The sequence below is a fragment of the Notamacropus eugenii genome, chromosome 7, assembly GCF_028372415.1.
Source record: "Notamacropus eugenii isolate mMacEug1 chromosome 7, mMacEug1.pri_v2, whole genome shotgun sequence".
Lineage (NCBI taxonomy): Eukaryota > Metazoa > Chordata > Mammalia > Diprotodontia > Macropodidae > Notamacropus > Notamacropus eugenii.
Window position 1 is genome coordinate 70,024,241 of NC_092878.1, and position 72,089 is coordinate 70,096,329.

Here is a 72,089-nt window from a genome sequence, read left to right on the forward strand (position 1 = left end):
CAGTGATACCCTTATCACATGGTTTCTTATAATCTTTAAATTCAATCAGTTAGATTGATAGCACTGCATTACTTGTAGTATAGAAATAATTTTAATATGTAATAATACTATTTAGTAAGTAACAACATTTAGTTCAATTCAGTCATTTTATGGATGAGAAAATTGAGTCTCAAGAAGAATCATATAATTAGGAAACAACAGAAATCATATTTGAAACCTAGCTCTTTGAATTCAAATACAATGAAATCTTTTTCTGCTAAACCATACTGATCCCATATCTAGATGTTAATAAGTATGCTTATTTTCTGTTTTTTTCTCTAACATGATGGGTATACTCATATTCAAAATACTTCACCAATATTATAGGTAGTATGTAGTAGCAAAGACAAAACAAAACAAAACAAACAACCTAGAATATGTTTTGCTTGAGCAAAAAAATGATTCATTTTATATAACCAACTTACAAATGAAGTTTGTAAATGCAACACAATTTTAAGTTGGGGACTATTTAATAGGTCATGAAATTTTAGAACCGAATTACTTTTGCTCAGTAAGGTCCATTTGATGGAGCTCACAAAAGGTTTTTAGGAGCTAGTTTTGTTTTACTTTATATTGGGTCAATTACTTGATTGGTTATTTTTCCATATTGATTCACTTATCATTATCTTCAATTTCAAAGAAAGAAAAATCAGGCTGAATTTTTCTTTATTTTAAAGTGTGATTAAAACCAGATAATATTCCTTTTAGCAAAAAAGCATTCTTTCCCTTGTTTCCTCCCCCCACCCCCGTACACATGCTTGTCATTCCATGTAATGACTTCTTCCCCTTCTTCTTTAGCATCGTCATCATCTTCTTCTTCTTCTCTGCCTGTCTCTGTCTCTGTCTCTGTCTCTGTCTCTCTCTGTCTCTCTGTCTCTCTCTCTGTCTCTCTCTCTGTCTCTCTCTCTCTCTCTCTCTCTCTCTCTCTCTCTCTCTCTCTCTCTCTCTCCACTTTGTCCCCCTTTCTGCTTCCTATCTTTCTTCATATCTACCTCTATATTTTTTACCATTGTCTATATCTCTGTCTCTTGGCCTTTCTCTCCTCTCTATTCTACTCTCTCTCCCCACCTTGTTCCCCTTTCTGTCTCCCCTCTACCTTTTTTGTCTATATCTCTTTCCCTCCCACTTATTCCCCCCTTCTGTTTCTGTCCTCCTCCCTCACTTTTTCTGTTTTATTTAGGACAGAAGTAAATATATCACATAAATAGAAAAATTCATGTTTGTTTTTTACAAAAGTAATCCATCCTTTTTTCATTTTCATACCAAAAATCAATGTCATTTATCACTCAAGATTAACTCTCTTTCATGAAGCTAATTAGTCCTATATATCAAAGTTCACAAGCTCTGTGAGCTTGTCTACTTGGCAAGAAATCTTATCAGAAGAAATTGAAACATTTATAAGAAATAGGAGATATTGTGAAATTTTTTTACTTTTAAAGAAGAAGTAACTTCAAAGAGGAGGATCTCTGTATTCTCCACTGGTCAAAATTTGATGTGATAGCTAAGGGTTTGAATGGTATGGGAAGAGAGGATCTTCCAGTGTAGTTAATGTTTTCAGAAATAGTCTTCATTATAGATTTTCAAACATATAGAAACCATATTCAGGCTGGACAATTATAATAATAAAGCAAAATAAAAAACCACAAATAAAAAAAGACAAAAACTTTTCCTATTCCAGCTATTTCACAAAATGTAGTTGTAAGGGACCTCTGAGTCCAACTAATCCAATGGATACATAAGCAGAAATCTGACTTTCAGTGTTTAAGAAGGATTACCCAACTTTATTTGGCTATCTCCTATGATGGGAAATTTGTCTGTATAAATAACAAAAAGTCTGTTGTCGTTGCTGTTTTCCTACCTAATTCTACTCCGATTCTGTTTTCACTTAAATTAAGTTACCTCTGCTTCTTATTTAGATCTTTGATGAAATAAGGTCCTTTCTGGATTTTTGTCCCTGTCTAACACAGATTATAAATGACATGGACACAGTTCAATAATTTGTTGGAGGGTCACTTTTTGTAGTATATTTTGAACCAAGATTAAAAAAAAGCACCACACCTAGGTTTTTTGCTGCAATCCTGCTTTTCAGCAATGCTATCTTAAAGCATTTTATCCTAGTCCCAAGAGTTCTACTCTTGCTTATTTTTTATTAATGAATTTCGTTATGATGATTTTCTTGGGAAAAAAAATCTTATTTGTTTTGATAAGCTAAGTTCTGTCTTCTCACACTCCTCCACAGAACCCATTCCCCCAACTTATATTCTCTTTGAGAATATAAGAGAACAAAGCTCATTGTAAATATGTATAGTCAATCAAAACAAATTTCCATATTGGCCATGTCCAAAAATATAACTGTCTTACCATTAATCACAAGCTCCTTCACAGCAAAGACCATCTTTTGCATTTTTTTTTTTGTATTCCTAGCTCTTAGTAAAGCAAATATGAGATGAATGTTTATTGATTATTTGGCTGATTGGTTTTACATTCTGAGCCTTTTACCTTTCAATTAGGAAGTGGGAGCATCTTTCATTATTAATCCTCTGGAGCCCTGGTTGGTCACTATGCTGAAAGAAGTTCAACACAATAGTATTATATCACTTTTACAAACCATAATTTGTTCATCTCTTCCCCATTTTATGGGCACCTTTTCAAATTCTTTTTCTTTTCCCACCTTTCACTAGTTACAAACATTTTTTAATAAGTCTGCAATTTGTTTTGTTTAAAAAACTGATTTCTTTTCAACCATCATCCCTCTAATTCCTCTACCTTCTTTTCTCCTTTCCCTCCTAGTTTTCCTTTTGAGTGAAATGCATTTCAATATCCAATGGGTGTGTGTGTGTGTGTGTGTGTGTGTGTGTGTGTGTGTGTGTGTGTGTATTATTCTTTCCTCTTTTGAACAGTACAAGTGATAGTGATGTTCAAGTGGCAAATACTTCCTCCCACTTCCGCTTACATGTTTATATAGATGTGTACTTATATATGCTGATTATATAAAACCATTTTCCCTATCCTTCCTTTCCCTTCCACCACTCATTTATCCTCTTCTCTCCCTCTCTTTATATTAAAAATTATAATCAGCACTTAACAGAACCACTCCCAGGTCTTGCCTAATCAGATTATCCTCACTTGTAGAAGGAATTTCTGGGTTGGTCCTCCTATTGCTTTCTTGGGGATATTAAGTGTTGTTATTCCATGATCTTGAGACAGGCTGAAAACCAACAAGTTTTTCAGTGCTTCCCAAGTGCTTTGGTCAAGAGCAAACTGATTTCTGCCCCTGGGGTAGCTCTGCAATTTCCTGATGTGATTTTGGGTCTGGGTTAGAATGAATAGCTGCTGAACCCCATCCTTATCAACATCGGGAAAGTTCTTTTTATTTAGGGTGGCATAATAGTATGTTCTACTTTGGTCTGACATTGTGGCCCTGGTTATTCCTTAACAAGCTGGCAATGAGACTTTTGCTCTGTGTTCAGGGTTTAGCTCCACTAATGTTGTTGCTGCTGTTGGCTTTCAAAGTTTCATTCTCAGTTCACAGTCCAGAACGTCTTTAGATGGTCATATCACTTTACTTCACAATCTCCTTCTCAGCCCAACCTGAATCTGTGACCTGGGACAGGGTAGTACAAGACAGAATTGCCAATTTATGCCTGACCTCATCGCAGTGACTGGTGGTGCCGTGGCATGATCACATCTCTCTCCCTAGTCCAAAGCCTCTCTCTGTGAACTAATGCTTAATTCCATTGTTAGATTTGTTCCTCTCCCCAGTGTCCATAGACCTCCCTCTTATTTCCCTATAAATAATATTAACAAAAATAAACTTAAAAAACCTAATATTTATATAGTGTTATGCTAAGCACTTTATACTTATTATCTCATTTGATCTGAACAAGAACCCTGGGAGGTAGATGATGTTATTGTTCCATTTTAGAATTGAGGAAACTGAGTCAAACAAAGGCTAAGGCTCATGGTCATACAGTTAGTAAGTATCTAAGGTCAGCTTTGAACTCAGGTCTTCCTCACTCCAAATCTAGTGCTCTGTTCTACTGAACTGCCTAACTGCCAGGAAAGAAAGAAAGAGAGAGAGAGAGAGAGAGAGAGAGAGAGAGAGAGAGAGAGAGAGAGAGAGAGAGAGAGAGAGAGAGAGAGAGAGAAAAGGAAAGAAAGAAGGAAAGAAAGAAAGAAAGAAGGAAAGAAAAGAAGAAAAAAGAAAAGGAAAAAAGAACTGGACTACACTTATTATGTCTTTTTCTGGACTTTCAGATCTGGATATGGTCAGATTATTTTCTATATTTGTTTGGAGGAGTTTGTGTAGGAGAGCTCACTATATTGCCTCTTAATATTCTAATGACTTTCTCCTCTCTTCTCCCTTATTATCATTTCAATTAATGATATCTGTTTCACAGATATGCCTTGTTCCAGAAACAGTGCATAATGAAGAAAAAAGCTTTGAAAATGGTTTTACATGATTTTACCATAGAAAAGTGGTCAAAGGATATTAATCATTTGCAAAAGAGGAAATTAGAACTATGAAGTGCTATCTGAAAATTTGTTCAAATTAATTAGTAATCTGTAAACTGAAATTTAAAAAATTTTAACTTCATCAAATTAACAAAGATGGCAAAATTTAATGTTGGAAAAAGGCATACAAACTCATTGCTGGTTGGAGTTATGAATTGGTCAAACATTGTGAGAAACAATTCTGTATTATGCAAGAAAAGTTAGCAAATTCTTGTGCTCCTTTGACACAGAGATCCCACTGCTAGATCTATGGGTCAAAAACTTAATGACATGAATGAAAGGTCCATATGAAAATATATTTGTTGCAGTCTTTGTTTTTTCTATGTATGGTAACCAAACCTGGAAATGGAATGTGTATACAGTACAATTAGAGAATATTCAAACTGGGAAATAGGAATATGATGAAGTATTATTTCACTTCAAATAATAACAAATATGAAAGATTAAGAGAATTATGGGAAGACTCATATGAAATGATCCAACATGGAGAAAGGAGAGCCAAAAGGATGATAAACACTATAAGATTACAACAATATGACAAATATTAAAGGAAAAAAAATTCAGTTCAAATAAATTCATGTTAGTTTTATGCTACCAAAGTTAAATTACATGTGTTTTCAGTTAGTGATCAATAAACTACAACGTGGAAAGTGATATGTACTACATATCTCGATTACATTATTAGGCTGTCTGACTTAACAATGTTTATGGAATGTACTGCATTGTTGGGCTTTGTATAAGTATTTTCTGGGAAAGGCCTACTGTATTAAAATAAAATATACCAGCTCAAAATAACAGGTTTTTAATTTACACAAATGCTTAATCTGGCATTCACATACTACTAAAGGGTTGATGTGAATAGATGTTGGGGGTTCCTAATCTTATATGGGGGGAAATAGATCTTTTATTAACTCTAAGTGAAATTTGCCATTTCCTCCAATTATGTTTTCTCTTAAAAAAAAAAAAAAATCAGAGGAGTCCATGGAGCCAGATTCCAAACATCCAGCAAAACACACACATACCAAAAGGGTAGCAATCCCTAACATGAAATAAGATAACTTCTATTAACACAAGAAGGCTTTGATATATCTCCACAGTTCTGATGTAGTTGAATTCATTTCAATTGATTTATCTTTCTTTTGAATTTTTTATCTAATAACTAAGAAATTTTGGCAGAAGAAAACCACCTAAAAAAGTTCAGTCTTCAATAGATTACTGACTAATAGTAATTTCCTCTAAAAAATAAATTGAGAACAATTTTGCTTTCTTGATGTTACTGAAACTAAATTATAAATGAATTAAACTACTCCATGTTAATCCCAGCTTTCTAACCAGTTTTCTATGGTACTCTGCACAGATCATTAATCTCTCTGGTCTCAGTTTCCCTATCTATATTATCAGATGGACAAGTATCTTTTAATTCTAAATGACTGTGATTTGAAGCCAAGGGTCCTCCAACTATTTCTTTTTCAGAGATATCCAGTCACCAAAGTCAAATATTTAAGAAACAGAATTGCTGGCATTTTTTTCTATAGGACTCATGTCTGGTTTTGTCTTGGTTGTTGCCAAATAGATACAAATTTAGAGTTCCTATTGACTTCAAAGAGTATTTAGAGTTTAAGATTACCTCAGTGGGGCATAGAGCATGAGAAAAATATGTAGGTGAGTCAGAAAAATTTTCCAACATCTGTTGAAACATCCAGTTTGGAATCACTCTGGCATCATATCCTAAATACCAGACCTCAGCAGCTGAAAACACAAATGCTCTGAAGCCCTGTTTGATTAAAAATCCAATTTTTGTCTACAGTACAAAATTAAATTCTAATGAATGATGTCCTCTCTGGGCAAAGTGAAACAAAATAATTCCAAATCAAAAGCAATGATACTTTGGCTTAGTAACCAGCTTGATTCTCTCCTACTTGAAAGGAATGGAATTATGATTTTACTGCCTGGACATCAAACCAACCTATTTCTGATTCTTGGGTTCCATGAATTTTAAGCTTCAAAAATAATGAGAAAACTTCTGCTCTGATTAAAAGAAAAAATAAACTTAGAAAATAGGATAAAGGAGGCTTTTCATCATGAAATAATCAAAGTTATCATGAGTAACATGAATTTAATTTATTTCTTTCCTTCCTGTTTTCTGACTTTTGTCACCTATTATGTCTGAGTGTAGGTTATTTAGAACCATGCTGTTCAGAAACTGGACAGGATTTTCGCAATTACACGTCCTCATTATAAAGATGTGCAAGAGTGGTGAAAGGAGTTTAACAAACTCATGGAGGAAGAAAATAGCAGAATTAGGGCTCAAATTTAGACCTTTAGGTTCTATTCTGGCTATCTTTTCATCTAAACCTCTAAAACTCATCTTTGAATTTAGCTTATATTTTGATTTGAACCATAATATCATATGTTCTTGATTCTTTTTTTCCCCTGTCATTAAATCTTGTGTAGGGAAAAATAAGAATAACTTTCTTTAGAACTCAGGCTCTAAGATGGCTGTAAGGATACAACAATCTGATTCCATAAATGAATCTGTCCTCTACAATCTGAAGGGAGTTCATTGTGCATTTGTGTTTAATACAATTGGATTCAACATGAATTTATTAAATGTAAACTGTACAAGTACATAAAACACAGAAAATGAAGGAGGATGTTGCCTGTGGAATGGGGGAAGGGGCAACATTCAAAGTGGAGAATTTCTGCATTGATGCCCTTAGTTGCACAACTAGTATAATATGTTTCAGAGGTTGAACTTGTGCTTGTGTTTTTATGAATCCACAGCAAAACAATTTGGCTTCCAAACCCACCACTCAGCTGGGACTCCTTGCACCAAGATTACTAATTAGATCTTACCTGCTAAATACAATGGCCTTTTCCTTGCTAGTTGCTCTCTCTGCAGATTTTGACACTATCAGCCATCACGTACCTTGACTTGCCTATCTAATTAGTATCCAAATTTTGTTAATTGTTGTTCAAAATATCTTTCACATCCCTCCTCCTTATTCAAAAGGACACTGCCCTAGTTGTTATTCGACCTTCATTCTCGAAGAAAACCAGTGACATCAAAAGGGTGACGTCTAGACTTGTGAGTGAATTGGATATGAACTTGTATAAGATAGAGAACATACCTATGATTTCATTGTTATAGAAAACACCATGCATCAATGAAGGCTGGACTTTTATCTGCAATTTATAATCTTAGCAAGTTGCCTAGAGACCTGGGAAGTTAAGTTACATGTCCATGGTCACACTGCCAGTTTGTGTCAGAGAAGAGACTTAAGCCTACATCATACTGGTCTTGAAGTTGACTCTTCAGGGTGCACTTCTGAGTTTCCTCCTGGACTTTTTCTATAGTACCCTAGAAACTTTCCTCCATGGAAACTCACTCCAGTTTTGGACTTCACTAAGTAAAAGCATCCTCTACCCTACAGTCCTTCCATCTGATTAACTGGTTCCCTCTACCACCTTCATTTTAAGGAAGTCTGTGCCATCAGAGCAAAACTTGGATATATCCTACCAAGCTTGAAGGATATGGCCTGGACTTTGACTCCATGTTTTCTGTCTGAGGACTAAAGTCATCAAGTTCAAAGAGGTCACTTGAGGTTTCTGTTAATATCCAGGAATGAATATTTTTATTTTCTCTAAGCTACATCCCTAACTGTCTTTCAGGACTTTGAAGTAATAAGGATTTGGGAAACCCGGGGAATATTTTGTAGACAATGAGGAAAAAGACAATAGAAAAGGGAAAAAAAGGACATGAATGAGAAAGTGGGAATTAGAAATTTCTAGCCATAAAATGGGGTAAGTTACCCAAGCCACCCACCTATCACTGTCCTAGAATGACAAAGGATAGTGACAATTGATTCTCTTTCCAAACACTGTGCAGCAGAGGGTGCATAGAGAGAGCAGTATAGAGAATGGATCTGAAAATACCTAGTAATTTGTTCCATGATGGCCTACCTGAACTCACACTTACCACTTTATCTAAAGATGGCAGAAGAGGACATGGTCTTAGAGAGTGCACTAATTCTTAGCACAAGTTGGTGTGTGTAGATCTTACCCTGAAAGGTATCCTTGGAGCAATAAACCTGAAAGAGGCCTGGAGTTTAGTATGATTTTGTTTTCCCTTAGACAGAATAGAGAAGTAATGGGCAGAATATGCCTGGCTGATGGTAGTGAGGAAGAGAATAGGCTTCTAAACCCAATCCATGAGAGAAATAAGGATGGAGATCCCACCTTCTCAGGTCCTGAGTGCTAGAATAGATACCTTGTTGTTTTGGTGCCCGCTATAGCCAAGAAATGAATAATCTAATGAATTTTTTAATTTTGTCTAGAGCCATTTTTAGAGGTGTACTGAGGTGTATGTGGAGAGAGCACAGGCAGGTCCCTACATCTACTTCACCATCTTGGCTCCACCCCAATCTAATGGATTCTAAGGAAGAATCCAAAGAAGGCTAAAACCCATGTGACGATATTTCTGTTTTATCATGCCATTAATAACATACTTTCATAATTCAATGATCTATGATTTTTTACACTATCTATGATAGGCTAAAAGAAAGAAAGATAGAACATTTATTTTATTTTATTTAGTTTCTTTTTTAACTCAATTGAGCATTTATTAAGTATTTACTATGCACCAGTCACTCTGGGATATAAATACAAACAAGATATCACCTACTCTTAAAGATCATACATTGTAATTGAAGACAACAACATCTTGAAACTGGTGTGTGTGTGTGTGTGTGTGTGTGTGTGTGTGTGTGTGTGTGTGTGTGTGTGTGTGTGTGTAGGACAGGGGGAGGATGAATAATATTTCAAGGCTCTGGATGAGGAGATAGAGAAGTCCAGAGTATGAGATGAGTGAAGTGAGCATGGCTAGGGCATCTTGTGAAATTCCAGTCCTGGCCAGAGACTCACCAAGCAGACAAGTAGGCCCCTGGACAAAATTTTAATAATGGGTACAAGGAAGCTGGAGAGGAGGAAATGAAACTTACAGATTCTTTACCTTTTAGTGACTGGCCTTAACATTTTTCTGGGGCCAAACAAACCATCAAATAATGATTACTATAAACCTCACGTGGCCTCTTTGAACTTGGTTAGGCTGGTCCTCTGATGATGCACAGTCAAAGTCCAGACCTCTTTCTTGAAAATGAAGAAAGAACACAAACCCACTCTGAAGGTCGTAGACTGGATGACAACAGGTGCCTGCCCAAGCTCCACTTAATGGTTGGGTTAGAGTGATTATCAATAGTAACAGCTACTCTTTCCTTACCAGCATGATTTAGTTTTTTTTTTCCTTTACTCATTAAAAGGGCCATTCCCTGATTAATTCTTAAAGAGGCCTTTTTACTAAATGGACATTACTTCCCTCAAAGTGAGTACCTAAAAAGGCCCAGGTATCCCATTGCATCCTGGGCCATCTCCAGTTATCCTGATGAATATCTGGTCACTGAATCCAGATGGCTCACAAGAAGAAAGTGAGGCTGGTGACCTTGCACAGCCCTTCCCCACTCAAAACAAAGTAAAGTACAGGTCATGTCATTATTTTCCTGATGTCGTGGTCTTCTTTGAAATGAAGAACAAACACAGTAAAGGCCAGTCCAGTACTTGAAATCCTTCAAGCTTCATAAAGACATAGCCAAGTTTTTTCTGATGACACAGACTTCAAGGACCTGGATATAGAAGCATCATAATTGCATGATATAGTTGAATTAATAGTTCAGTTTTTAAAGTATGGGGTTCACTGAGAAATTAACCACATCCGTGTTGTTTTCACCACATCTGTGGGGAAAAAAAAAACAAACCATTAATTATAAGAGATGTAAGCCCTGCTATAGGGCTTAACAATCATAGAGGACTAAACCAAATTTGAAATATTTCCCCTGAATCTTAAAAATTTCCATCTTAAATTTAAGATTAAATTTTTTATTTACATATTTCCATAAATTAAACAGAAGAAAAAGCAGTATCATAACTATTTGACAGGAAGGGAAAATGAGGTAGACAAGATAAACAACAATTCAGTTCTAGTGAAAGAACACTGCAGCCTGAAAGTGAAGCAATATGGTATAGAGCAGCCCTTCATGTCAGAACAACCTGAGTTTAAATCTCACCTCTGATGCCTACTGGCTACATGACCTAGGAAAATCACTTAACCTTTCAGTTTATCCAGGCAACACTGCAATATAATAAATTACAAATCCAGTGCTGATCTGCATTAATAAAAATCATATACTCATTGGATTTCCCTATGCCCACTGATGTGCTGGTAAGTATTCACTGCATACTTTTTAGCTTAATCTGCATTATTAATATATTCTCTATTATTTTCTTAAGTCTAGAGAAGCAACAGAATAACAACAAAAAATCTTGATTTGCAGTGTTTGTTGACTTCTCAGGTATAAATGCTCACATTGAAAATTTAATAATTGGTCCTTTTCTGGTACAAGGTACATGGAACACATCCCTGACTAAGCCAATGAAATCGAAAGTCTGAACCTAAATCAAACACAAACCAATATGATTTGATACAAGTTAGACTGCACATTTTATTTTATTTTATTTTATTTTAGTTTTGAGATAGCGTCCAATATACATTTTATGATTCACTTAGGGGAGCAAAAACGAAAATACTTTTCTTCTGGATGATGCTAGTTCAAATGACTTGTTTTGTTCTCTTTTTACTTTCCTAAAATCACTTTTTGACTACCTCTGAGGAGGTTAAGAGGTCAGGTAATCCCATCCTTTAATCCTTTCTTTCAGATGAGTTCTTAGGAATAAGGCTCCTCTGAGAAAATGATGCCAGGAACTCTACTATTTCTCAAAAGGCCAGTAACATGGTATCCTGGGTCAGTAATGAGTCTTGCCAACATGACAGAGTAATGCTCCCCAACAAAGTTATCCTTTGTTGTGTCTGTGCCCAGAAAAGATGTGTTTTCATCTCAAGGTATTTTGATTTACTGAAACTTGTTGCCTGTTTTCTAGAATGTATCTTGACTGCACTGATATCCTTGTTGCTATTTTAAATCCAGAAGATGCTAGATTAGATTTATCAAATAATCCAAGAAAACTTCAAATTTTCCTCTAATATTATTTATTTTTTTGTTAATAGTTCATATGGCAAACATTGGTTGGACCAGGCACTGTAACAGGAAAAGGAAAGAGGGACAGGGAATGAACGTTTGTTAAGTGCCTAGTAGGAGTCCATTCCTACTGTTGCTGTTCAGTCATTTTCAATCACGTTCAACTTTTTGTGACACCATTTGGGGTACTCTTGGATGAGTACTGTAGTAGTTTGCCATTTCTTTCTCCAACTCATTTTACAGATGAGGTAACTGAGGCAAACTGAAGTAAGTTATTTACCCAGGGTCACATAGCTAATAAGTGTCTGAGGTCGGATTTAAAACCCAGCACTCTAACATGCTACCCAGCCAAGTAGCATGTTAAATGCTTTACAAATATCTCAGCTGATCCTCACAAAAATTTTGGGAGTCAGAGGCAGTGGTTGTCCCTAGTTTACCCTAGAAGAAACTGAGGCAGACAGAGGTTAAGTGGCTTGTCCAGGGTCACATAGCTATTAAGTGTGTGAGACTGCAATGGAGCTCAGGTCTTTCTGACTTCGCTGTTCCAATAAGGAGAAATAAGGAGACAAAACCTAAAGTAAAAGACTCTTTATTCTCAAGGGGTTTATAATGTAGCTGGAGGAAACAACATGTGCATATACACAAATTATACTCATGATGCTAGGGAGAAGACATTATAAGCTATGGCTATCAGCAAAGGTCACATGAAGACCATGTAGCCGGACTGAGTCTTGAAGGAAGCCAGAGATCCTAAGAGGAGGAAATGAGGAGGAAGTGCATTCCAGGCATAGGGAACAGCCTGTATAAACATATGGATCTGGAAGATGGAGTGTTATGTGTGATTAAAAGTAAGATAGCTATTCTGAATGAACTATAGCTCACATGAAGAGAAAGAATGTGAAACAAGTCTGGAAGTGTAATTTGAGACAGATTGTGAAATGCTTTACATACTAGTGTTTATGTTTGATCCTAGAGATACTAGGGATTCACTGAAGCTTATTGAGTAGGAGAGGGACATAATCAGACATACACCTTTAAGAATATCATGTTATTAGTTCTGAGGAGAATATATTGGAGAGAAGAGAAAGATGAAGCATATAGATAATTTGTTGTTTAGTCATTTCAATTGTGTCTAACTCTTCTTAACCCAATTTGGGGTTTTCTTGGCAAAGATACTGGAGTAATTTGACATTTCCTTCTTCAGTTCATTTTACAGATTAGAAAAATGAGGCAAAGTGTCTTGTCCAGGATCACACAGCTCAGACACAAATTAGCTGAGGTTGGATTTGAGCTCAAAACTTCCTGACTTTCACTCTATCCACTGTGCCAACTAGCTGCCCTGACAGATAATTTAGGAGGTTAAAAATTGGAGTCACTGGCACTGACCATAGTTTGAATCCATCTTCCCATTCCATGCTATTTGTTGTTTCTTCACATGGTAAGCAGTATGAACAGAAACTATGGTTACCATAGACATATTCTCTGGCTCAGTTTCATTCAAAAATGAATAAACTTTAAGAAGGAGGAGGGGGGATGGAATCTTATGGTATGGGCTTTCCTTTTCCCATATAGTCTTTATGTCATAAGGTCTATGACACTGTATGGGTTACCTTCAACAGTGCGGGAATGAAGTGTTCAATTCCACTAATGCCACAGAATACTCAGGAATAACTATAAAACTGTTTGCTCCTTTCTCTGACTCACAAAGAGATGGCTGGCTCTGCTTCTTTGTAAAGACCACTTCTAGGCTGGTGATTCCATCAATTAGATCATGCTAGTAGTCCTCAACCATGTTCTGTCTTATCATTCTTTTCCACGTTGGACTGTTTACTCTCTAGGACTTTCTCTGCATGCCCTAGGAATTTCTTCACCTAAAAGCTCAATCCAATTTAGACTCTGTACATTGGGAATATCCTCTGCCCTGTAACCTCTCACTCTGAATTGATGTTTCCTCCTAGAACCTTTGCCATAAGGAGGAGGTCCAGTCTCTAGGACTTTCTCTACACTGCTTATTTATTTCTTCCATTCCACCCTACTTCAGTTCCCTTTTCTCTGTTACATTCTCCCATTGCAAACTACTTGAAGGTGGGGATTGTTTTTCTTTCTGCTTATATTTATTTTCTCAGCACTTAGCATAGTGTTTGGTGCATAAATTCTTAATAAAATTCTGTTGACTTGATAACTCCCTTCTAGGATCTCCAAATGTCTTAAGTATGTACATCTTTGCCCCTGTAGCACCCAGTAGGATCTAAGAGAATTTCTCCCAGAGATGAAAACAACATGGCTACCACTTTTGCCAAGTGCAATGTTAATTAGAGAGTTAAAGATATTCCCCACCCATCAATAGGCCTGTTCATTAAGGGAAGCTTGATTAGGGGACGTCCACACCTTTTGTTAATTTCTAATGAGGCACTGGTTCTTAAGGGTTGTGATGCCCTCTGACTCTGAAAAATGTATAAATACTCTGAGGTGAAGTTTTACTGTGGGGCTTACTCACTGGAAATATTTGGTTAGATAAGACTCTGGGCAGCTGCTAAGGAGCACCCTGGCTTTGAAAACCCAGATATTGGGGATTCTCTCTTTGGTAACTATGTATTTATGTTCAGACAATAGGATCTGGGTTGATCTGTGATCTACGTATTGCTTATGGTCAGGCAGTTTGAAGCCCTGTCTGTTGGTTAATCTTTGTTTCTCTGTTTGTATTTTCTTTGAAGTGCAGGGTGCTGACTTTTTTCCCCTGAACTAAGTGCATGATATATGTGCTTGACTAATGTGATTGTTGACCCCTAAAAGTTGCTTTCCTTTTAGAAAAGCAGATCTAAGAACCTGAACAGTAAGCCCTCTGATGTATTTCAGAGTCCCTGCTAATACACCAGGGCAGTGGCAACTCCTATAAGTGGGCTGCAATTTACTCAGTTCTGCTCCCCACATTCTTACTGGTTCCTTCTTAAATTCTAATATCTATAACTTCCTCAGTGGCTGTCATCCCACTCTTTGGTGGTACACATCCCTTGAAGTTTTATGTGGATGTGGCAGTGACATCACATTGCCATATTCATTGATAAGAATCTCTAAGTGAGCAGATGTATAGTATTTCCAACAGCACAGATGGATTACTGGCTTTAGTGACTTGCCATATATTTGTTGACACATATCCCCTTCAATTAATTAAAGGAAATGGGAATATTTAGCCAGGAGAATTTAAGACTCAGGCAGTATGGTGGGGAAAATGATAGCTCTCTTCAAGTATTTGAAGATCTGTCACATGGAAGGGTTAAACTTATTATTTTCTGTTTGACCTCACAGGGTAGAATCAGGAGCAAAAGGTGAGATATGCAACAATCTCCATTTTAGACTTGAAGTTGATTGAAGTACAGAGAGGAAGCACCACACAATTGAAACTGTCCAAAAATGAAATGAACTTTAGAGATAACGGGTGTCACTTCATTGGGCATCTTCAAGCAGAGGATGTATGAGCACTCTTGTTGGGGATGCCTTCATGGTTCGGTTAAAATAAATTACATGATCACTGAGTTCCCTTCCAACTCTCAAATCCTGTGATTCTGTAATGTCACCAGAAAAAGCCTTGCTATACTGCAGTACTTACTATAATCTGCTTTCCTTGACAGTCTGATGATATCTGGATTTTCAAAGCAAATTCTATAAATTCTTTAAAGGAAAAACTATAAATTCTCCTCTTCTATCACCAGATGCAATGTCATTCCTTTCATTATGTGACACTTAAAAATACATCTTCTCCTCACACATTTCAGATATAGACCTTTAGATTCTCTTCCTCCAATCCCCAACCAGTTGACTTTGTTAAAACTAAAAAAAATGTTTTCTCAGCCAGACCAAGATATCAGCATAGTAAAGATGGGTCTGTTGAAGGCATTATCATCTTCTGGTATTTATTCCCATGATGGACACATTATGCACAGGTGCTCTCTGGCCCTGCTTTTCCTTTTTTAAAATATATTCCACAGGAAGAAGCACATACTTATCACCTCAGAGGGAAAAGTAGGGGAATAAAGTCTTGCATACTTAACTTGCATAAGGCAGACAAAATTCTGAGCACTCAGGCGGATAAGAAAATTCAATCCATTTTAACAAAGAAACCAAGAAATTGAGAAGACTGAGCTATACAAACCAAGGTCACAGACCAGAATTTAGTACAGGGAGGGATCTTAGAGGTGCAGTACCCTCATTTTGAATGAGAAACTGAGGAGCAGGTTTTACAGCTAATGAGTACTAGGAATGGGAAACATAGCATAAAGTCGGAAGAATAGTGACTTTTGCTAAAGTGAAGTTATCATTTCTCTGTATTGCCAACCCCTATACTGGGCTTAAATCTCTAAAGCATTTTTGTGGTGGTCTGGCCATCTTGTCCATATTTAGGAAGCAACTAGCTCTTCATTTGCCAAGAGAGCATAGGAACTTACTTTCTGGAACCCTGCAATGTCCCTTGTTCCAAAGAAAGGGAGAGATAGTGATGAAGACAGAGAAAGAGCCAAGAGAATTAGAAAATTGGAAGCTGCTGCATTGGTTCATGCCATGTGAAAAGAAAGGGCTATGTAGTTAGCCTGGTATAAGAGATTTAATTTAAAGCAGCTGATCTTGCTGCAAATCACTACCATTTTGAAGGCTAAGGATTTCTGGGAATGTAAATATTTGAGGGCATAAGAAAAACTAAAATAAACACTTCCTTGCTCTATTCATTGTATGCATTCCCAGATATCAAGGCAATGATCTTACTCTGACCATTCCATCTTGGCCCTGGGTAGTCCAACATCTGTTTTCTTCTGGTCAAAGACTCACTTCCCACTGCTTTTTCATCATGGTAGTGACTCATGGGTTGTTGTACAACAAATTCTCAAGACATAAGGCACTCAACTACTTAGTCTGCTGGATGAAACCAAATCTAGGAATAAGTAAAATAGCAGTGATTAATCAACTAATACATTTTTCTTAAGTACCTGCATATGTTCCTGGCATCATGCTCCAAAAAGAAAAAGAAAAAATAAACCAATTCCTGCTTTTAAAGAATTTGTATTCTATTGGAGGAAACAAACTATGTGTATTTAATTACAAATAATGTAATTTCAGGGGGAGGCATTAGTAGCTTTGAGATTAATAATAATGCAATCATAGTTTATGGTTACTTTTTTTCCTGTAATTACTTTCCTTATAACAACCTTGTGAGCTTGGTGGTCCACGTTTTTATCCTTCTCATTTTATCAATGAGAACTATGAGAGTCAGAGAAAATAACTGAATTGTACATATTCTCCCAGGTAATAAATGGTGTGTGTTTGTCCAAGGTCACACAGCTAGTGAGTGTCAAGTGTCTGATGTGAGATTTGAACTGGTATCCTCCACACTCCTGCACTGGTGCTCTATCCATTGCACCATCTAGCTTTCCTTTAATAAACTGTAGCATCAGTATAAGAATCCAAGTTTTGTGACTGGGGTACTAGTATTCTTTTCATTACACCATTCTGTCTCTTGAGATCAGGAATTTGTGCATCAACATTACTAATAAAGTGGCCCAAAAGACTTTTTTGAGAAGGGAAGTGATAAAGTTGACATAATGTGAAGCCCGGATTTTCATACGTTTTAGTTCATGACTCAATTAATCATTAACCAGAATCCATTAAATAGTGCTGTATGTTATTCTATGTATGAAGTATTAGTACTAGGTATTGTTCTAAGAACTGGATTACAAAGGTATAATTGAATTAGTCTCTGTCCCCCAAGGAGCTTTTGCTCTACCACACAGAAACAACAACAACAAAAACCATTGTGCTATGATCAAAAGAATATTGGATTAGACATGAGGTCTTATTTTGATTCTGTCACTAATTAATTGTGTAACCTTAAGAAAGTCACCTTGACTCATTAGGCTATATTTCCTCTGCTGCAACTAGAGGAGAATGGATTAGATCCAGTTCTCTAAGGTCTCTCCTATCTTTGAAAATCTATTATTCTATCATTTTAAACTGCATTCTATCTTTAACATTCTATGATTTGGGTTTCTTCTGGCTTTAAAATGTTATTATGTAGTGGCAGTAGGAAAAAATAATCACTCACATTTATAGAGCACCTTAAGGTTTAAAAGAACTTTCTTCACAACAACCCTCTGAGGCAAGCAGTATAAGTAATATTCCATTTTTACAAATGGGAAAACTGAGATGTAGAATACCTAAGTGATTCTGAACTTATTGGGCCCCCATGGCTAGATCTATTTCCTAACTAATAAGTTTCAGAACCAGGATTTGGACCCAGACATCCTTGAGGCATAATGGAAAAGTATTTAGTTCTGGAATCAAAAGACTGAGGTTCAAATTTCCTCTCCCATACTTACAACGTGTGTAACCTTGGGCATGTCCTAGTTCCTTGAGCCTGAGTTTCCTCAGCTTTGAAATGAGAGGTTTGCTAACTATATGGCCCAGAAAGTCTTTTTCAACTCTATATCTGTGGTCCTATGGCCTAATGTTCTGTGGTTTTTATTTTGTTTTGTTTTGTTTCCATTATGCTATCCTACCTTTAAGAAGATAAGTGGGATATTTTATAGTAATAGTATATCGCAGTTATAACCTGAAAAAAAAAATCACATCAACTATTTGTTTCCAGTGACTATTATCTTTAATAGCTGACTCTAAGGTTTGCAAAGCACTTTTTCTGTTTTATCTTCTTTGATCCTTAAAACAACCCTGTGAAGCGGAAGCTATTATTTTTTCTCATTTTACTGATGAAATTTAACATCAAACAAGTTGTGACTTGTCTGGGATCACAAATATTTGTTTCAATATCATTCTTCTCACCCAAAGTCCAGAATTTCATAGTATCAAGGATCAGGAAAAGAGAACTTATGTTTCCATTATTTCTGTGATTCATTTTGACCAAACTAACCTAACCAGAACAGAGTGCACTGTAACAATTGTCCCTTCTGAGAATCCATTTTGTACTCCTTTGTCCCAAAATCTCTGATCGCAGTAGGATCACCAACATGCTGTATCCATACTAAACTCAAAGAGGGACTCTAGAGTGTGGAACTTTGCAATAAGCTGCAATAAAGCTTTGTCAAACAATATACTGAGGACCTCTGACTCCCAAATGAACCAAAACCCATTCCTCTTTATGACACCCAATGCCATACTGGAGAGTCTATAACTCAGGCAGGTCCTCAGTTCCCCTGCACCCCCATCCCTGACCCTTGGAAAATTAGACTAAGAACACTTCTGTAACTCTAGCCTAGTACACAAGGAAAAGTCATGATTGAAACTGGGCATTCCCATACTGCTAATAACGTAATCTTTACAAGACCTGTGACCATATGCAATGTACCTATGGGGATGAGATAAAAATCAACTGGGAAAACAACAAGAGGCAAAATGAAAAGATGGCCCTTTCTCTATAAGCAAAGGAATCAAGTCATGTATTGGAGGAGGGAATTCTTTCTCTAGCATATAAAATTACCACACATGGTACTGCCATGAAGTAGCACAATGAATCTATTCAATGATTTTGATACCAAGGCTTTTGTAGAAACTAAACCAGTGGCCACAAAATTTAATTATAGCAGAGGGAGAAATAAGTAAAGGAAGCTGGGATCTGGTCAGGATACTAAGACTAGTAAAACATAGTATGATGTATGTCATAGAAACACAAGGGATGGGGAAGACTGAATGACTGAATGGTTGAATGAAAGCAACCAATCCCTGTGGGTAAAGTGGCCTGAATACACAAGAACAATCCTAGGATAACAGAATTAGCACTACAAAAAGATCTTTGAGGTAAGTTAGGCTTCATTTTACAGATCAAAAAATTGAGTTTCACAGGTAATGTGATTTGCCCATGATCATACATGTAGCAAATGAGAGATCTAGGATTTGATCTTGTCTTTTTCTGACTCTGAACCTATTGCTCTATTGTAAACACCCCTAGAATAGTGAGATTCCCTTCCTAACCCTCCCTTGTTTTATCTGAGTTGGGAATGAGAGGCAGTTTGTAAATATAGAAGAAGAGTAACAAAGCTCTTTCTCTCCAGAAAACACTAATAGTCTGAGTCAGGGTCATTTTACTGCACTGCATAGTGAAGGTCTTTCAATCCTCTTTTTGGCAAATTTCTAATGGCTCACAGAGGCCAAAATCTGAGTTCATTAAAAAAAAATCAAATACATGACTGTAGTCCACTTACATTTCTTTATTGTTTAGTGATGGCCCCAATCTATACCACGATAGCTATGTAAGAGTACATGAGGTCATACTTCAGTGCCTCATTATGGTGTATAGGAGATACTAATTTTTCAAAGTAAGCACAAACACTAGTAATTTAATCAGGCTAGAAATTCTTCAGATATGGGTCTTGCAGAAGTCTGTTATGTTCACAATAGCCAGAATATCTAAGCTCCAAAAGGCTGGCAACTTGGTAATAAAATTGTTGATGTGGAAACCTTAAAAATAAAGACAAAATACAAAATCAGTCATTTTCAAATTTTTTTGGCTTCTGCATTGATGATAAGAGAGGTAAAAAATAAATGGGAGTAACAAATGCTAGAGAATAACAATTTTTAAACAATTTATATACATGAACTAATGGATAATTCCCTCTGTGATATTGTCCCTTCTCCATGCCAATTATCCTGTAAGATCACTGAAGGCAAAGAATCATTTTCCCCCATTCTTGTTCTTGTTCTCTGTCTGTCTATCTCTCTGTCTGTCTGTCTGTCTGTCTCTCTCTCTTTCTCCCCACAGGTCTAATAGTATGATGTACTGTTCAGAGTAATACAAGGATTGAATCTATGAAACTGGAAATCCACATGAGGACACCTTTACATACATACCATAAATTTGGGAATGTTGTTTCGTTTCTATCACCTTCTTTATAATTGTGTATTTTTTCTAAGCTTTATCTTTGAACAACTCAATCTTCAGGACATCAATACTTATTCTCAGTTAACAGATGTGTTTTCTGAGCATATTCCACTTTCAAATTGTGATTTATTGAATTACAGCCTCTAAAGAAAATGAATATTACTTATATTTTTGAATATTTGTTTAAGATTCTTATATTCTCTAGCATATCATTATTTTAAATGTATGAAAAGTATTTGTAATATTGGATATCTTCTTTCAGAAATCATAATAAATAAAGTCTATTTCTTCTAATAATCTATCCAGCTTTAGATTGTTTTTTAAATTATTTTCTTTTTCATTAGATTTATTCAGTTCTGTGGGCAGCTAGGTGGTACAGTGGATAGAGCACCAGTGCAGGAGTCAGGAGGACCTGGGTTCAAATCTCACCTCAGACACTTGACACTCACTAGCTGTGTGACCTTGGGCAAGTCACTTAACCCCAATTGCCTCATTCTGGATCATCTCCAGTCATCCTGATGAATCTGGTCACTGGATTCAAATGGCTCTGGAGGAAAAGTGAGGCTGGTGACCTGCACAGTCCTCCCTCATTCAAAACAAAGTCAAGTGCAAGTCATGTCATTATTTCTCTCACGGCATGGTCTTCTTCAGCAACAAAGTTCGAACACACATATGCACACATAGAGATTCAGTTCTGAGAAGTGAATTATTAAAGGCCTCTAATATTATTTTCTTCTTGTGAATTTTTTTTTTTGCAAACCATCTAACTTCTTTTTTCAACCTTAGAGATCAAGTCATTTAGTGTTTAGATTTAATAATGTTTTTGGAGAGTTACCAATGGTGCCCTTAGGCCTAAAAGAGTTTGTCTCTCTTTTCATTATTATTTTAATATTTTTGGTTGATGTGAGATCATGATGGTATCTTTCATTTTATTTTTCTTACAATGAACTATCCATTTCTTTTTATCCATTTATCTATCTAGCTGTTCACTCATTAGCTTTCTCTTTCTCAACTCAAATACAAGTTTGGTAACTAATTCCCCATAAAATCATTGATTATCTCTTTTTCAGTTATTTTAATTTGCAATGCCCCTTTTCCAGAAATACCATTTTCATTTCACTCACTTCTTCTTTGAATGCTATTTGATTTTCCCAATTACTAGTCAAGACAATTTTTGGCATTTATTTTTATATGATTTTGTGTTCCAAATTTTTCTCCTTCCCTCCCTCCACTTCCCCTCCACACCTCTTTTCCAAAAACGGTAGCTGATTTGATATGTTATATATATGCTATCATGTAAAACATATTTCCATTTTAGTTACACTTGTGAAAGAAGAAACAGAAAAGAGGGGAAAAAAGAATGAAGTGAAAAAAGTATGCTTTGACCTGCATTCAGAGTCCACCAGTTCTTTATCTAGATGTGACTATCATTTTCCTAAGTGACACCTTTGTACTTGGATCATTGTGTTGCTGAGAAGATCTGAGTTATTCAGAGTTGATCATTCCATGCCACTTGCAGCATTTTTTCCTTGATCTATTAGTTCTGTAATTTGACTACAATGTTCCTTGGAGTTTTTATTTTGGAATATGTTTCCTGAAGTGATCAGTGAATTATTTCAATGCTTTTTTGCCCTCTTGTTGCAGGATATCAGAGCAATTTTCATTGACAATTTCTCAAAAAATGCTGGCCAGGTCTTCCTTTTGATTATGACATTTGGGTAGCCCAATGATTCTGACATTGTCTTTCCTGGATCGATTTTCCTTGTCCGTTGTTTTTCTCAGGAAGTATTTTACATTTTCTTCTATTTTTTTATTCTTCTGAATTTGATTGATTCATAATGCCTGATAGAGTCATTAGCTTTCACTTGCCCAATTCTAACTTTAAGGAGTAGTTTTCCTCAGTTTTTGTGTTTCTTTTTCCATTTCATCAATTGTACTTTTTAATATAATTCATTATTTTCAGTTTTCAACATTCACTTCTACAAGATTTTGAATTCCAAATTTGCACCCCATCTGTCCCATCCTCCCACCTGTAAGAGTACGCACCCTGAAATACATGGGTGGGGGCTGCTATCACAGGGTCTTTGATCTGCTTTTCTAAAAGGAAAGGCACCTTTTGAAGGGTCAGCAATCACTTTAATCAAGTAAATATATCATTCACTTAGATCAGGAGAAAAAGTGAGCACCTTGAACTTTAGAGAAAATACAAATGAACAGGCAGTGCTTCCAGCTGGCTGACATAAGCTACACAAACAACATAGATCAACAGACAGATCCAAATGTTTGACCATTATATACATACATAGTTACCAGAGACAAAAGCACCAACATCTGGATTCTCAAAGCTGCGGACTCATTAGTGACTTCCCAGAGTCTCCTCTGGCCAAACAAAACACTTCTAGCCAGTAAGCTCCAAAGTAGTACTTCACCCTAAAGTAATCATACATTTTTTAGAGCCAGAGGGCATCACAACCCTTAAGAACCAGTACCTCATTAGAAATTTTAAAAAAAGGTGTTGGACTTCTTACAAATCTTTCCTAATCAAACTCCCCTTAATGGGCAGGCCCATTAATGGGTGGGGAAGATTTTCTTTAATCACGTTATTCAATCAGTCACTTGATTATATTAAAATGGAAAAAAAATGCATTATCAATGTACCACCACAGGAGAGTGTATATGCCTTTCCCCAATCTGTCCTTCCACCATCCCACCCCCTCCTACATCTCCCTCCCCTCTATTTGCATGTAGGGCAAGATAGATTTCTACACCCAATTGCCTGTACAACTTATTTCCCAGTTGCAAGCAAAAACAATTTTCAATATTCATTTTTAATGCTTTAAGCTCCACATTCTCTCCCTTCCTCTCTCCCCACCCATCCTCACTGAGAAAGCAAGCAATTTGATATATGTCACATATGTGTAGTCATGCAAAACACTTCCATATTCCATAACAGCCATGTTGTGAAAGATTAACCACATTTCTTTCTATCCTATCCTGACCTCCATTTATTCCATTTTCTCCCTTAACTTCTCTTCTCACAATAGTGTTTACTTCTGATTACTCCTTTCCCCAATCTGTCATTCCTTCTATTATCCTCCCTATCCTATTCCCTTTCTACCTACCTTCCTGGAGGGTAAGTTAGAATTCCATAAAAAGAATTCCATTTGAATGTATGTCATTTCTTCCTTAACCCAAATTTGATGAGAGTAAGACTCACTTATTCTCTCTCATCTTCCCCCTCTTCCCCTCCATTGTAAAAACTCTTTCTTGTCTCTTTTATGTAAGATGATTTACTACATTCTAACTCTCCTCTTCTCTTTCTCCCAATACACTCCTCTCAAAACTTAATTTTACTTTTTAGATATCTTCTCTTCCTATTCAGCACACCCTGTGCCCTCTGTGTGTGTGTATACCCACATACATATACGTAAATATTTGCAGATACATATATGTATATATGTGTGATTGCACATGTATGTGTTCACATAAAAGTATATACTCTATGTTTATATGTGTATGTAAATGTATATATGGATGCGCATATATATGTTTATGCATATATGTATGTGTGTATATGGGTGTGTATGTATATGTATATATGTATGCATATTATATGTGTTTATACATGTGTATATATGCATATGTGTATATATACATCTATCAGTCTGTCTAGATGTAGATATAGATATAGATGTATGTATAGATATAGATAGGTATAAGTATATTTATATGTGTGTGCATATATGCACATATATAAACCCATACCTACACATATATAATATACACATACATATATATGTATATATAAATATGTACGCACATACATGCATATGTATATACATATACATACATTAATACATATACATACATATATATACACACATATACATATAAATATATACCTATGCCTATGTGTGTGTATACATATATATGTATATACATATATACATTCCCTGTAACTACCATGCTACTGAAAAAGGTCTCAGGAGTTTAAAATATTATATTTCCATGTAATAATGAAAACTGTTCAACTTTAATGAACCCCTTATAGCTTCTCTTTCCTGTTTTCCTTCTCATTTTTCTCTTGGTTCTTGTATTTGAAAGTCAAATTTTCAATTAAGCTCTGGTCTTTTCAACAAGAACACTTGGACGTCTTCTGTTTCGTTGGAATTCCATTTTTTTCTCTCAGCAGTTATGCTCACTTTTGCTGGATAGGTTATTCTTGCCTTTAATACTAGCTCCTTTGATCTCTGGAATATCATATTCCAAGTCCTCTGATCCTTTAGTGTAGAATTTGCTAAATGCTGCATTATCCTGATTGTGTTTCCACAATACTTGAATTGTTTCTATCTGCCTGCTTGTAATATCTTCTCCTTCACCTGAGAATGCTGGAATTTGCCTACAATATTCCTAGTTTTCCTTTTGGGGTTTCTTTCAGGAGGTGATTGGTGGATTCCTTCCATTTCTATTTTACCCTCTGGTTCTAGAATATCTGGGCAGTTTACTTTGATAATATCTTGCAAGATGATGTCTAGGCTCTTTTTTTGATCATGGTTTTCAGGCAGGCCGATGATTTTTAAGTAGTCTCTCCTACATTTTTTTTTTCCCTATCAGTTGTTTTTCCAATAAGATATTTCACATTGTCTGGTTTTTTTCTTCATTCTTCTGGTTTTGTTTTGTAATTTCTTGACTTCTCACAGTCATTAGTTTCCATTTTCTCCATTCTAATTTTCAAGAAACTGTTTTCTTCAATGAGCCTTTGGACCTCCTTTTTCATTTCACCAATCCTGTTTTTTAAGACATTCTTCTCCTCATTGGCTTTTTGGTCCTCCTTTACCTTTTGGATTAATCTATTTTTCAAGGGGCTATTTTCTTCAGAATTTTGGAGGGAGTCTTGTTTAGCACGATGTTGACTGATTTTTCATGATTTTTTTGCATCACTCTCACTTTTCTTCCCAATTTTTCCACTACTTCTCTTACTCAATTTTCAAAATACTTTTTGAGCTCTTCCATGGCCTGAGACCATTTCACATTTTTCTAGGAGGCATTGGATGTAGGAGCTTTGACTTTGTTGTCATTCTCTGTTGCATACTTTGATCTTTGTCTGGATGTATTCTTTATTTTTCCTCCTCATGAGAAAATACTTTTTCTTAGCAAGTCATGTCACATAAAAGAGGGAAGAAAGAGCTTTTACCAAGGAGGGAAGAGGGGGGAGATGAAAAGAAATAAGAGAGCCTTGCTCTCATGGTATTTGGCTTAAGGAGGGAATAACACATTCAATTGGATATTGAAATCTATTTTGTGCTGTAGGAAGGCAAGGGGGAAGGGGATAGGAGAGGGAAGATAATAGAAGGGACAGCAAATTGGGGAAAGGGATAATCAGAAACAAAGACTATTATGGGAGGAAAAGTCAAGGGAGAGAATGGAATAAACAGAGGGCAGGATAGGACAGATGGAAACATGGTTAGTCTTTTATAACCTAACTATTATGGAAGCGCTTTGAATTGTTACACATATATGATCTATATTGAAGTGTTTGTTTTCTAGATGAGGGTGGGTGGGCAGGGAGGATGAGAATATGGAACTCAAAGCTTTAATGATGAATGTTAAAAATGTTTTTAGCATGCAACTGGAAATTAATATATATAGGCAATGGAATTATGGAAATCTATTTTGCCCTACAGGAAAATAGAGGGAAAGGGGGATAGAAGAAGGGGTCTAATAGAAGGGAGGACAGATTGGAGGAAGGGGTGGATGGTGTGAAAAGGGGTGGAGAGAGATGGGGAGAAAATTTTGAATTCAAATTCTTGTGGAAGTGAATATCGAGAACTGAAAAATAATTTTAAAAAAAACACCTGTTCCCCAAGAAAGTACCCTTCTATAGTCACATTTTTTCCCTTTTTTGATCATTTTTCCAGTCAATTACTTGACTTTTGAGCTCTTTGTTAAGTGGCAGGTGTACTTCTCCAGATTTCAGGACTTTTGTGCAGATATTTTCAGAGATACCTCTAGGGATCTATAAATTTTCACTTCCTTCAAAGTGGTGTGATCAAGGGAGTTTGCTCCTCTCCTGGCCTGCTCTGTATTTTGTGAGCAACCACAAGCACTCTTTTCTGCCCTGGAACTGAGAGTAGGATTCCCTCCCCATAGTCGCTACCAGCTCTGCCATGCCAGCACTCCTCTTTGCCCCCACACAGCCACCCAAGTCTGTGACCCAGATCAGCTCCTATATTCCCTTACTGTCTGTAGGCCAAGAGCTCCAGAAACAGTTGGTGATGCATCAGTGGTTGGTACCACCCTGGGGCTGAGGCAAGACCATGTTCCTCTCTTACCCAACCAAGTGAGAGAGCTTTCCCACTGATCTTTGAAGCTGTCTTTGGCGTTTGTGGGGTAAGAAGTCTGGAAACTCCTACAGCTGCCAGTTATTCAGTGTCCTGAGGTGTAGTTCAGTCTGGTCAGTCCCACCCTGGGCCACACTGTGCTCAGAACCCAGTGCAATAGACCCTTCCTGTCAGTCTTCCAGATTATCTTAGACTGGAAATCTGCTTCACTCTGTTGTTTTGTGACTTCTGATGCTCTAGAATTTGCTTAGAGTCAATTTTTACAGGTATTTGGAAAGTTTTGGGGGGAGAACTCAGGTGAGCCCCTGCTTCTACTTTGCCATCTTGGCTCCACCCACCAATTTACTTTCTCTCATGAATTTTTGTATCTCCTTTTCCATTTGGCCAATTCTACTTTTTAAGCACTTGTTTTCTTTTTGTAAACTGTTGACTCTTTTTTTCATAATTATATTTCATCACTCATTGTTTTCCTAATTTTTCTTCTACCTCTCATATGATTTTAAAATTCTTTTTTGAGCTCTTTCATGAGTTCTTTCTGTGCTTAAAAACATTTCATATTTTCCTTTGGTACTTTGCCCATAGGTGTTTTGACATTGTTGTCCTCATGAAATTATTTCTTGATCTTCCCTATCACTGTAATAAATTCCTGCGCTCAGATTCTTTTTTTCATGTTCTTGTTGTCATGCTTGTTTTCTTGACTTTTTTCCTTTCTTTTAAATTTGAACTCTGCTCCTGGACTAGAATGGGGCACTTTCTTAGGCTTCTTGTGCCAGGAGCTCCAGTCACTGGTTATTTACCTGGTGCTGTGGTGAGGTTGTCCTGAGTCCCATAGCAGACACTTGTGTTTGCAGCTGTGCTAAGAGGGTGGCATGTGGTGGAGGTAGTTTTTCTGCTGGAGTCTGTAAGGGTCTGCCAGCTCACCTGGTGATGAACTGGGTTCCTAGTGCCAATGTCTGGCATATGTTGAGGCTGGTGGTGTGTTTCTGCATTTTCTCTGGGCTTCACTAAAATACATGCTGTTCTGGTTACTGAAGGCTGGCTGTGTGCCCAGAGCTATGCTGAAACAGCTGACAGTTCTCAAATCTTGAGTCTGCCCATTTTCCTGGTTATGCTGAGGCATGTGGGAGGTCCTGCTATTGGTATTTGCATGCTCCACTGCACTAGGGCTAAGGATCTCCCCATGGTTTGCTGAGGTGGGGCTTAATGCTGACTTTCTGGGAAGTTTCTTGCTCTTAACTGTGCTCCCCTTTTACCTGAGAGAGATTTTTCCTGCTAATTTCCCAAGATTCTTACAATCAAAGATTGTCTCACTCTGTCATTTTGCTGGTTCTGCTGTTCCAGGATTTATTTTAGGGCTCTATTTTATGGCTGGTTGTAGGTGAATATCAGAGAGTTGCAGGAATTTACTGCTTACTCCACCATCTTGGCTCCCAGTAGTCCTTCTTTTTGTTTTTTTTTTACCCTTCCCTTAAAGGCTAAATCAAAAATCTAGTTAGACTTAGAATCAACAGGTTGAATAGGATTCTTTAACACAGAATAAAACAGACACTCTCCATGGAAGACAGATCCAAAACATTTATTCAGACACCAGAAAGCCAAATCCATCATAGCAACAAAAATCTATACAGAATAACAATGCAGAGGACAACAGCATCCCCAAGCCCTCCCCATGGTAGGGCCTTCCCACAAGCAAACAAATATTCATGAGTCTAGCTATCTTCCACCTCTTACTTCTTCAGTTCTGACTGCTCTGACCAATTTCCTCTTAACTCTACTCTAACTCTGCCTCTTCCTGTTCACCCATCCTGCTCCACCCCTTCAGCAAAATCCTCCCTCCATAGACTCATGTGACTTAGGCAGGCTTCCACAGGACCTGGGCAGGTAACATGGGAATATTGATGAGTGGGAAAGATGTTGCCATTTAAATTCCCATTACACAGCGTTAGCAAAGTCATTGGGAAATGCTCTATAATCTGAATTTAGGAGTTTCAAGTCTATTCTTTAGCTTATCACCTATAAACATTATGTCATACTCCCTTTGAGCTTTAACCCTCCCTGAACAGTAGCCACAGCTCACCCCACTACCCCACCACCACCCTGGTCAGGGTTCCAGTTACCTTTTGTATTATTGAGAAGCATCATTCTGTCTTGCAGAAGAGTACCTCATCAAGGGTACATTCTTTCTCCCCAGCAAGTTTCACTGCAGTATTCTCTGATTGCCCACTCTTGCCTCTGTGAAATTGCTTTGGTTTGAGAGACTAGATAATAAAGTTTACTTCTCGACTAACAGCAGAAAAGGAGAATGCTATGAGGTCAAAATGCAATGTGCCTTATCAGATGTAGTCACAACACATAAAGAGTTCTTATATTTTTTGGCATTTTCTCTGCATTTTTTTGATTTTTAAAGAATTGAAGATTGAAGGTAATACTAAATTTCAGTGAAGCTAGTAAAAATAATCATTATTTTCCCTCCTCTATCTCAATGTACAGTCTCACTCAGACTTATACATGGGAGATATGGGGGAAAGTTAACGGCAAGATATTCTTTCCTCAGCCTCAATCACAGTATTATCTATGATGCTGTTTGTGGACTTGTCAACTGATCAAACCATTCTGGAGAGCAACTTGGAACTATGGCCAAAGGACTATAAAACACTGTGCATATCCTTTGAACCAGTAATGCCATGATACCACTACTAGGTCCTTATCCCAATAAGATTAAATAGGTGGTGGGGGGGGGGGGTGGAGTCAGAAGAACCTATGTGTATAAAAATATTTCTAGCAGCTTTTTTATGGTGACAAGGTATTGGAAATTGAGGCAATTTTCATCATTTGGGTGTTGGTTGAACAAGTTATGATGTATGATTACAATGGAATACTATTGGGCTATGAGAAATGATGAGCAGAGCTTCAGAAAAAAACTTATATGAGCTGATGTAAAGTGAAGTGAGCAGAACCAGGGAATGTTGTACATAGTAACAGCCATATTGTATGAGGATCAACAGTGAATGACAGTTATTCTAAGCAATACATTGATCTAAGCCAATTCCAAATGACTCACGATAAAAAATGCTATCCACACTCAGAGAAAGAAATGATGGAGTCTGAATGCAGGTGGAAACATAATATTTCTCACTTTATTTTTGCTTGTTTTTTTCTTTGTCTTCTTTAACAACATAATTAGTGTAGAAATATATTTTACAAGACTGCACAAGTATAACCTATAAGAAACTGCTTATCCTCTCAAAAGGGGGATGAGTGGGAGGGAGGAAAGGAGATAATTGGAACTCAAAATAAAAAAATGTTAAAAATAATTCCATGTAATTGCAGGAAATATACAATAAGAAATAAATGTGATATAAAGACCAAATGCATCAATCAAGTTGCATGTTTAAAAGAATAAAGTTCTTATAAAAGATTTAGGAAAAAAGCATTTAATAAAGGCTTACAGTGCACTAGGCATTATACTATGAATATGAGATTCTAATTAGGAAGAGATATGGAGTAATTTTTGTGATCTTATAATTTCTATTGTCTTAGTTGTATATATCGCTATATTGGTTCTAATATTCCTCTGCATTAGTTCACATCCCAGATTTGTTTGAATTTTCTTGAAATTATCTCTTACTACATAATAATATTAAATTCATTCATATCACATTGTCTTTTTTGTACCCATTCCCTAATTGCTGTATACCTATTTTCAGTTTTTTTCTACCACAAAGAACCCAATTGCAGATATTTTTCTTTTGCCTTTTATTTTCTTGATTTAAAACCCCTCTGCTGGGGTTTCTGAGCAAAGGAATATGAGGAATTTAGTCATTTTTCTTATACTATTCCAAATTGTTATACCAAATGATTTTATAAAACCTTAGTTCTATTAAAGCATACATACCTTTAGGTAGCCTTTCAATATTGACTTTGAAATAATTTTCTTCACCAATGTGGATTGTTCTAAGATGTTTTAATTTTTAATTTTCTTAGCATGGAAGATATTGTTCCTTGATCCTTTAGAGAGTTTGTATTTTCTTTCAATTATTCCCATCTTTTGACTATGTTCTAAGGAATAAATCTTGGGTTATATATTTGTATCAACTCCTTGAATATCTTGAATATCAGACTTTATTAGCCAAAAAAAAGATGCATTTTCCTCACTCTACACTCTCTCTTCTTGTTCTATTTTCATTAATTTATTGCTTAATTAACGTGAACAAAACGATCAAATTCTTAATTCTTATGATAAGCACATCAGTAGAAAGCAAGGAAGGCTTCCAACATGCTAAATATATCCCTTGTAGAAAATTAGCAGAAAGACATGGGTAGAAAGACACCTGGAAATAGATGGTTTATGAAGAAATATAAATATCAATAAGACCACAGACATGTATTTGAGGATTTTCATTATAAAGTGAGGGTTGTCAGAGGAATACAGCACTTAGGAAAGTGAGTTTTATCTACATAAAAAAAGAGACTCAACAGTAGAAAGAATCTATTTTTTAAACTTTTGGTGGTGCAATAAAATTGCTTAATATCACCTTTACAGGTTTCTAAAAATTGGTTGAAAGTCAATCTAGTTAGAAAATTATTTGAAGCTTAGATTTAAAGTATTTAAATCTTCATTTTAATTTGTCTTCAATTTAAAGAAGTAAAAACTATTTTTCCCCATGATTAAAAGTAACTGTAGAGTAATTCCCATCCCCCTACTCATGAGCATCAAGTTCTCACATTTTTAGGGATTATGCGGAGAAATGCAAATACCCCAGTCACAAAGCCCACAAGCCCTTCAAGCTCCTAGAGAGGAAATTAATCCATATGGTAGGTTACAACTAAAGAGAGAGCAGAGCTGGTTTATGAATTTACCAATTTAAGAATGTGCTAGTGGTTCATAGTAACAAAAGCTGAATGCATATTTTAGACTATGAGAGAGATCTAGAGCAAGCCTTATTTCCAATTATAAGTATAATAGGTAAACTCACCATGAGGACTACAACCTACTTAATCTAGTCTGGTAATAACAGCCAATTAAGTTTGCATTAAGAAATGATTTCTAGTATTGAAGATGGGAGGACTTTTAATTATGAATTGTTTGAAAACATTAAAGAAAGATGTTGAATCAAAGCCTTTAAGTATTAGCTTTCTTGTTTGCTAACTAGTTCTGCTCTTTCAAATATCATCTCCTGTCCTTAAATATCAAATCAATGAGACATGGAGTCAAATTGTTGTGCTAATTTGGATCTGGGAGATTAGTGTTATGTGTTTATATTATTTCTTCCCATAGCCGGTTCATTATTTCTGATTAATTTTAATTAAGCCAACAAATGGCCTTTTATCTCTACTTTTCCAGTAGCTATTCTAAGCTGTCTAACATTTGTTTGAATTTAGTTTTAATAAATACCTCCTGCTTAACCCCTACAGCAATAGCTTGAACCAGTGTGTTTGTAATGAAGATGTAGTATAGAAATAAAGAGGGAAGTAGGACACTGGATAAAGTATCACAAGCTTGTAATGTTTAAAGATGTCTACTTGGAATTTAGAATTTCACAGGCTGCTCCAGTGAAATAAAAGATGAATAAACAACAGGTAATTTTAATAATTAAGATCAAAGGCAAAGTTCCTCAAATTAGTCACTGGATTCCATTGTAACCAAATCCTGTAACATCAATGTGCACCTGCAGGATCATTTTCAAATGCACATATCAGATCTAATAGTCACATCTTCACTCATTCAGTCATTCAACAAACAGTTATTAATCACTTAATGTGTGCCAATAATTGTGATAAGTAGCTAGTGGATAGAGTGCTGGCCTGGAGTCATCAAGATCTGAGTTTAAATCTGACTTCAGACACTTACTAGCTGTGACAATCTGGGCAAATCATTTATCCTGTGCCTCAGTTCTTCAAATGCAAAATAGGGATAATATCAGTACCTACTTCACAAGGCTGTTGTGATGATCAATTGAAAGATTTGTTTAAAAAAATGCTTAGCACAGTGCCTGACACATAAAGATGCTGCATAAATGCTTAATCCCCTTTATAAACCCTGGGAGTACAAATGTAAGTAGTCACAAAGATACTTCTTGTTTTCAATAAGCATTCTCCCATTCTAGTAGGAGAAAACATCACATACTAGGATGCTAAGAGGGGCGGAGGAGGATAGATGATAGTAGAGAAAGACTAGAAGACAGTCAGGATTGCATACTGAAGAGGAATAAATGTATGACCTCCAGAGACTGGGAAGTCATTATTTCCTAATGCAACACATTCCACATTTAAGCAGGTCTGATTATGCCTATTATCTATCAGACAGTGTGCTAAATTTTGGGGATACAATTAATAAACAGGACGATCTCTGCTTTCAAAGAGCTAATAATCTAATGGAGGAGACAACAGAAAAATTAGGCAGGAAAGCTGGGGTCAAGGGAAGGAGGTGTAAAATTTAAATTAATGATTGATTAAAAATGGAGAGTTGCATTAATTACTGGAATCAGTATTTATAACTTAGATTTAGGTAGGCCTTGGTAGCAGAATCTGTAAGAGTTTAACTTCCTTATTCCTCTGGTCTATAGCCTGGATTCAACCTGTCTCATCCCAGAAAGGGGTGGGAGTGAAGGGAGGCAATGGTGGTGGTGGACATGAGTTGACCTAGCTATTCAATGTTTTCCTTAACACCCGACCACTCTGATGTAGAGAATTGCCTAATATGGGACTTTCCAGAGGATGTTGTTCATCTCTGTGTTTTCCCTAGTATCATGGTCTTGGAGATCCCCTCTTCTGAGTGAGGACAAATGTAACCCTTCCCTCTACTATAGACAAAATACAGTCTTAGTTCAGTTTTCATTACAGAAATATTTTAGGCACCTCATATAAACTATCTTTTTACTGTATGAAAAAAAGGCTATTAGAGGTGTCCTTGACTACTGGAAAATTAGATCTCAATTTATTGGTAATTGCCACCTTATTAATAAACTGATTGTGCTGAGACTTTTGTGCCTCCACTTCTCTTTATCACAGAACTAATACACTGGGGAGTATCTTATTTCTAATCACAGCTCCTTGAAGCATTCACATATGATTTTGCGATTCAAAAAAGATAGCATAAGGGTATTGCCAAAAATATCAATATGGAATCAGTATTCTCACCTTATAGTTGAATATTTTGGTGGAAATAAGGGCATCTTGGGGGCAGAGATGAAGAATTCGCATCAGCGCTTAAAATCTGGGAGTATAATGAATAATTTATGTAAATTCTAAAAATGAATGCCATTATTAAAGAAGTCTATAATTTAATTAATACAGCACAACACTATTTTGAGTTTATGGGGTTTAAGCTCCTAAAATGTGGGCATGCATAGATAAAGGAAAACTAAACAAAATAAGATAAAAAAGTGTTTTGATAGTTTTATTTTAGCAAAGTCAGTAGATTTCGCCCCTTCCGTAATGGAACACAATTGACAAGAGTACAAATGTCTTCCAAGTCTTATTCTTTCTCAATAATTCCATCCCATTCTTTTACTACTTTTATATACAACTAATACTAGTTACATGTAATTACTATATATAAAATCCATAAAAAATACACTTAAAACTTTCGGCAGGTAATGAACAGGATAAATTGACTACTGTAGTCCTTAGGTGGATTCCTGATCTGTCTGTTTAGCCTGTAGCTCCATAACAGCTATGCTCACACTTCTTATGTCATATCAAGTCTTGTCCAGTTCCTTGAAAGATGACATTGGAATGTCCATGGTCATGATTCAGATGAATAAATCTGCTGTCCCATAAAATAAATTTGAGGCATGAACTCTGAAGTAACGTACATGCTGTCAAATTCTCTAATTCTTAATGCATATAAAACGATTAAAAGTTAGGCCATTTATTTTTCTATCTCGTTTATGCTGCTGAATAGTAAGTAATATAATCCTTATCTTTTAACATTTCTTGCAGGCAACTTTTACAGTTCATACACATTTAACAGCCTACTAAACTATTATTCACAGTACTCTTGAATGTAGTTCAAGTTTCCCATCTGCCTGCGCAGCAGCTATTCAGTTTTCTTGAACATGTCTGAGCTCGTTTGGATTTCTGCAGATAATTTCCCTGGAAATTAAAGTGAGTTCTTTTTAAGATCTGATATAGATAACCATACAATATTTTATGGGAAATTAATTTTTCATTTAATGTTCTTGATAGAACCTGATGGCATATTTTAGGCATTGTACCAAGCCCAATAATGCACAGCACTCAGACTCAAAGACTGGCACTCAAGAATCTCAAATTCCAGGATTGGTATAGTTTGTGGGTGATTAGTGCTAATGTGAAAAATCTAATCTGTGGCCAGATATATATGGATGCAAATAGCCAAACACTTCTCAGTTACCCATCTTATATGCATTCTGCCCAACCATGCTACATTACAAACTGTATAAGCTTAAGCTCAAACTCTGAAAAATATTGTTTGTTTTAAGTTATTAATGGTTTGATTTTTTTCTATAGATAATGATAGCAATAACATCTTTTCCTGAATCTTGTTCTAACTATTCTGTGGCAAGTCTGGATTTAACAATACTAGAAATTTGTCTATAAGTGTGATTGTAAGAGATGAGAGTCAAGAAAAATATATATTATGTGCCAGATGAATCTGAAAAAGCAGGAATTGCAATCATGCCATATAATAACCCCCAACCCTATAAATCTTGGGGTGGAGAATGTTCTTTAATGTCAAAGATCTGTTTTTGTGTGATTTTTTACTTTCAAAATTATGTGTTTGTTCTTGTATATTTATTTTGGTACTTTCATTCTTATTTCCTATCATAACTGTCACTTCTCTATATTTATCCTTTCACTGAAACAGTTGTTGAATATCCACTCAAAGAGAGAATAGACCTACTGAGTATGCATTCAATACCTCATTTGATAGGCATATTTTGAATTGTGTTAGTATTTTATTGCCTAACTTGACTTACATGCTAAAACTGCTATGCTTTATGGACAAGACTCTGTTAGGAATATGGTTACAGCTTTGAAAAAGGAAAAGGAAATATACATTCACAGATTGGCATTTGCTAGTTGTTTTGAGTTCAGATGACCTTTTCAATGTGGGCTTAGAAGGATTTATAAAGTGCCAAATCCTGAAATGATAAGAACAGTAGTTCCATGGTCTCCCACACATCTTATATCAAGATCCCAGCCCAGAAGTTATGGCTTTTTTACTTCAGGCACCTGGGTTAACACTTAATTATCTCCTCATTGAAGAGAATGGAAGGTTATCATGATAACGGATGGGAAAAGTCAACTAAAAGAATGAATTCAGTGAAAAGCAGGCTAGTAGGCTTCAGACTCCTTCCAGTGATTGTGACTGTTGGCTTGGTAACTTAGATCTTCATTTCCATGGGGGTTAATGGATTCCTTACTTAGAAAGCCAGCAGCAGGGTTTACACAAGAAGCACTGATATTTAAGAATACCTTAAAGGACCAAGCTGCATCAATTAACATAGTACATTTATATTTTCCATCCATAAGGCAAAGAGAATTTTAAAAGGGTAAAAATTTTTGCAACAAAATAAAATTATGATAAAATTTTGCATCAGTTGGAGTCCTTTGTCTTTCTGGTACTAATCAAAAATGGCAGATGAGTGTTATGCTATTAAATGTCAATGCCAGAGAGAAAGAGAAATTAGAGGTGAAGAAAAGGGGGAGGATAAAAAGAGTGGAAATATAAAAAATAAAGAAAAAATATATAAAGAGAGAAACAGGCAAACAGAGAAGGTCAGAAGTGATGGAATACCTGCTACGAACAATATTACCATAAATTGCATATATTTGTTATAAATTTAAGTACAGTACTCATACTTTATCCCTTAATTCATCTGGATTGAATCTCTGCTATCTCCTAATTACTCATGCATGAGAGTTTAACAAAACACCACACCTAAACAAATTGTTGAAGTTAATAAATTGTTTGGTGGCAGCAAGCAAGTTGATTTGTCTTTAGGGAAGCAGTATAGTATACTGAAAAAAGAAGTGGATTTGAAATCAAGAGAATGCAGTTTCAAAACCACCACTCTGCCCCTGTGTTAATATAGCATGTCCAGCTTCTCTAGGCTTTAGCTTTCTCTGAGAAGATTGTAAGTATAAAAAGGAGGTTCAATCTAAATGTCCTCTATAGTTCTTTCTAGCTATAAAATGTTATGATTTGAATGAAGATTCAAATACTAAAGTCTTTCTAAAGCTAGGTAGGGAGATATATGTTCTCAGAAACTAAAAAAATGGTTCAATAATTATAATCAACAAACATTTATTAAGAACCTGCAGGCCACTGTACTGAAATTTTGCTATAAAATAATGTGGAATACTATTTGAATAAAAACATTCTTCCCATGACAACATTCTCTCCCCTGCTCTTACCCCCAAACTGTTCCCCCACAACTGTATTTAAAATATTCTTAGACATATTTATGATTACATAATTAGGAACAATCATTTAATCAACCAACAACTGTTCCATGTTAAAAAATATGTTGTGCTATGTCAGGGGATAAAAAGACAAAAATGAGGAGTAATTGGTCTCAGAGGGCTTATAGTTCAACAGTGAAAGTATAACGATATGTTTATACAAATATGTTGAGCCTCTAGACTTAAATTTCTTTACCCACATTCATTAGCAAGTTAATTTCCCATAGGAACGTCATATGTTCTGCTCTGGTCTGGAGGTACCATTGAGGTGGTACTGGGGTATATGGGGTGTTCAGAGTGGACTAGTCTGTCTGGTGTGAGGTCTTGCCACACCCTTTTGGGGGTTGCTTATTCACCTTTAGTGTCCACCTGTCCTCCAACTCTCATTTGTGGCTCCAAGAAGCTGTAACAAACACAGCAGCTAATCAGTGGTAAAACCATCTTAGAATGTGATCTTAACCAGGTTGAGGGTAACCTGGCCTCAAACCCATCAGAGAGGCATGAGGATATAACAAGCATGTAGAATGGGCAGATGTGAAAACTTTGGGCAAAGAAGGTGTCCAAAGTGCTCTGCAGAACTCTTAGTGATTGGCCAGACATAGAACATGTCATGGTCATTCACTGCAACTTGGGACATCTCCAATTGTCCTGACTTTTGTCTTGTCAATGGACTTCAACGACTCAGGAAGAGAGAGTGAGGCTGACAACTTTGTGTAACTCTGCCTCACTTAAATCCAATTTACATACAGGTCAAGACATCACCCCATTATGTCATTGATCCTCTTTAAAAGCTAAGGACAAAAAACATGAAACATTGAGAGGCTGAAGGGGTATGTTCTATAGGCTTGACCTCACATTTCAAAGTATATTTCTTAATATCAAGCATCAGTGATTAGTGACTCAGTATCATTAACCCATTGGCATCAATTAGATTTTACAAAGGGATATTTATTAAGAAAAAAATAGCAAGAAGGGAGGCATCTCATTTCCACTCCTATTCTGCCACTCCTACAACCCCACTTCTCAGTCTCTGGAAAGGGTGGACTCCAATTTAAATGAGTTGCTACAAAGCAGTAATCCTCACCGAATTCATGTTATAATGGAGCACAACTGATGGACAAGTTGTTCTCTCTTGACGATGTTCATTACACTGCTATTCTGGATCAAGCATCTCCCTAGGTGCTTGCTTCACTCCTCACCAGACTCAACTGCCAACAAATTCTTACACTGATGTCTGTCCTGGACCTCTGCCATCCTGTTCTTTTGACTTTTAGAAGCTGATAAAGTTGCAGTCTAGTTCATTCTAACACCAATACTCCATCTAAGGTTGAAAAGGATAGACGTACAAGGACAGAAGCAACATCAAGGCTATATGCTGATAGCCGCATATTATCAAAGGCGGACAGAATAGATCGCTGTAGCTAGGTCTCTCTTCTCATCCCAAAGCTTATGATAGTCATTTCCTTTTCATTCAAAGGCAGCCAGGAAGGAAAGAGAACAAGGTTGAGTCACTGGGGACTTTTCTATGCAGGTTCAGTTCTGGCTAAAAAGCTTCTCTTTACCATGTGTTAAATGGTCTTGAAACAACCTCCAGATATTACATGGCTATTGCATCAGGTCAAATTCAGTACACATCTTTATGGAAGCTAGGTTCTCATTGCCAATTTCCTGTTACATGAAATATAATTATGTACACATGGAGTCATTAGTAACATGGGGTGGAAAGTGCCAGCACCTGGGAGAACTAGGAAAGATTGCTTATTGAAGGCAATGCAATAGCTGAGTTTAAAAAAAATTCTAAAAGACAAGATGTGAAGAAGAGAGAATTCCAGGCATAGAGATATTTGATGTGGGGTCATGTGCAAAGAGCAACAAGAAAGACAATCTCCCTGGAACATAGTATGGAAAGGCAGAGAGATTTATCTATAACAATATTATTAATTTAGACATTGAAGAGACTTAGACTTATTATCTTCTATAATCCCTACATTTTAGAGATGAGGAAACTGAAACCCAAAGGGGTGAAGTGACATGTTTGGCACCACACAGGTAGTAAGAGGCAGAGCTAGGATTTGAACTCAGGTCCTTTCACTCCAAATTCTGGATTATCTCCACAATACCATGATTTCAGGGAGTAGATGCAAAAATGGGTAAGGACAAGGCATTCCTCTTAAAGCACTATTTTGTACTTCTTGAGATATAGAAAAATAACTAGTTAGAAGATGAAGATGGTGATGATAGAGAGATGATAAAGAAGTTTAGATAAATAGAAATACATTTAATATCTACAAGTCCATCAGTTTTGGAGCTCCAGGCTGACTTCCTCATTTATAACTGAGCAGGTGAGACCTAAGGAGTAAACTAAGGCACATAACATCAGGGACAGTTCAAATGATTAGGGAAGGTTATTTCTGAACCCAGATCTGATTCAGATCCCAACAGTCTATTTCAACTAGTTGTCAGTGTCTCTTGATGGATTGATACATTCTGGTCATTTAAATTCGGAAGCTCTATGTGTTTATATTGGAAAAGCAAGGGGATGATGTTAAAAATGATGAATTTGGAAACATTCAGGGGTACATTGACCATGGATGTTGTAAATGTTAAGTAATGAAATCATAGATGCTTTTTAATCCAGGTGTAGGTTTGAAGTAAAAGGTTTGCCAAAGGCTAATTTTCTTCATTGATTCTTTGCAGTGCAGAATGCTCTTTTCCTGTCCTCTTGTGAAGATCTTTCCTTCTTATGGTAAATTTTGAAGAAATACAACCTCCCATAGGCACTTGGAAAAGTTGTAAATGCTGCACAATAGTTTGGGAAATAGAACAATTGAAACACAGATGATTTATTTCTCAAGAGATTTATTCACAAATCGACACTGCTGTTTGTCCAGTGGCGACAAACCTAGGCAGAGTGCTCCTCTTCACCTTCTCCAGGGAGCTTCTTTTATTTAAGCCTTTACAATTGCAGTGCTGGGCATTTCCTACAGATTAATGATCACCTGGGAGGAGTTGTACTTTGGTCCATTAACTCCAGTCAGTCATTAATTCCCATGAAATGTTCTGCACTTGAGGTTGTTACTGCTATTATGAGCTGAAAATGAAAATATGTAGTAGGTGGATTGATGCTCCCAGTCACCTTTCTCCCCATACACAAATGACGCAAATTCAATTTGTATGCATAAGGTATTTCAAGAAAAAGAATCCCCCAAATAAAAGCATATTGTTAAAGCCCAATCTTTAGCATCCTGCTTTTCTCATGTCCAAGCAATGATGATCTAAGGGCTGAAGACTTCCAATTCAATTTAAAGACCTTGGCCTAAGAATTGATAGCCTGGTAGTTATGACTACAGTTACTAATAACATTTAAAATACCTTATGCAGTTCTGTTTTCACAGGCTGCTACAGTCACAGTTTTCAAGACAATACAGAAGATACTTAAAGTTGTTCAAGTCATAAACACATCATTTAATGTTCAAAAACACCTAATTGCAAATGAATCACTAACTTTTCCAGTGTATTGTTATGTGTAATGTCAATATAAGAAACACATTGATATAACTATGGTTTCTTTCTCATTCTACTATTTGAGAACAGCTGTAGCACTCCTAATCACTCATGCTCTCTTTCAAGTCTCTCCTAGCTCTAATCAGTCCTCCATATAACTACCAAAGTGAAATTCCTAAAGCATGGGTCTCACCTTGTCACTTCTGTGTTTAGTAAACTACAGTGAATCCCTGTTATCTTGAAGATTCAATAAATACCAACTCTACAGTTTGGTTTTTAAAGATTGTCACAATCTGCTTCCAACCTACCTTTCCAAGTTTACTACAGATTACTCCTCTTCATGAGTTTTGTAGTTCAGCCAAACTCCCCTTCTTGCTGTCCTTTGCAAATGACATTTCATTTCCCATCTCTGTATCTTTGCATAAGCTGTCCTCGCCACTGATCAGAGTGCATTCGCTCCTTAGAGGGATCCTCTTAGAAACCATTTATCCCTTCAAAGCTGAATCCAAACAATAATTCCTAATACAACTTTTCCTTATTCCCCCAGCTTACAAGTACCATTGACTTCTATTTTTTAAAATTTTGTATTTTTTTAAAAAAATATTTTGCATAATTTTATGTGTACATGTTCCCTCCCCCTGGAAAAATATAAGCTCTTTGATAGTAGAAACTGGCACAGTGACTGGCAGGTGTTAGGTTTACTACATAGAAGCAAAATGATTAATCAGTAAATTGCTATGTAAAACAACGGGGAGCAACTGTCTGAGAGAGAGAGAGAGAGAGAGAGAGAGAGAGAGAGAGAGAGAGAGAGAGAGAGAGAGGGAGAGGGAGGGAGAGGGAGGGAGAGGGAGGGGGAGGGGGGGAGGAGAGAGACTTAAAGAGACCATGACTTGCTCAAACCCATACAAATAGTAAATAGGATAGTGGGGAGTCTAATCCTGGTTCTTTGACTGTGGCTCCTCCTTCACCAGTCTTCTCAAAACCATAAATAGTAGCATATTTTATTATCTATTAAACAAAATCTAAAGACTTTAGCTAACATACAAAGACCCTCACAGACAAGTATCTTTCTAGCCTTATGTGAATAAGCCTACTTTCATGTTTACTATAATAATAGTGGATAGAAGGTCTACTTGGACTCAAGAAGACTTTTATTCAAATTTTGCCTGTAATACTCATATGTGACCATGGTCAAGATAGTTTTCTCAATGCCCTAGACAATGCTGCAAGATAAAGATTCCTAACTTTTTATATTCCTAACTTTTTCATATGGCAAAATCTATGGACCCCTTCTCAGAATAGTGTTTTGTTCATAAATGAGGGAAATGCTAAATTTGTTAGTGAAAGTAAAGCTTCCTATAACATGAGTACCTGTGTAGGTACGCATGTAAGTATGTATGTATGTATGTTCTTTTTTCATCATTCCAGTTCATGCATCCAAAGAAATCTATCCATGGATTCCTTGGGGATCAGTGGGCACAAGGTTAAGAACCTTGCTCCAAGATCAGTTGCAGTTGTCAATAAACATCATTGGAGTTTCCATCCAGAGTATTTCCTTTACTGATGAAATCATAAATCATGGCTGAAATATAATAGTAATAACAATACTTTGAAAGAGAAATTTGTCATTTCCTATTTATATTTGTCTTGTTAGCCAACATCTGTGAACTATTCCCTGAGTAGTGCTTATAAGCATAATAATATGTTAATAAGAAATGTATCTTGAAAACCTACTTAGCTTTTTTCCAACCATCAGGACAAGATGGTTAACCTTGCCATATAAGACTAACTTTGCTATATAATATCTGAAATCTGGTAATGCATCAAGCAACTTAGCTATATAAGAAAATAAATATAATTTTCTTCAGTGTATAAAAGGAGGAAAACAGAATAACTTAAAAACAAACACCTTCCTGAGAATAGATTTTGTTTATTAAATATAGGTCAGTAGAATCCCTGTAGCTATAGCTAAACATAACAAGTTAGCACTGGTCATGAATGGGATAGGAACAATCTCACTCATAACCAGGAAATCACCATAATGATACTCTTAGAGGGGCCCAGGAAAAATCTTAGCCTGTTCCAAAGTATGACCCCATTGGCATCTTGAATGGCCTGGAAATCCTACAGAAATGTTTTGGACCTTAGACTTTTGTAAGACACCTTTGTAAAAACAAAAATAGGTTGCCTTTCAAGGCAACACATTAACTTATCATCAGTCACTCACATAATATTGGGGATTAGTTTATCAGAAAGCATTCCAAGATAACATTACCAAAGCAACATTCTGAGTCTATTTGTGGGAGGAGGTTGGAAGGAAAGTTCTGAAGTTTTATTTGGTATGAAGAGATCTGTGAAGGAAGAAGGGGATTTTGGGCACCAGGGAGGGAGCACTTATAAGAGGGAGAAAGACCTCAAAAGGAAGATTAGAGCAGCTAAGAAAAGAGAAACTGTGCCTATTTCAAAGTTTTGCCCAGATTTATCATTGCACATAATCATCTCTCTTCACCAATATGGAAACAGGGTAATGCAGAGGCCAATTGCCCCTATTTGTACGGATTCGTGGCCATCAAACAATTGAATCCCTTCTTCACAGGGTGGTGGGAGATCTGGGATGAATATAAAATATCCTTGAGGCAATAGAATTCTTTGCACTTGTGGAAATTGTCCTTGTTTTCCTACGTTTAAAATGATTTTGATATAGTAAACACATAGTCTTTCTTTCCCCTTCTTTCTTTTTTTTTTCTTTCTTTCTCTTTCCTTCCTTCCTTCCTCCCTTTTCTTTGTTCCTTGTTTTTGTTTTTTCTGGTCTTTCTTCCTTTCTATTTTTTCTCCCACTGTTTTTTTTGGACTTTGGAACTAGCTGAAGCACCATCACCTGATCCCAGCCCCACCCAGAAAGAGGAGGAGAGGGAATGTGAAGCATGTGGGGAATGAGAGAAAGCACTAGATACAGAATAAACCTATTGGAGTACCATGTGATGGCACCTGGTCATCTTCTGGGAGGCATGTGGCCGGTGTGTTAAAGCATGTTATGTGTTTACAGGGGTGCTGGTGAACATACATTAGAGTAGAAGTATTTCCAAGGGTGCTGGGAATCCGGGGAGGGGGGGTGTTGGAGTGGGGAGCAGTGGGAGCAGGGGGCAGTGGGAGCAGGTGGTTGGCACCTTCTAGAGAAGAGAGGTAGGAGTGGGGTCTGAGGTGGGATCAGAGGCTCCTTGGTGGTGGCCACTTTTGGGGGCACACAAGGTACAATGTTGGTGCTTGATGGTGCCTTTGCCAGAGGGTTCCTATGTTGGGGTCTGAGATCAAAAAAACTGCAAAGGGGGGAGGGGTGAAGGGTGTCTGATGACCACTCAGGTAGACAGACACCTTCGTCTCAGGAGTACATGGTCATCTGCAGCCACTCTCTGGTGTTCAGACTGATGTACCCACAGTCATCTTTTTCTAGAGACTTGAAGGCACGGAACATGGCATCGAGACGCACCAAACAGCTGATAAAGTTTTCGAAGTCCAAAGTCCCCTCGTGATTGGAATATCGACGAATGATCATTTTGTGCAGGTGACGGTTGAGTTGGAAACCTGCAGCCACAAAGGCTCCGGCGACCTCCTGGCTGCCCAGGGTGCCTGAGCGGGGCGAGGCGTACTCCTTGTAGATGGCCTGCCATTTCTTTAAATTGCTCCAAAGATACTTAAACTCCTCAAAGCCGAGCTTGCCGTTGGTCTCGCTGTCCATAACGGCCAGTATGCTCCGACAGGTATGGATTCCCAAACGGCCAGTCTTCCGATCCTTCCGATCAAAGTACCGAGCTAGGGCAAAATTCAAGATGTCCATGAGTTGCGAGGGGCTCACTTCCATTTTAAGTCCTGTCTGATCCTCAAACTGCAGCCTGAACCACCGGATCTCCTCAACCTCCCTGGCACTGGAGTGGGAGAAGTGGGCCCGACTGGGCGGGGGCTGCGGAGTGTAACTGATGGGAGCTTCACGGCTGCCACTGCCCCCGCCTCTTCTGTCAGTGGAGACCCCCGCCCTACTTCGGCTGAGGCCGGCCTTGCTGCCCAGAAATGAATTCATGAGGAACATGGTGGGTCTGGTCTCCGGGACCCTGCTCTCAGCCGCAGCCTCACTTTCTCCGGCTTTGGCTTGGCCTCCTGCGCTCCGCGCTCTGCGCAGCCCAAACCACAGGTTCAAATGTGGAGACAGAATTCTAGAATGAGATTCTCATGATTCCATTTAAGTAGTCTTTGCTAAATCAGCATCTTTGCCATGCTCCTGAGCCGTGAGCTTGTGCTCCAAGGTGCAGACACATGGGAATTGAAATAAGAGACAGCAGGGTCAAGGAAAGAGGGAAAAGCAAAACCAAACAAAACGGAGAAGAGGGTAGTCAACTCAACAAGGTCAAATGCACTAGGAGACATTGAGGTGACGAAGTGGGGAGACTGCTGGTTCTGGAGTCAGAAAGTTCAAAGTTTAATTCTGGACTTATTGGCCATGTGACCTTGAGCAAGTCCCTTCAAATCTGCCTCAGTTTTCTCACATATCAAAGGTTGTTTTGAGGATCACATAAGATAGTATTGGTAAAGTGTTTCCATGGTGCCTGGCACATAGTAGGTGCTATGGAAATACTAGTCATTATTTATTACTATTACATACTGCAAACGGTCAAGAAAGCTAAAGACCGAGGGGGAAAAGCCATTCTATTTGGCAATTAAGAGAACATTATCACGAATTTTATGCTGTCCACAGTAACTAGTATACCTGGCATTGTGCTATCCTCATAATCAGTACACAGTAACATTTATCGAATAAATTGTTAGCATTATTATCAGTGACAAACATGAAAACCTACTGTAGCTTGTTGCTGGCCTCTGACTATACAAAAAGGTGTAAGGTACTCCCTGCCTTTGTGGGACTTATATTCTTGTTAAGAAGTTAGGTCATGATTATAAACTGAGTAAACAACATTAGAGACAATTATAAGCTTGATGTCAAATGATTGCTATAGGATTTGAAAGATGATAATGAACAAAGTCAGATCAGTATGTTTCAAAGTTCTTGAGAAAGACCTTGAGGGTGTCCTTGTATCTCTTCTTCTGGCCCCATGTGAGCTCTCCATAAACTAGTCTTTTGGGCAAGTATACATTTTGCATTTGAACAATGTGGCCAACCCATTGGAGTTGTGCTCTCTGAAGCATAGTTTGAATGCTTGGCAGTTCAGCTTGAGCAAGGACTTCAGTGTCTGGTACCTTATCCTGCCAGGTGATCCTCAGAATCTTCCTAACAGTTCAAATGGAAGCGATTCAGTTTCCTGGCATGGTGCTGGTAAACTGTCCATGTTTCACAGGCATACAACAATGAGGTCAGCACAATGGCTCATCAGTCTAATACCTCTTCTAGGTTGGGAAACAAGCCACAAACAATTGAAATGATTAGAGAAGGTGTGGGGAACTTGTGGCCTCAAAGTCACATGTAACCCTCTTAGTCCTCAAGTGCCATACTTTGACTGAATCCAAACTTCACTGAACAAATCCCCTTAATAAAAGGATTTGTTCTATAAAACTTTGACTCAATCAAAAGACCACATTCAAGGACCTAGAAGGCCAAATGTGTCCTCGAGGTAGCAAATTCTCCACTCCTGGATTAAAGGAACTTACACTATACACCAAGAGTTATTATACTGAAAATAATGATCAATATAGTATCCCAATGAGTCTTATTTTATCCTCAGCTCTAGTTGCTATTTTTCAACATCATCACCAACGTCTTCACACTAAGTAACAGGTTTTAACTTCATACCAAATGAGTCTTCCAGCCTGAATTACCCATCCCAACAGCATTCTTCATATTTCTTGAAAACCTTTTAGTTACATGATATGAATTGTTTTATAAAAAAACAGTTAAATTGACTGGAAAGGAAACTAATTTTCTTTCTGAATTCTTGGAAGAGATTAATATGCATGAATTCCTTGTGTTCCCCCCTTCTTTCACTCACATACCCCTTTGAAAATGTCTCCCCACTGAATGGGGATATAATTGTGTGTAAATGAATACTTGATTTGGAACAAAACTCCACTTGCTGTATGTCAAGCTCAAGTCTCAAAGCTGGGGTTTATAAAAGAGGGCTCCCCTGCCAGGCCAGGAGCCATACTATCCAGATGAACAAACAGAGCTGTCTAGGGGGAACTGGTTGTTGGGAACTGAAAGCAGACTGCATAACACAGATGGTTAGATTACTGTCCAAGAGGAGGGACAATTGTCCATTGATACTGCCCCAGTAGTCTACAGAGTCTGATTTTGTTTGTTTAAACTGCACCCAGAGACTTAGACGATGAGTGTATATTTATACATTTTAAATAATTAGACCAAACAGTGTTCCCAAAGTGAGTCTAGAAATACTGTACCATACCCCAGCTCATCCCAAGTTTCTGATTTCTATACATTTTCTCTTTCTAAAGCTAGGCAACACTGGGAATTTGGGGAAAAGCCAAGCTGAATACATACCAATTAAAATGGTTTGTATCCTCAGAGTGATGAAGAAAGTTTCCAAGGGATGAAAGTGAGAAACACCCTTTTACTCTTAGAATCCCAGAATAATAGAGCTGAAAGGCATCTTAAAATACAATCTAAATTCCCAAAAATTATAGACAGGGAAACTGAGGCCTAGATGCATGCTCAAGGTAGAGAGAGGGGAAATCTACTTCATGGCAAAGGTGGCACCTGAACTTCCCTGACTCTGCATTCAAACAACTGGCAATTTCAAGTCAATCATCCTTTCCTAGAAGTCCTAATATAGAGCATCAACACTGTTTCTTTTCTAATAATCACTAATATTTATAAAGTACTTAAATATTTCTAAGTGCTTTACATGTATTTTTATTGTATATATAGCCCTATTTTACAAATTAATTAATAAAAAGCTGATAGAAAATAAGTGACTTGGCCAGAATCACAAAGCCATTGTCAGAGACAAGATTCACGTTTCTCTGGTTCCAGAGACAGTGCTCCATTCACTGAACTACGCTGTATCTTGAAGGCATGCTTCCAAAGTGACTTTTTTGAAGAAGGGTATCTGTGAAGGGAATATTTTCTTTCTTTCTTTTTTATTTTCCATGCAGGATAATTGCTATAGGATGTAGCTTCACCAACTTTCTTTTTAAAAGGAGGGAAACAGACTTTATGTGGAATTCTTTCTGCTATCCCTTATACAAGTCATTAAGGGGAAAGAAAGTCAATCAGGCAAACACTACTTCATTGTACCTTTCTAGGATGTCCAAATAGCCTGTCAATTATGATGGTTATAGAATCTTTTCAATGTGTAACAATTATTGAAAAAAAACAACAACAAGATTCCTTAGCTTGATTTTCCATCTGTCTTTTAACGTTTCCCCTCTAAAGCAATAGGACAGCCAGTACTGTGCATGATACAATGTTTATAACATTTTGAGTTTACCGTCAATCAAGTTAGGAAGAAAAAGTAAATCCAAACCACAGGAGGTAGAGAGATGTGTCCTAAGGTATTTCTTACCATCACAGGAGTTTGTATCCTCAAGAGATGCTATGGGTAAGTATAAAGCTAAGGACAATTTGTTAAATATGCCTCAAAAAAGGTTTTGATTTTATTTTTAACATCCATTTTTAAAATTTGAGTCCCATTTCTGACCCTTCCTTCATCCCCTCCCTGACTCATTGAGAAGACAAGAAATATAATGCTCATTATGCACTTGAAGACATGTAAAAATATTTCCATATTAGTCATTTTGCAAAAAAGAAAAAAAGAAAAAATATGCTTCAATTTGTACTCAGTTTTCATTACTTCTCTCTCTCTCTCGCTGGAGATGAATAGTATTTTTCATCATGTATCCTTTGAAGTTGTTATGGATTCTTATATGGATGAGAATATCTAAGTCTTTCACAGATACCCATTCTTGTAATATTGATGTTATTGTGCACAATGTTCTCCTGATAACTTTCCCCAGATTTTTCTGAACCCTTCTCCTCATCATTTTTTATAGCACAATAGTATTCCAAGACAATTACATACCACAATTTGTTGAGCCCCAATTGATGGGCATCTTCTAAATTTTCAATTCTTTCCAAAAGAGGTACCATAAACAGTTTTGTACATATAGGTTTGTTTCCTTTTTCTTTCATCATTTTTGGTATGCAAGCCTAGTATTGGTATTGTTCCAAAAGATGTGCATAATTTATAACTCTTTAGGCATAGTTACAAATTATTCTCCCAAAGGGTTGGGCCAGTTAACAACTCTATCAATAATTCATTGGTGTACCTATTTTTCCATATCCCCTCCAGGATTTGTTATTTTGTTTTTCTGTCATGTTAATCAATCCGATAGGAGTGAGGGGGTACATCAAAGTTGTTTTTATTTTCATTTTTCCAATTATTAGCGATTAGAGCATTTTTATGTGACTATTCAGAGCTTTGATTTTTTCTGAAAACTGTTCATATCTTTTGATCATTTATCAATTGGAGAATGTTTGTCATTTGAATATATTTGGTTCAATTCCCTATATATTTCAGAAATGAGGTTTTTGTCAGAGAAACTTATTATAATTCCTCCCACCCACCCCCACCCTGTGGCTGTACTTGCCTTCTAATTTTGGCTGTACTAGTTTTATTTGTGCAAACATTTTTTTTTTTACTTTATATAATCAAAATTATTCATGTTACTTCCCATGTTCCCCCCCCCCCTCTCTCTCTGTAATAAACTCTGCTCCCCTAATTTACTTGTGATATCACCCTTTATTTCTAAACCCTGTACCTTTTTTGACCTCATATTGGAGTTTGGTGTGAGATGTTTGTCTTTGTATAGTGTCTACCAAATTGTTTTCCAGTTTTCCTGGCAATATTTGTCTAATAATAAATTTTTACCCTCAAAGCTTAGATCTTCGGATTTATCAAATACTAGATTACTATGGTCATTCATCTCTATGTAGTGGATCTACTCTATTCCACTGATCTATCTTTCTATTTCATACACAGTATCATATTGTTTTGATGATCAATGTTTTGTAATATTGTTTGAAATCTGATATTGATAGGCTGCCTCCCTTCACATGTTTTTCTATTGATTTCTTAGATATTCTTGACATATTGTTCTTTCTGATGATTTTTTAAAATTTTTTATCTCTAACATAAATATTTATTGAATGAATAATTTGTCTGTTTATCTATCATCTATCAATCCATCTATTTGTAGACAGATAACCTACATGCCTACTTATCCATCTTGCTGTGTTTTTTCTTTTTGGTCCTATAACTAAAAAAATCAATTATATGATATGAAGACACATGTCAGAAATTAGACCACCTATTTTTCTCTGAACTTGCATGCCAATACCATTGTAAGATATTTCACAAAATAATATATTTATGCAAATACATCTGTAGAAAATAGTTCATGCAAATTCATTTTGGCTTTCTCATGAATGTTTGTTGTCTGGCTGATTGACTGACTGACTGAATGTGTCTTCATTAATGTTATAGCAATTCATTAGAAAGAGAAAATATTTGAAGAACTAACACTAAGAAAAGGGATTAGTTTAGCTCTGTTTTACCTCAGAAAGCAAAATGAGAAGCTATGAGCATATGAGGCAGAGTCAAAATAATGCTTGATATAAGGTGGAAAAAATTCCTAATAAAGAGTGCTATCTAAAAATGGAATGAGTTGCTATTTGAGTGGACTCCCTCTTATTAGAGATTTCAAGCAAGTATTGGAGGAACATTTGTCCACAATATTCTAGAGAGGGATTTTATTTTTTCAATTATGATTTCAAGTCATCAACTGATGACTTTAAAGACCCTTTTAATACTGAGAGTCCATGATTTTGGAAAGCATCTACGTACATACAACGCGATTCACATTCTATTCTTGCCTCAAAAACAGGGATTATTCATTCATATGAACTTAAGAATCTTTCATAGTATTAAACATAATCTTCATTATTCCAGAATGGCACTATGTCCTTTGGGAGACAGGATGAAGTAAGGAGAGCATCATTCCTAGAAACATTCTTGAAACCATGTTGTAGAGATTCTATGTTATCCTAGACAAAGATACCAAAATTAATATATTTCTGGAAAACCGTAACCCTCCACTTTCATTATCTTCCCATAAAGAGTTTATGAAAAGTTTAGCATAATTGTCACTTTTATGAATTCAAATCTGTTTCTATCCAATTCTACCCAATTCAAATAATATCATAAATATTCTAGGTAAAAAGCAAGAAGCTGAAAACTTCTGTTAGAGACTGGGTTTTTTTTTTTAAAGCTGGAAGTAACCTTAGAAATCATCCAGTGCATCTTTTTAACAGAAATGAAAATGACAGAGAACAAAAATATCCTGTCAAATGGCATATGTGAGTTGGTGAGTGAGGTGGGATTAGAAATACTTTTCCTAATCCAACTAGTACAGAAAACCACTCTGAAACGCAGGGTTATTCACTTCCAGTGTCAGTACATGTGCAGACATGCACACACACACACGTACATGTATACACTCATGTATACACATGTGTGTATATGTATGGATATGTGCATGTGTTTATACATGTATGCATTGTGTAGATGTGTATATATATATATATATATAATATATTTTTACATACGCACATATACATTTATTGGGTTGGGGGTAAGAGGGGAATTTGGACCTATGATATCATCAATGTAGGGACTCCCTCAACAAGAAACTTTTGATATGGATGCAGATCAGCATCTTATATTTAACAAAATCTCAGAGAAGATTAAATAACCTGTCCATCATCATAAAACTAGAGACCAGATATTAACCCAGATCTTCCTGATTCCAAGGCCAGTATTCTATTGACTAGGCCTTGCTGGCTCTCATCAACAGATATAGCAGATTAAAATAGCTAGAGTATGAAAGTATTTTTAAGAATGATCTATCCAAAATACATTAAAAATACCTTAAGTCAGGAATAGAATCTTATAGTTTCTCCAAATCCAACCAAATTCTATGAATACCACCACCCTGAAAGTGTTGTGAAATCAAATGGTGCTCACATAAATACTTGTTGAATTGAATGTGAAGTGAGACATACCCTTAGAAAACCAATGTGCTTTGTGCCTCTTTGAATAACAATTTTTTATAGACCTACAGTTACCTTCATGGTTTTTTTGGGGGGGAGAATGGCATGAACTATTAGAAAACAAATACCTAAATATTTCTGTTTCATCCTGTATTTATCCAATATATATAAAAATAATCTGCATGCACTAGAACACACTAAAATGAAAATTTTAAATTAAAAATATTGCTAGAATTTAATTTAAAATTAATTTAATTTAAGATAAAAGCGAATATCATTCTGTGTAAATATATCTTTGACCTTATTGGAGTTCAGGGGAATTTCTTTGTTCTGAAATGTTCCAAAATAATTTTACTGTGTTCTTTCTAATCACCTAAACCACCATTCCTTTCAATTGAATGAACTTAAATAATGAAAGGCGAAGATATCTCTCACTGTAAATTAGCTTTATATGCTATTTTTGCTATTATGTTATCACTATACATTATTATTATATTATTATATGCTATTATATTATATGTAATTGCTATTATTAGTAATCTATACAAAAACAAAGCAAACAAAGGAACATCTGTTAGAGAGAAAATATTTGCAGCTCTAAATCTAGACTCCTTTATAAAGGAAAAAAATTCATAGGAGAATTATATATATTTAATTAAATATGTACATTTATATATATATATATACACATATGTATGTGTGCATGTGCAAAGTAACATAATGAAACAAAATTTATAAAATAAAAGTGATTAAAATTGCCCAATATAGAGGCAATGAGAGAGAGGACTTGCAAAGTCAAAAATATGTAAGAACCTTAATAAGAACTTATTATCAGACTTGTCCAGAAGTGCTGTTGAGCTATTTATCAAGAAAGTGTGAAGTGAGAAGAGGGAAAACTGGTGAAAAACTCCATAAGAAGGAATAAATTGACTAAAATTCAATGACAGAGAACCAGCAGTCATTGCAATCTGTTCCCCTCTGGCATTTTATGCAACTTTGTCTCTTACTGCTTAGTTATACATTCTTTGGCTGACAGAATTTATATTTATTTGTTAGTTCAAGCCTGAGAAAACACACATATAAAAGGAAGCAGTAAGGTCCCACATAAAGGGAATTTGTGCATTGTAATTATCGTTTTTTTTTTTTATACTGATGCATTATTATGAGATGAGTCCATTTATTTTCTTAGGTCATTAAGCAGATATGGGTAGAGCCAACATCAGTACTGAAACTCAGAACTTTATAATATCTCACATATGTCTTTGTGTATACAATAATAAAATGTCTCTCTCTCTCACTGAAAGTTAGATCTCTTTCATAAAACCAGGTGGTTGTTTGTCATTAATCCAGTCACTGTTAGCTTCAAGCAAATTAGACACTATTTTCAGTCTTTAATGCAATACTTGTAACAGGGCACTGGTAAAGGTAAAAGTTTAAGCATCAATGTAAGGATGTACAGCATACAGTGAAAATTTCTAAATAGGAAACTGGTAATTTTTAAAGGAAATTGCTCAAAATAAAATTTAAATGTTTGAATGAAAGCTTCAATAACAATTTTTTGTTATTTTTTATGTTTATTTGTTTTCAGTATTCATTTCCACAAAATTTTGAGTTCCAAATTTTCTCCCCATCTCTCCCCTGCCCTCACCCCAAAACATCAAGCATTCTGATTGTCCCTTCCACAAATGTGCCTTCCCTTCTAACACCCCTCCTCTCCCTTATCCCCATCTTTTCTCTTGTCCTGTAGGGCAAGATAAATTTCTATACTCCATTACCTGTATTTCTTATTACCCAGTTGTATGCAAAAACAATTCTCAACATTTGTTCCTAAAACTTTGAGTTCCAACTTTTCTTCCTTTCACTCTCCCCATCCATCCCCACTGAGAAGGGAAGCAATTCAATTTGGCTATATATGTGTAGTTTTGCAAATGACTTCCATAATAGTCATGTTGTATAAGACTAACTAACTATATTGCCCTCCATCCTATTCTTTCCCCTCTTTCTTCTGTTCATCAAGAATGCTTGGTATTCCTCTGTTTCATTGAAGTATTTTTCCCCTGAAGTATTATATTCAGTTTTTCTGAGTAGGTTATTCTTGGTTTTAAGCCCAGGTTCCTTTGACTTCTGTAATATTATATTCCAACTACTTTGATTTCTTAATGTAGAAGCTGCTAGATCTTGTGTTATTCTAATTGTCTTTCCATAATAATTGAATTGATTCTTTATAGCTGCTTGCAGTATTTTTTCCTTGACCTGGGAACTCTGAAATTTGGCTACAATATTCCTAGGAGTTTCTCTTTTTGCATCTCTTTCAAGAGATGATTGGTGGATTCTTTCAATATTTATTTTGCCCTCTGTTTCTAGAATATCAGGGCAGTTTTCCTGGATAATTTCATGAAAGATGATGTCTAGGCTTTCTTTTTGATCATGGCTTTCAAGTAGTCCTATCATTTTTAAATTATCTCTCCTGGACCTATTTTCCAGGTCAGTTGTTTTTTCCAATGAAAAACATTTCCATTTCCATTTTTTCATTCTCTTGGTTTTGTTTTGTAATTTCTTGGTTTCTCATAAAATCATTAGTTTCCATCTGTTCCATTCTAATTTTTAGAGAACTGTTTTCTTCACTGAACTTTTTAGCTTCATTCTACATTTGGCTAATTCTACTTTTTAAAGTATTCTTCTCCTCATTGGCTTTTTTGATTTTTTTTTTTCCATTTGGGTTAGTCTATTTTTAAAGGTGTTATTTTCTTCAGCATTTTTTGGGGTCTCCTTTAGCAAGTTGTTGACTCACTTTTTTCTTGCATCGTTGTCATTTCTCTTCCCACTTTTCCTCCATCTTTCTTACTTGATTTTCAAAATCCTTTTTGAGTACTTCCATGGCCTGGGACCATTGTATGTTTATTTTGAAGGTTTTCAATGCAGAAGCCTTGACTTTTATGTCTTACCCAGATGGCAAATATTGTTCTTCCTCATCTGAAAGGATTGGAGAGAATACCTATTCACCAAGTAAGCAGCCTTCTATCGTCTTATTTTTTTTCCCTTTTTAGGGCATTTTCCTAACCAATTACTTGACTTTTGGGTCCTTTGTCAAGAGTAGGGTATACTCTGGGGACCTGTAAGTTCTCAGTTCCTCCAAGGGGACACAATCAAGGGAGAGGAGTTTTCTCCTTGGCCTGACTCATGGCTGAGATTCAGATAAGTTGCTCAATTCCTCTAGGGGCTTTAGGCAGGGACAGGGCCACTACTCAGGGCTGAGATTCTGATCAGCTTCTTGGTTTCTCCAGGGGCTTTAGGGGGAGAACAGGCCATCACTCAGGGCTGAGGTTCAGATCAGGTGATCAATTCCCCCACTGTTTTAAACTGAGTGCTCCAACAGTGGTGGCAGGCTGTTGTCCTTAGTGGCCACCACTGCTGCCCGCTGCTGCTGCTGCCACAGAGGGCCTGAGCTATGGGGGTCCCCGCTCCCTTGTCAAGAAGGGGAAAAAGCCTTCTTACTGACCTTTGAAGTGTCTTTGTCACGTGTGGGTTGAGGCATCTATGAACCAACTGATGCTGGAGAATCTTCCCCCAAGGCCTTCTCTGGCCCTACTCCTCCCTGCATTGCACAGCCCAGTCTGGACTGACTCCACTCCACATCTGGTGCAACAAACCTTTCCCATTGGCCTTCCAGGTTACCTTGGGTTGGAAATCTCCTCCACTCCTTCATTCTGTGGCTTCTGCTGCTCTAGAATTTGTTGAGAGTCCTTCTTTACAGGTATTTTATGGGTTGTGAGGGAAGAGCTAGAGTATGTGCATCTTTCTACTCCACCATCTTGGCTCCTCCCCCCAGCTTCAATAACTATTAAAGAAAAGGATGCAACTGAACCAAACAAGGAGATGAATTCAGAATCTTCTGATCATCCAGTAACTATAATTCTTATCCTCACATTCTTTTGAAACTGCAGTCTAGCTTCTGATCTCATCATTCATCTAACATTGTTATTTCCCAACTTACCAGTGAGAGAGAATATGAACTCAGGTCTTCCTGATGTCAAGTTCAGAATTCTGCCTACTCTGCTATCAAGCTGCCTCTTAGCCAGGCTCCCAATCTCAGTGTTTCCCTCAGTTCCTCACTCCAACTCTTCCACATATCCCATAAGTTACCAAATATTGACATTTCTACCTTCACAACATATCTTATATAAATCTCCCCTTCTCCTTTTACATATCCACTATCTTCAGCCCCATTTCTCCTCTAATGCTGTCAGTATCAGCACATCAAGGCAGTTTGTAGTTGAGGTATAACCTACAGCTAAATTCAAATTGGAAGCTGCTTTTATAAACTGTAGTAAAACAATTAACATGAAAGGGTAAAACGATCCTGATGGGTAAACCTCTCAATGAGAAGGGAAGATTAGTATTCTTACTTCAGCCTCTCCCTCTTATTTCTCTCCTTTGGGAAATGGAATTAGAGCTAAGAAAATAAAATTAGTCCTGAGTGGACCACCCTCTCCCTCAGCTTAACTGAGCACTGTATACGAAAGGACAAGGTAGGTTAAAGTGTGAGAGTTACTAAGACTAAATTCTGCCCCAGTCACTGACTTTGTACACTTTCTACATTATATTTTATTCCAGAACACTCTAATATGCAGCACCACTTTCCTCCTAGTCCCCCAGACTTTCAACCTAGGAGTCATTTTGAATTTCTCATTATCTGTAACCTCATCCCTGTCCACCCCCATATCCAAGCTATTGTCAAGGCCTCCCAAATCTATTAACTTCTTCTACCATACATGTATACCTTCTTTCTACTATATACTCTTTAATGTATTCCTAAAGGCTTTCGTGCTGTTCCTGGATCAAGACACTCCCCTCAACTCCAGGATTTTTCTCTAGTTATCCTTGATGCCTCCTTTCTCATCTCCACTTATTGCCTTGTCAGACTTTCTCCTAGAACCTCACTTTCTACAGGTAGGCTTTCCCAACTACTCTTAATTCTACAAACTTCTCTTTCACTTATTTCCTATTTATCCTTTATATAGCTTTTTTGTGCATTTGGTTACTTGCTGTATCACTAATTAGATTGTGAGGTAATTAAAGGTTGAGATTATCTTTTCCATTTTTTTTCTGAGGAAGGAGCACAGTGTTTGATGCATTGTAGGCACTTAATAAATGTCTGTCGACTGACTGACTAAATGGGCCTATTTACTGATCCTCACACATGACACTCCATTTCCCACCTTTATGCCTTTGTACTTTCATATTTCAAGCCTGAAATGCTCTGTCCCATTCAATACCTTTACTCTGAGCTTTCCTGCCTTCCTTCAAGACAGATTAAATTTCATTTTTCCAGATGTTTTTCTTCCCCCACCTGCCCACTACTAATAGTCATTCCATCCTTCTAAAGTTACCTCCTATTTACTTTGCACTTAGTTATTTATATCATTATTTCCTTCATTAGAATCTATGCTCTTTGGAGGGCTGGGACTTTTTTTTGCCTTTTTATCCTTTTTTTCATATGGACTGTCATCAAACCTGTATCAGAAGGCAGTCTACTATATTACTTGCTTGGTCAGAGGTTTCTAATCTTCCATTTAAAGAGCTCTAATGTGGGAAGCTTCACTACCTGCCAAGACAATCTTGACATCTTTGGACTTTAATTGTTAAGAAGTTTTTCCTGACATCAAACCTAAATTTGTTTTTTTGCAACCCCCACCCCGTACTCCCAGTTCTGCCTTCTAGTACCAAATCAATAACTTGTATTCTTCTTCCCTGTCTTAAAATATTCTTCTCTTGTTCAGATTGTGACTGGAGCCAAACAAGGACTCCAGGTTTCCATCAGAGTTCAACTAACATACAGACTACTGTGTGATTTAAGAAACAGGGAGGGTCAATAATTTTCCCCTAAAATCATCTAATTTCTCTTAGAACCCAGTTCCTTTGCCCTTGGGAAAATACAAACACCTTTCATTTAAAGAACACTTTAAGGTTTACAGAGTGATGTTTCTTAAAAAATTCTGAGTTAGAAAAGTCATCAAGAAAAATGAATTTGTGTCATTATCCACATTTTAAAGGTTAGTGCTATGAGTCACTGAGAGATTGAACAACTCAGCCAAAGTTCCACAACTAGTAAGCATCATATCTGAGACTCTAACTCAGATCTTCTTACCTCAGGATGACTTATTTTCTCCCTTGGCATGGTGGACTACTTGCTGCTAACATATTTCATCATGGTTTTCTATGGTTTGCTTAATTTTACTAAAGAATTGCTATACTATTTTTGTAGGGCAAAAAGGACTCGTGAGAGCAATAAAGCTGAAGAACCCTATTTCATGATTCCATATTGGGCATAAGGGGATTTGAAAAAAAACAGAATTTGTTTTTTCAATGATAATAATAATAATTGTACTCTATATAGGACTTTACTATATGTCAGGCACTGTGATAAGCATTTTGCAATTATCTCATTTGATCCTTACAACCATGGGAGGCAGGTGATATTAATATCCTCATTTTATAGATAAAGAAACTGAGACAAACAGAAGTTAAGGGGCTTGCTCAGAATCATTTAGCTAACAAGTGGCTGGATTTAACCTCAGAGATCTAACAGCACTGAAAAAGGGGAGAATTCCCCTTTAAGACAATTGACAATTAGATTAATTCTTTCTGTCTTGTTTTGTTTTTCCAGGGGATTGGCCAGTGCTTTGGGAAGAGAGCCTTGATGACTTTTATGTGGCCTAGCAAAGTTAAAAACTTTTAAAGAATAACTAGTGTGCTTAGGCTTCTCAGAATCCTACAACATCATTGGATTGGATCCTTTTAGCTTAATTAGATACATACAATGTTCTAGGAAAACCTCAAAGATAGAAAGAAAGGAATGATTTGATTTCCTACTTTATGTTCTTCATCTCTCTCTATCATTATGACTATTATTATTACTGACATTGTTCTGTCTGAAATTTGGCCATCCAGGGAGTAATAAATCTTGGATTTGGTCAGGTCCTTTGGAAAGAGACATAAAGAATTTTCGGGCATTTATTGGGATAAGAATAAAGTGAAAGTCATCTTAAAATACTGGAGAAAAGTTATATTACTAAGCTAGGGGGTGGTGGTGAGGAGGAACAAAAATGGACCCCAGGAAGGCAGAGAAACATCATAAATCATACAAGATAGCTGTGTGCTTTTATCCCTGGATCCAGATGGTCCTCTCAAAGAATAACAATGTGTAACAATTTCGGCATTATTTTAGACGGCAACAGGAGTGGGATTGGAGGGCCTGGGAATTCCTTATACTTGCCAAATAAAATCAGTTTTGAATCCCTAAACCTCCCTCCCACACTCTTCCCTCCCCCCCCAAAAAAAAGAAAAGAGAAGAAATAACACATTTCTAAGGACTAACAAATTATATTTTTAAAAGACTCATTTAAAATTTGTCAAGAAGAATCAAGGTTGAGGACTAAAAAACATGAATCTTGCTCTATTTCAAAGGATTCTATCAACCTAGAAATCTTTGTAACACTCTTCCCAACTAGATATTGAGCTCCACAAAGGCAAGAAATGCATCTTATTTGCATTTGTCAATCCAACTTAGTGTTTTTCATGATTCAGAAACTCCATAAATATTTGTCGACTGGATTTGATTTTAGGGAATATGCCTTCTTAAAAATAGCATGCTCTTTCTCCTGAAGTATTTGGTTTGAGGGATGTCATTAATATAACTAAAAAAAGATGGCGAAGTTATGCACGTCAGGAGACAACTTTTCAGATGCATTGGTATCAACACAATGTTGACAGAACTCAACATCAATTGGGTAGACCACCTGTGGCACATTTTAAATGGATGTGGACAATAAGCAGGGAAATTTTGGATCCATGTTGTTGGAGCAAGAAACCATCCTGGTGAAGAAAGATTTATCTAAATATTAAATATTTCCAAATTTTCACTTAAAAGTTGTTTGTGTGTGTGTCTGTGCGTGTAGAAAACATTTTCCTTTAATTGCCCTTGATTAAGGGAAAAAAATCACTGACCCTGGATAAATAACTGAATGCACTGACAAATTAAAACTAATAAAAGAATGTTATTCAATTCTGTCTTATTCAAAAATTACAAATCAGATACTTTTTATATTCCTAGTGCTGTAATCATAGGGGAGGTATTGAATCATTGTGATCAATTAAGATAGGAGACCCAGTCTTTAAAAGAATGGCTAGAAAGAAGCATTGGCAAACTAAAAGAAAGCTAGTCTAGAAAGATTTATTAAATTGCTGCTATATGTCAGGCTCTGCGTTAGGTGTTGGGATATAAAGAAAGATAAAAACGAAACAAAAAATAAAACCAAAATCCTGACTCATGAATTTTATTGTCTAATGAGAGAGACAAAATATGAACAAATATATACAAGCAGCATACATACACACATATGCATATATATATATATATATGTTGTACCTGTGATAAATTGGAGATAATCAACAGAGAAAAAAAATTAACATTAAAATCAGCAGTGAAAGGAAAGACTTCTTGTAGATAGTGAGATTAGTTGGGACTTGAAGGAAACCACGGAGACTAGAAGAGAGATGAAGACTAAAAGAATTACAGTCACTGGGGAGTCAGCAGATGGATTTTCTCATGTGAGAAACAACAGAGACTAGGGTCACTGGTTTACAGAACATATGAGGGGGGGAAAGATATAAGAAGGCTAGAGAGGTATGAAGGGAGCAGATTATGAAGGGCTTTGTAGGTCAAAAAGAATATTTTATATTTATCCTGGAGGTGATGGTAAACCACTTGACTTTACAGAATAGGGAAGAGATGTAACTTTAGAAGAATAATTTGTTAACTAGGTAGAGAATAGGCTGTAGTGGGGATAGACTTGAGGCAGGGAGACCAAACAACAGGTTAGTGCAATAAATAGTTCAATAGTAGTCAAAAGCACCCCAGAGATGAGAGATAAGGAAAAGATAAAAAGAAATATTTGGTAAACGGTCTTATTTTTTCAATGATGAGGACTTATACTAGAATGGTAGCAATATGAGATAAAAATAAGTGGCATAAGCTAGAGATATTACAATTGTATAATTGACAAAATGTGGGAACAGATTAACTATGGAAGCAGCAAGAGGTAAGTGTCAAGAATGACACCTAGGTTTTGAGGCTGGATGACTAAAATGATGGTACCCTTATCTACAGGAATAAAATAATAGCCAGAGAGGAGGACTTAGTGGAAAGGCAACGAGTTCAATTTTGGACATGTGAGTTTAAGATGTCTGTGGTAGATACAGTTAGAGATGTTCAATTGGTAGTTGAAGAAACTAGAATAGGAGTTAAATTAGGGATGGGTAACTAAATCTAAGAATAATCAACACAGATATAACTGAATTTATGGGAATTTATGATATCATTAGGAGATATAATATAGAGGGAGAAGATAAGATGTTCCAGGACAGAGGTCTGTGAGATACCTACAGTTAGTAGGCATGATGTGGAGGAAGAAGTAGTAAATGAAACCAAGAAACTGAGAAAAAGCAGTGTGATAAATAGAAAAAGCAGGAAAGAGTACTCTCTCTCTCTCTCTCTCTCTCTCTCTCTCTCTCTCTCTCTCTCTCTCTCACTCACTCACACACACACAACAAATAGAAGAAGAAAGTAGAAAAGAATGATGAGGCAAGAAACTTGAAGATTCAGGAAAAAAGTTGGATTTAGTAATTAAGAGAACACTAGTAACTTTGGAAAAAGCAGTTTTAGTTGAATGAAGTCAAAAATCAGAGAGAAGAGTTAAGAAGAAAGTGATAAGAAGGGAAACAGAAGCTCTTACTATAAAGACTTCCTCAAGGTTAGTGACTAATAGGAGGAGAGAGATGGGATAATAACTAGAGGACATGGACAAATCAAGTGAGAGGTTTTGTTTGGTTTTTGAAATGGGTATGTTCCTAAGCAGTAGGGAAGCTTCCAGTAGAATGAGTGAGCTTCCAAAAGAAGATTAGTGAGATAGTAAGAGATTTGTTGGAAAGAAAGAGAGCCCAATGTGCTGAAGATGGCAGAATGGAAAAAGATGACTTGGCAAAGAAAAGAGTCATCTCTTCATGTGAGACAGAGGTGAAGGAAATGATCATATTCAAAATTAGTGATGTGAGATGAGGAGGGGATAAAGGGAAGCTGTTAGTTATTGACCTCATTTTTTCAGTTAAATATAAGTAGATTCTCAGCTGAGTGAGTCGAAACAGCAGAAACCATGGGAGGCTTGAGGAGGAATGAAAAAGCTTAGAAAAACCACTTTTGTGAGTGCGATAGTGAATCTATTAAGGAACTTTAAAAGAATTTCCTTTCCCACTGTGAAAGCCCAGTTGAGATTATGAAACATTAATCTGAAGCAGTCCTAGTCAGTACAGTTTTGTGATTTCCCTCCAGCTTCATTTAGCAGCACAGGAATAGGAAGGAAGGCAGTAGATGGTGGGAGTTATTCAAAGCCGAGGCTTGGCAGAGTAAGATGAGTGTCAGAATAATAAAAAGGGACAGAGTAGGATTGAGATGATTCACCAAGAGCTCAAGAAGGGAAAGTAAGGAGGAATATAGTCAGTGCAGAGGTGATGGTCTGGGAAATAAATGAGAGATGGAGCGATTGAAGGTCATAGAAAGGATGTGGAACAGAGTCTGGAATTGAAAGACAGAGGGAGATGAAAAAAGGACAGCAAATTGTCTACATAAGAGAATTTCACAGTGCATAAAGTGGAAGTGGAATATTTATGGGTAGTGGTAAGATCAAAAATATAGCCATCTCTGTGTATAGTTGGGGATGCATAGAAGAATAGGTTGTGGTCAATGAATAAAATGAAGAAGTAGGAGGTTAGGATGGTTGATAAGAATATTTATATGTATGTTGAAATCCCCTAGGAGTTGGAGAGGAGAGAAAGACTGTGAGTCCAGCACTGAAAATATTGAAGAAAGCAACAGAATATTTTGGGTGTTGGTAGATAAAAAGTAACAATCTTGAATGAGTGGTAAGTATGGATTGAATGAACCTCAAAGAAGAAGTTCTGCTTGATGGAAGCAGAGCAAGAGCCTAGAGGCATTGGAAACAAAGATTACTCAGTCTTATGTTTGTGTTGGGAGTAGGAGTGAAAGTGTAACCAATGCTAGAAAGGGTGGCAAGGGAAACTGTGTCATGAGGATGGAGCCAGGTTTCAATGAGTGCATTAAGACTGAAGAAACAAGAAAAGGTTTAATATGAAAGCAAATTTGTAATCTATGTAGCAGGCACTTCAAAGAGCACAGTGAGATAAAGATAGATAGATTTTGCCTGGGATATTGGAGAAAGGTTAGGTGGGGGGAAATGGAACAGAATTGAAAAATAGCAGCTGAGGATTCAGAATCATTGGCATGGAGACACCATGACTGGCTGTGAGTTGGCTAAATATTAAAGAATGAGGTCAAATAGTTTGTGAACACTCACTGGGGTCTGGTCTCAGAGTGGAGATCTCTTAGGGACTTAAGCATCAATGTGTACTTAGAAAGAAGGTGGAGGGGGAATATTAAGGAAGGAGAAATTATTTTGCTACATTTTTAATATGAAATAAATCATATAAGGATCTATTATAGAATATTGATATGTACTTACAGTTGCTCACTCTTGCCATGTTCAGATGCATTGAGTCATTAATTAAGCAAACCATTAATCACTAATCTACTAATGAAGTGAAAGATGGGGAAGTATATGGTTAATAAAAACAGTATATTTGGATGAAAACCCAAAGTAAGCATTACAAGTTTCTTAAATTTCCGGGTCCAATTGCAATAACATTCACACATTCAGCATGGAGAAGGTTTACAGCTTAACATTTAAAAAATAATTTTTCCTTGTCTTTTTATTTTCCTAGTGTGTTTCTCTTTCTTTCTAGACACTGAAAATAGTCTATTCAGGATTTGAGTTGAGCACATAGCTGGTATTTAGAAAGTGTTGGCTCTAAAAGGTAATGTATCACTCTTAAATGATTCTACATTTGTTCCCTTAGGGCCAACTTGTAGTAGTGTGTTGGAGGCTTTAGGCTTAATATTATTATTGCATATTATCAGTATTGCCTGTTACCTGTTTCTTTTTATAAACTGACTTGAGGTTTTTTTTTCATTTTAATCTCTAATCACTAGTCTCCCATTTTACCTTGAAGACTCTCTTTATTCTTCAATTTTCTTTAAATTCAATTTTCAGAAGACCCATTGCTACCGCATCTGACTCTTGCTACTTCCTCCACACAATCATCTTTCACCAGAAATTTCTCTGGCCAAATCAGATGATTTCAAATGGTTTTCAAGTGGTTTACTAAGTGGTAGTTAACTGGAAAATTTCTAAAATTCTCCTGAGGGTACATTAGGAGCAAAAACAATAATTAAGAGCCTGGACCTGATATGTATGCACTAGTTGCTGAATAGACGATTATAGAATTACGAGCTGGAAGGGATCTTAGAAGCTGTATGGTCAAACCTCTCATTTCAGAGATTGAGATTCTGATGTTTAGAGGACTAAAATTCCTTTCTCAAGATTACATTAATAATAAATTTGTATCAGAACCGCTATTCAGAAGCAGCATGGCACAGTGAAGAGGCTACTGGATTTGGAGACTGGAAAAACTGTGTTCAAGTCCACCTCAAAAAATTACTAGTTATGAGGTTCTGACTGAGATATTTAGTCTTTTGTTTTTGTTCCAATATTTAGATTTGTAAAATGAAAAGGTTAGACTAGACCACTTTGGAGGACCCTTAGAGCTCTAAATCTATGATTCTTACGATTTGTGTAAATTCTTAACCCTTATGAGTTTTAATTTATTTATGTTCAAAAGGAGGGTAGTAATGTTAGCCTTGGTAAATCTTTAAGTGCTGTAGAATTGTTAGTTATTATTCCATTTGACTGATTCCAGTTTTTCTCTTTTATATAAACAGCTCTCTTCTAAGGAATGCACAGTAGTTTACATGTATGAGTTAACTCATCATTACAAAGTTTAAAAAGAGATGAGAAAGTGTTATGCAGAATTTTAAAAAAGCACTATTATAGTCAATATTTCCTCAATTTATATGGCATTATTCTACCTCTAATAATAGTTCTAATCTTTAGTAGCTCAACCTCAAGAACAAACTACAATTACTCCCACAAGACATCAATTTTAAAAATGCAATTTAAAATTTAACTTTTACTTTTTATTCCCATAGTGATCTCCATTAATTTTTTGAACTAACTCCTCAGCTGTTTAATCACTCTTATGTTAGCCCACTCTTTTTCCTTGTTCCAGCGTCATGATTTAACGTATCTTCTTTACTTTTGAACATGTGCTTTAGACTTTGAGCTCCTTGAAAGATGGGCCGGTCTTACATTTCTTTGTATGCCCCTACATAGCATAATGTGTGACAAATATGACACTTAATGAATATTTAGTGACTGACATGTGCTATATGTAATTTTCACATAGGAATTCACATATGTTCAGACAGAAGAGTGATTCCTTACAATTGGTGAGGATCTCCAACTTCTCTTTTGTGTGAATCACATCATGCTAATTTCAGGGGTTCCTCAAGGAGATCCACAGCTATACAAAAGACCTCTAGTCATCCACACAATAAGAATGAAGTGGACTGAAAATGCATGTTGCCCAAATCATGACAGGCAGTTGGATGGTCAGTGAGTGCAATATTCTATTTATCTTGAATAGACTGCATAATAATATTGAGAGACAATGAACAGAACTCAGAATTAAAAAGAAGAAAAGTTGTTCATTATTTCATTTGGGAAATTGTATGGAAGGAACTAGTGACTAAGATCACTATGTGATCAGAGTTAAGTAGCCCATCTCCTACATTTATACTGCAGCAAAATCGTAAAAATCGCAACAGACTAAATAATGTTCAAGTAGATCAATTAGAAATTTAGATTTAATTTAGAAATTTAATTAGAAATTAGAAAAAGTGATTTCCTTAACCCCAGAACTGAAAAGAAGGTCGTCAGAGGCACATACGTATTGAAAAAGAGGGTTGTTACTCCACATTAGCATAGACAAACAAGACAGTGGCCTCCTAGGGCAATGGGAGGTAGAACAGGAACAATCATAGCCTTTAAGACTCCATCCCAAAAAAGCAAGAGTAAAGGTATCTCCCAAGGAAAGTTGTTGTAAACTCAATGATGCTATGGGAATATTTTTTATTTTATTTTGCTAGTTTTTATTATTTGACATATACATATATATATATATATACATACATATATCCCTTTTCTCTTAATCAGTCTACTTGTGAATCCATTAAATGATGTTTAGTATGTAACCTGACTTAGCTACCCATAGTTTTTTTTTAACTAGATATGTTTCCAAAGAGGATATGAGATTATGGCTATTTAACTATGTATGATAAACTTTTAGGACCTTGAAGGAAGCATAGAATTATGAATCTGTCTTTTATTTAACTGGTATAACCTAAAAGAAATGTACAAAATTATAACAAGTAAAAGAATATTTCTATGTTACTGACTGCATTTTGTCTATAAGAAGTCTTGTTAGAATCCTAATCTTGTTTCAGGTTTGTTGGTTTATTTATTTATGTCTGGTATTTGAACCTGTACTTAATGAAGCATAGTAAAACCTAGATTTTTCCCTTCATACTTTCTGTGTTGTGGTAGATATATTTCAACAGCAGTTGCCTGCCACATTAACTAAAAAAAAGGCAAAAAAGAAAGAAAGAAATATTTCTCCCATAACAGTAGTGAGTTCAGAAGGGGAAACAACCAGTCTGAACCCAGCAGTACTCAGTTCATATCAGCATAGGCCCAGGGGCACTTAAATGCTATAGCACTTTTTACTAAAATGACAAGATGGCTCTAAAGACACAATATTTTAATCCTTGAAGATACAGGGCTAAGGGCTGTTTTTTGGAAATAGAGGTAAGAGCAAGAACTCATTTGATTTAGATTGAGAGCAAGCAGAGTTGGACTCAAACCTGAAAACTTACTGGTGGTAGAACCATGCCCCACCTCAACACAAAACAACAATTCAGGCAATAAGGCTAGAGGTATTATTAAATAGAAGACCCCAACCACTAGTGATCTATGATTGATTCCAACCTAGAAGGAGATAGTACATGCATAACTGCAAATAGAGACATGAAAAAAAAATCCATAGAACTACATAAGTACTTAGAAAAAATGAAGAGGTAAAAAAAAAAATGAAATTGCCTGTAAGATCCAATTTTACATAGTACAATGTAGTGGAGATTCTGAGCTCTCCCTGGTTTGAGGTTCATTCATTTATTCAGTGTCCAAAGTCGGGGACTAGGGGGAAAGAGTTCTATTCTAGTTCTAACAATCTACATAGTGTTCAAAAGTCTTAGGGCAATTTTAAACTATTAAAGTGTAAAACTGACCTAAAACTTTTATAACAATATGTATATCTTTCCTTAACACAGTAGCTGAAGTTGTATGATTCAGAAAACTGAGGCAAATGAATTTTGCAGTTCTCCTGCCAATCTACCACTGGCATAGGAGTCTAATTGAAATGACTCTTTCATGCACTGAACTACTGCTAGGTGAAAGTTATGGAATGTTAGAATGGTCTGAATCATCCTAGGCTTCAGTTTTTTTTTCAAGTGCTGTCAATCTGTCAGCTTAAAGTTAGATTTGATGAAAAAGAATACAAAGAAATATATAATGAATTTGCATGTCTTAAATCATGATAATATATTCAAGGAATCTAAATATGTTCCTAAAGGTTCTATTGTCGCTAAATTTCACATTTGTTAATTAATTTTCATTGTGAGAAGATTAAAGACCATTATTTCATTAGTACTTCGTACAAACAGAGGGATCTATGATCTGCTTGTTTTAAATTGGTAAAGTAAGTAATTATGTCTTATATAATGATATGTTTAGTCCTTCCCAAATGACCTCCCTTCCCTTCCCCAAAAAAGCATTTTAAATGGCTTCTTTTTTCTGAACAATATGTGTAATCGATTGCTCAATTTATCCTGTTTATTCTACAAATCTGCTACAGTCCAAATACTCTTCTATACCCACTCTGTACTCTGATATACATTGTTTTTCTGCCTAGCACAAAATCTGAGTCTTACCAGCAGTGAGTGGGGTGCAGTCATTGCAGAAGAGGAGGGGGGCTCCTGCTTTCATAGAGTTTAGGAGAGATGTTAGGAAAGAAGTTCACTAGTGCTCTGGGCTGAGGCTGACTCAGGTCAAGCAGTTTTGGTTCAATATTGGGAGAAAATGGAACATATGTGGGCCATTCAGTAATTAACAAAAGGAGATTTATTTAGTCATAATGGCACAAGGTTATTTAACAAGGAAAGGTATTAAAGAGGCCTTGAATTGAGCTGGTAAGTGCAGGTCTCTTGTCTTCGTTGCCTATCATTTTCTACCTTCTAAGAATCAGACGAGGCATCTGGTATTCCTCATGACTGGTTTGTACTCAGATAATGAGGAACTGATGTAAACAGCCTGAGGTTTTATTCTCTTGGGCCAATCAAGTCTAGAAAATGGTTTCAATACCTTTTAAAAAATATATCCTAAGTTGTATGGAGACAATTAGGATATTGATCTCACCATACATTGCAATGAAATATTTGGAATGGACAATAGCTGTATGTTATCTCAATTTGAACTATGGGACACACTCAGTGAAAATTTGTCTACCTGGTCTCTTGGGATCCTGAGAATGTCCCCTGTATACACAATGTTGTTTATCAAGGAAGCACAAGGATAGAGATTCCCATAGTAGGAAACTGCACCCTTCTGGAGACAACACTTATCCTTTCCTATGTCTGCTCACTGGGACAAATCTCTTTTGTCCCTTCATAGCAGGAAATGCTCACACAAAAATCTCTTATCTTTTCCTTTTAACTTTTAAAAATGTGTACAGGGCAGCTAGGTGGCTCAGTAGATAGAGTGCCAGGTGTGAGGTCAGGAAGACACATATTGCTGAATTCAAATCTAGCCCCAGACACTTACTAGCTGTGTCATTTAACAAGGTCATTTAACAAGGTCTTTTAACTTTGTTTGCTTCAGTTCCTTCTCTGTAAAAATGATCTGGAGAAGGAAAAGTCAAGGCAGTATTTTTTCCTGAGAAAACCCCAATCAGACATGACTGAAAAACAACTGAAAATTCTTAAATTACCAATATTATATAGAAAACCTCTATGCATGCAAAGATATTTTGAAATTATATCTATATGTGTATAAACACATGTTATATATTGTATGGTTCATAGTTTTGCTCTAATGTTTCATTGTATATGCTACTACTTAGAAAGAAGGGCTGAAAATTGTACTTAATTTTTAAAATAATTTTACTTTATATCTCTACTGCATGGTACATAGCAGTCACTTAATAAAATCTTGCTGATTGAGATTAAGTATGAATTCTGAAAGTTCTGTCAAATACATCCAGATGGAAAGGTTTGCATTATGGGGATGATATTGGAATGTCTCTTAGTAGCCTGAGAAGCAGCCTACAAGTTCAGTAGAAAATAAATGTTTTGACTATAGTGCCTTATTACGATTCTTTTAAACCAATTCATGAAGATTGTGTTATATCATTTGTGGGAGGAAGTGCTCAGATAAAAGTTCAGATCTTTTTAATCCTTGAAGATATGTTCTTATTGTATAGTCATCGATATTATATAGAAAATTTCCATACACATAAAGAAATATGCAAAATTATATGTATATGCATATGGCACATTTTTATTACACATATAAGTTTTTGTATATATAGATGGTATAGGAAAGAAAGAAATTGGAAGTCAAGAGATTCGGATCTTCATCCTACCCTTAGTTGTAGGTTCTTCAGAAATTCTCTTACTAATAATAAATTTCCACATTTTTCAAGGCAGAAACTTTTGTCTTTTTCTACTTTTGTATGTCTAGGGTATCACACAATACATTACACATATGCCAAATATCTATGATTTTTGTCATTGTGGGAGCTCTCTTGCAGATCCCAGACTATTAATGATTTAGCAAATAAGATTCAACTGAATATCTGAGGCTGAGAAAACTCAAGTGATTTTTATGATCACACAGCTAATTAGTGTTAGAGATCAGATTTAAATTCATATCTTCCTGCCTCCAATCCTAGCATTCTACTCTAGTAGTTTCCAAAATACATAGAAATGAGGGTCACTGAGCCATATATAAAGATCCCTGTTAGCTTCTTGTAATAGCAAGGACCCCCAAATACACAGGAGGACTTGCTGTGCAGATTCTTAGATCCATTTCTCTAAAAGTAAAGCAACTTTTGAGGAGTCAACAATCATTTTAATCAAGCACCTGTATCATTCACTTAGTTCAGGGGAAAAAGTCAGTACTTCCAACTTCAGAGAAAATACAGAGAAATCAAAATCAATAGACAATGCTTCCAGTTGTTCGACCATAAGTAACATCTACATCACAGATCAACAGACAGATAACTATGAAGCGCCAACGTCTGGGTTTTCAAGGGCCAGGGAGTCCTTAGAGGCTGCCCAGAGTCTCATCTGATCAAACAAACACTTCCAATGAGTAAGCCCCAAAGTAAAATCTCACCTCAGGGTATTTATACAATTTTCAGAGCCAGAGAGCATCACAGCCTTTGAGAACCAGTGCCTCATTAACAAAAGGTATGGGCCTTCCTACAAATCTCCCCTAATCATCCCCTTAATGGGCATACCCATTAATAGATGGGGAAGATCTTTACTCTCTCTGGTAAGCATTACATTGCCTATTGACTTGGAAAATCACATATTAATATTTTCTATGTTTTATTGCATTTTAAGTAATTTTGTTAAATGTTTCATTTTAATGTGCTTCAGACAACATTTGAAAGCAATATAGTCCACAATCGTGTCACTAAGCCATATACATGTTTGATACCTGTGCTCTAGGTACTCCACCAGTATTCCCATAACAAATGTCTGTTGTTGTTCAAATAATAGCTCACATTTCCTGTAGAATTTATAAAATGTTTTATTTCTAATGTCAGTTTTAGCATGGTAGAACAAAAGATATGATAGGTTTGAATTCAGAAAACCTGGGTTTAACTCACAGTTCTTTTACTTGATACTCATGTGACCTTGAGTAAGTCATTTTTACCCTAGTGAGGCTAAATCTCCTCATCTGTAAAATGAGTACAGTGGAGAATATGCTCTACATAAGTTCTTTTCTTAAGCAAAATCTGTGAGGCTACCTGGGTAACATTGTTACATTTTTACAGGATCAAAGGCATTAAATACTTAACTATTCACAGGTTAACCTCTAGTAAGTTGGTATTTGAATCTAGACAGAGACAGAGATAGAGAGACAGAGAAGGGTAGAAAGACAGAGGGAGAAAGGGAAAGGGAGAGACAGAGATAGATCAGTGAAGATTTTCCTGATTCCTGCATCTTAATTTGCTTAAAAAAACTTTTTATATTTTGTTTCTATTTGAATAATAAAATGCATTTGATAGATGCAGAAAAAAATCTGATATGAAAGACCTACAAAATTATATAATTTGAATGCATATATTGAGAGTTAGCAATATATAAATATTAAAAGAATGGGAGGTTGCACTTAAATTGTAATCATAGAGCATAAGGTTGCATTTTTAAAGGCAGAGTAACAAAATATTGGATAATGAATGTACCTTCATAAGATATCATCAAAAGGCAACTTGATTATATTGCCGCAATAAATCTCACTCAATGTCAACTTAATTCTTCAAGAGGCCTAAGTGATAACTCAAAGTACAGCTTCCTTGATAGCCTAATTTACTTGATAGCAAAGGAAGGCATAATTTTTAATTAGTTTTATGCATATTGTAAATAGTGTGTGACTGTATTTCAGGTTCTGCAGGCTTTGGGATACAATGATCCTGCTTGTTAGAGGAACAAGGTAACTTGATAACAGGGAAAATAAATAAATCTTTATGTTCCTAATTGTTTCTCACTGTATTTGATTTTGGTCAAGTGGAATGTGTGTGTGTGTGCGTGTGAGGGGATGGTGATTTACATGGAAGATCTCCTTCAGGGTAATGCAATATTGATTATTCCTATTCTTGCATATAAGTTGTATGTGTGTGCATGTATTTTCACTGAAATCACCTCCCACTGAGTTTTATGAAGTCTTTTATTCATACATTTCGGGTGCTGTCCTTAGCTTACTTTGCTCCAGAACGTGCCCAAGGACCAAACATGTGTGGACTCCTGACATCTTTATTGGGTACTTCCTGAT

General features: G+C 36.3%; 1 protein-coding gene across 1 annotated transcript; it reads right to left on the bottom strand.

The window, feature by feature from the left end:
* Positions 1–43,042: 43,042 nt before the first annotated feature.
* On the bottom strand, positions 43,043–45,014 carry LOC140513296 (calpain small subunit 1-like). Its single transcript, XM_072622882.1, has one exon. It carries the CDS (start codon positions 44,896–44,898, stop codon positions 44,194–44,196), a length of 705 nt encoding a protein of 234 aa, XP_072478983.1. The 5' UTR covers positions 44,899–45,014; the 3' UTR covers positions 43,043–44,193.
* Between the last annotated feature and the right edge of the window lie 27,075 nt (positions 45,015–72,089).

What these genes read in the sequence shown, in the direction of transcription:
- LOC140513296 (XM_072622882.1), bottom strand. Translation starts at nt 44,898, where the DNA reads ATGTTCCTCATGAATTCATTTCTGGGCAGCAAGGCCGGCCTCAGCCGA.